At 35.5% G+C, this 71476-nt stretch overlaps 4 protein-coding genes, 1 long non-coding RNA gene and 1 pseudogene across 10 annotated transcripts; 2 read left to right on the plus strand and 4 right to left on the minus strand.

Annotated features, from left to right (window-relative positions):
- Positions 1-210: 210 nt before the first annotated feature.
- Positions 211-3622, minus strand: LOC147556678 (protein IQ-domain 26-like). Of its 5 annotated transcripts, none has more exons than XM_086657607.1 (5): positions 2811-3622; positions 2286-2377; positions 1735-2162; positions 1127-1333; positions 211-1018 (listed from the first exon to the last, which is right to left on the minus strand). In XM_086657607.1, exons 3-5 carry the CDS (start codon positions 2146-2148, stop codon positions 353-355), a joined length of 1287 nt encoding a protein of 428 aa, XP_086513733.1. In that variant the 5' UTR covers positions 2149-2162; positions 2286-2377; positions 2811-3622; the 3' UTR covers positions 211-352. The 5 variants fall into 5 exon arrangements, with proteins under 5 accessions (XP_086513733.1, XP_086513731.1, XP_086513730.1 ...); XM_086657605.1 differs by having other exon boundaries at positions 2286-2373; positions 2730-3475; XM_086657604.1 differs by having other exon boundaries at positions 2730-2856.
- Positions 3623-11491: 7869 nt separating this feature from the next.
- Positions 11492-15875, plus strand: LOC147556679 (hexokinase-1-like). The gene is made up of 9 exons (XM_086657609.1): positions 11492-12221; positions 12413-12563; positions 12652-12834; positions 13276-13350; positions 13510-13665; positions 14286-14384; positions 14483-14613; positions 14958-15039; positions 15233-15875. The coding sequence occupies exons 1-9, from the start codon at positions 11950-11952 to the stop codon at positions 15572-15574; spliced, it is 1491 nt and encodes a 496-aa protein (XP_086513735.1). The 5' UTR covers positions 11492-11949; the 3' UTR covers positions 15575-15875.
- Positions 15876-26530: 10655 nt separating this feature from the next.
- LOC147556680 (amino acid permease 6-like) lies at positions 26531-31253 on the minus strand. Its single transcript, XM_086663442.1, has 7 exons — positions 30813-31253; positions 28829-29062; positions 28496-28589; positions 28182-28402; positions 27960-28099; positions 27305-27526; positions 26531-27130 (listed from the first exon to the last, which is right to left on the minus strand). The coding sequence occupies exons 1-7, from the start codon at positions 30964-30966 to the stop codon at positions 26714-26716; spliced, it is 1482 nt and encodes a 493-aa protein (XP_086519568.1). The 5' UTR covers positions 30967-31253; the 3' UTR covers positions 26531-26713.
- A 13743-nt stretch (positions 31254-44996) lies between these two features.
- LOC147556681 (4-hydroxyphenylpyruvate dioxygenase pseudogene) lies at positions 44997-46385 on the minus strand (annotated as a pseudogene).
- Positions 46386-55669: 9284 nt separating this feature from the next.
- On the minus strand, positions 55670-58282 carry LOC147556682 (amino acid permease 6-like). Its single transcript, XM_086658678.1, has 7 exons — positions 58174-58282; positions 57587-57820; positions 57247-57340; positions 56890-57110; positions 56665-56804; positions 56255-56476; positions 55670-56086 (listed from the first exon to the last, which is right to left on the minus strand). Exons 1-7 carry the CDS (start codon positions 58280-58282, stop codon positions 55670-55672), a joined length of 1437 nt encoding a protein of 478 aa, XP_086514804.1.
- Positions 58283-63855: 5573 nt separating this feature from the next.
- On the plus strand, positions 63856-69596 carry LOC147556683 (uncharacterized). Of its 2 annotated transcripts, XR_015233527.1 has the most exons (14): positions 63856-63991; positions 64249-64323; positions 64525-64618; positions 65339-65370; positions 66405-66446; positions 66578-66674; positions 66736-66783; positions 67041-67140; positions 67725-67832; positions 67972-68030; positions 68314-68359; positions 68586-68681; positions 69193-69237; positions 69374-69596. It is a non-coding gene; the product is annotated as an uncharacterized LOC147556683 (long non-coding RNA). The 2 variants fall into 2 exon arrangements; XR_015233526.1 differs by lacking the exon at positions 64249-64323 and having other exon boundaries at positions 63872-63991.
- The last annotated feature ends 1880 nt before the right edge of the window (positions 69597-71476 follow it).

The raw sequence follows: 71476 nt of genomic DNA on the forward strand, positions 1-71476 counted from the left end.
CTAGAGAGTGGGGACATTTGCAATGTCCTTAACCAATGGATTCAACATTGGAGGACATTTAAAATGTCTTCAATGCTTTACACGTTACAGGACATTTTAAATATTCCCAACCAATACAACATCAATTGTAATGTCCACCAATGTCTTCGTTCGCCCTACCTCCCCAAGTGTCTTTTGATGTACTTTAACCCAAAAATAACAGAAAAAGACTTTCCAAACAAGATTTTTGTGAATCACTGAATTTACAAAACGACTATGTTGCATTGTGGAGTTACACTGTAGGAAACTAAGAGAAAAATATGTAGAGAGAAAGAGAGATAATTGAAATAAGCTTTGCTATTTGAACTCTAAATTACCATCTCCTACGTATGTAATCTCCCTCATCTTCTTCATAAACAATCTCAGATGATTTATCATTAATTTTAGCCATTATAGTGTTCTTGAAATCCAAAACTTCTTGAGCTTGATAACAAGATTTCCTCATTTTAATACCACTTAAACTAGCTCTTGATTCAACCAATTCATTCAATGAAATCTTCTTCCTTTGAATTGATTCAGGTCTTTGTTTTGGAGCACTAGAAGATCTTACTTTTGCTTTAAATGATTGAGTATTCGCCATATAATTCGGAAAATTTGAGTATTTCCTGAAGAAACTATCAGCACAAACACTCTTTGCAGGTGTAGCTGGTAAATTTGATAAGCTAGAATTCAAGAATCTTGGAGTACTTTGAGCTGTTGAGATTCTATACTCATCTCTCATGAAACCCCAATCAAATTCCGGGTAGTTTCTAGAATCAGGAATCGATAAACTAGCTGGAGTTTTACATGGAAATGGTGCTTCACAATTTTCCCATTTTGATGTACTTGTTCTTTGTGATCTTGATTTGGGTCTGTAAGTATCCATTTCGACAATTTTCGGGCTTTCGTTAAAGTTGTTCATCTCTGTTTCGATTGAGGATGATAATCTTCTACTTTGATTAAATGAAGTACTCTCATTTCTCCACTGATCAACTCTTTCCTTCAAAAGAGAAAAACAGAACAAAGATTGATGAAGTTAAAATCTTTAAGCTTTAGAAATCAAAATTATACAAGAACTTAATGGAGATTGAAACTTAGAGAAGCTTACAAGAGATTTTCGGGACCGAAATTCCGGTTGAAATTGATGATCTTTGTGAGAGAAACTACGAGCTCTTCGTGATCGAACAGTGGCTTGAGCTCTTATAAGAGCTTGCATACTGTAAAGAGTTGCACTAGCTTGTTTTCGAACAAGATAACCTCGAACTAGAGCTTGGATTTTAACTAGTCCTTTTAATGCTCTAAGAGCTTTTCTTGCCTGGACAATAAAAAATCATAATTTTTAGATTCAATAAGAAAAACAGAGAAAAGGCTAAAACCCTAATCATAACTAGTTAGGAGAAGCTTTTACTTTCAGTATGAAGAAGAATCTTGAAGAAACCAATTTAGGTTAACAAATTTTTAAACATTAAATGAATAATAACAGAAGAATCAAATTAAATGACTATAAAACAAGTAAAACAAAGGCTAACAAACAAGTGATTTTGATTTTAAATTTATTCATTTTAAAGTCAATAAAAATGAAATTGATGAAGACCCATATTTAGAATACAAACAATCTCTAATTTTTCAGCTGATTAGCTCTGTGTTTCACAAGAACTGAAACAAATTGAAATGCAAAAAGTTAAGAAATTGAAGTAAAAATGAAAACCCACTTACCAAAAATCCTCTAAAAAAAGTTTGAATGACAATAGCAGCCCATCTCTCTCTACCACCATTAAACATAGTTCCTCTTCCATGACTAGTAAGTCTAACAACAGCTACAGCAGCTTGAGCAGCAGCAACAGCAGCATCAGCAGCAGCAGCCGTAGCTGCTGCAACAGCAATGGCATGTTTATTCTGTTCATTGTCTGAATCACTATAAAAAGATCTTAACCAAGCTGCTTCAGCTGGTGGTATATTCACCGGAATAGTACCTGAAATCAGACCCACTTCACCGGAATTGTTACTCTTAATTTTTTTGAAACTCCATCTCTTCTTATCATTATGATCTTCAACATTTGAATTCTCTCTCTGTTCTATCTCTTTCTTTGACCCAAATAAATTTTTAAACCATCTTGTTGCTCTTCCCATTTTGAAGAAATTACCTTAGAGAGAGAGAGAGAGAGAAAGAGAGAAGAAAAAGAAGAGGATATTTAAGAATGTTAAAACAAACTGAAGAAAAGAAACAAACCCAAGTGGAGTTTCAAGAGTAAAACGCCTCTTTAGACTTTCTTTCTCTCTCTAGAAGACTAGAAGTCTTTCTCTCTCTCTCTAGAAGTTTTTATTTGAATCTCTCTCAAGTATAACGCTCCTTTTCTATCTAATTTGAAAAGAAGAACTGATTAGTGGAGAAATAAGAAAAAAAAAAGCAGCAAACTTTAAAGGGGGGAAGAGAAGAAAAAGAAAAAGAAAGGAAGAAGGGAAAGATGGGTGGGAAAAGATTGAGATTTTTCAAGTTATAAAACTGTCAAGTGTCAACACCTCTGTATTATAAGAGACAAACAGATTTCACTGAACCATACATAAAACTAGATTAATGTTTTGCTTAAAACCCTAATTTTTTTAACCAAACAATAATAAAAGTTACAGATATAATAAGCCAACACACAAATCCATTAGTAATTTCCTTAATCTCAGAAAGAGAGAGGATTAGAGAGAGAAAGACTAATTACCCACTTCCTCAAATTCAAAAAATAGGTTGAATTTCACTTCCTCCAATGAGAAAATACAGAGAAGCTACAGAAGAGAATCACCTCTTTTTTTTTTTTTTTTTAATCTCTTTCTCTCTCTATCTTTCTGGAGCAACGTGTCCTTAAAAAAGAAAGATACCTCCTCAGCAGTAGTTTCTCTAAGGTGATTAGTTGTTATATACACTCTTTTGTTATCTCTTTAGCCCTTTTTTGTGATTCACTTCCTTTTTATATTCTCTTCCACTGTTATCTTTCTTTTTCTTTCTCTTTCACTTTCTCTCACTAAGAAATTCACTTTACCCTTATCACTTTCTCTCTCTCTCTCCTCACACCTTATCCAACCCTTCTCAAAAACTTTTTGGTGATAAAAAAACGAATTGAACTTGTTTTCTTGATTGCAAAATCAAACTAATAGAGGAAATGGGTTCTATGAATCTCTTTTTCCTCTGTTATTTCTCTCTCTAGAATTGTACTACTCAAGATTCCAAACTCTGTATCACCAATAAAGACTGTACTAATGATTTTTCTCTGTTTTTCTATGATCCAAATGATTCACTAGGACCTGCTACTTCTTATTTCATTTGGGTAGACTAAGATCTTTCCTCTTCTTTGTCGTATCTCTCAAATTACAGAGTTCTTTTACAGCTATTCGTTTGATACTTTCTCACTTATGCAACTCTATCTACCTGTTCCCTGTACACTCTCTGGACTCAAATCTCTAAAGCCTTACACTTTATTATGAAAAGGCTGTTAAGTGTTAATTTAGTTTTTTCCCCCAATATCCCAATATGTGACCAACTTGCTGTGTTGGCTCCAATTATATACGACAATGTCGAGAATTGGTCTTCGGAATGATTTTTTTTATCTTGAATAAGCTACAACGTAATAAATAATCAACTGGAAAACTTGTATAAGCTACAAGAATCCTTATGGAAAGAAAAATCTAGGAACAACTTCCTCTCAGTAGGAGATAGAAACACCAAATTTTTTCACTCTCAAGCCATACAACGTAATAGGACTAACAAAATTATAGCCATAAAAGATACCAATGGTGAGTGGCAGGAAGGATTAGAAGAGATCCAAGCTATATTTACCTCTCATCTACTCAATATTAGTTCTTCTCAGGGCCATAGTGATAACCACTCCATTCTCAATCTTTTCAATCAAACCATCACGCTAGAACAAAACATAGAGCTTAATAGAATCCCGGACCAGGAAGAAATTAATAGTGCTATTAGTAGCCTTAAAAAAGAAGCGGCCCCGGGTCCCGATGGATACCCCCCCTACTTCTTTCAATCTAATTGGGAAACTGTTAGTCCCAATATTTACAGATTAGTGCAAGAATTCTTTGAGACAGCTGAGCTTCCACAAGACACTAATCATACTCATATTTGCCTCATCCCAAAAACCACAACCCCCCAAACACCAGCCGACTATAGACCCATCAGCCTTTTAAACACAACCTATAAGATTATAACGAAAATATTGGCTAATAGATTCAAACACTCGCTTCATAATATCATCTCCCCTTTCCAGGCGGCTTATGTCCCAGGCAGACAAATTTCTGATAACATTATCATGGGGCAGGAAATAATCCATTCTCTCAAAACCATGAAAGGTGCTACGGGTTACTTTGGACTTAAGCTGGACATGTCCAAAGCTTTTGATAGGATAGAATGGAGTTTCCTTACAGAAATCTTGGCTAAATTGGGTTATTCGGCTCATTGGATCAATATGATTGCCCAATGCATAACAACCTCCTCAATGGCGGTTTTAGTCAATGGGCGTCCTGGTCCCATATTCCACCCCTCTAGAGGTATCAGACAAGGAGACCCCCTCTCCCCTTTTTTGTTCACACTAGCAATGGAGGGGCTCAGTCGTCTGCTTAAAGAGGAACAGGATAGAAATAATTTCAAAGGATTTCCTACAAAAAACCCTAATCTCTCCATCTCTCATCTTCTCTTCGCAGACGACTGCATTATTTTTGGTCGTAACTCTCTAGATAATATCCATACACTCAAGACTATTCTTAATACCTTTTGCAACGCGTCTGGCCAAATGATCAACTACGCAAAATCTAACATTTTTTACTCTAAAAACTCTCATCCTAAATTCAAACGTATGATTATGCGTTCACTTAAAGTAAAATACGCCTCCACGTCGGAGAAATATCTAGGAACACAATTATTCATTGGTGCTAATAAAAAGCAAATTTTTAATGATATTCTTAATAAAATAAAAATAAAATTAGACAAATGGAATCACAGTTTTCTCTCTCAAGCGGGTCGCACTATAGTCATCTCGACTATAGCGGCGGCCGTACCCCGATACCAAATGCAATGCTTCGCTCTTCCCAAGGGCATATGCAAGAGCATTACGACTTTGCAAAAGTCATTCTGGTGGGGTAAGTCCAAAGGCATATGTACCAAATCTTGGTCTTCGATATGTCTTCCAAAATACCTGGGTGGTCTTGGAATCCACTCCCCAGAGCTGGATAACCAAGCTATGTTGAGTAAATTAGCTTGGAGAATTAAATCTGAGCCGGAGGCCATGTGGGTTCAGCTTTTGAAAGCCAAGTACTTTGATAATACAGATAACCCAGGCCCGGCGAAATCCTATCATTCATGGATTTGGAAGAATATTAATAAATACCTCAATATAATAGGAAATTATACGATGTGGGAAGTACACAACGGAAAAAGTATAAATATTTGGACCGATAATTGGATTCCCACGCTCCCATCCATTCCCTATAACCAGAATTCTAACCTAACTAAGGTATCTCAGCTCATTGACCAAGGTAACTGGAACGAAAACATTCTTAACAATGAATTCGATAACGAGACTAAGAATCTTATTCTAGCGATCCCGATCTCTATAGAGAGTGAAGATCAAAGGAAATGGACGCTTACCAAATCAGGAAAATTTAGTGTCAAATCCATGTACCAACACCTATGTATCAGTATGAATACACCCCAACCCCAATCCCCTAATTGGAACTTCCTTTGGTCCATACCGGTTGTTCCTAGGGTAAAAATGTTCTTATGGAAAATTTGTACGAAAGCACTCCCAGTTAGGGATAGGATAGGAAAATATATTGATAACAACAGAATCTGCCCGAATTGTAATGAGATAGAATCCATAGAACATGCTATCCTTCACTGTCCTCTGGCAAAAAATATTTGGTTCTATTTTAACATAATTTCTGAAAATATTATATCTGTTCGAGATTGGATTTTCTCCTGGGAAATAAATGACCAAAAGTCTTACACAATTCACAACATTCATTACGCTACCATTATGTGGAACATATGGAAAATTAGATGTGACCATTGCTTTCAACACGAAATCAACACGCTAGACACAATTATTACCATCATTACGACTTTCCCACAAATTCAAATAGTGAATGAAACAAAAACCAAAACGGAACAAGGAAAATGGATCCCCCCTGAAACGTCCTTTTTAAAGATTAATGTAGATGCATCTTTCATAGACACACAAAGTATCACAGGTATCAGTCTTATCGTCCATGACAATGAATCTAAATTGGTCGAAGCTGCATCATACACCTCAAGAAGCAGAAACGCAGAGGAAGGTGAGGCAATTGCGATCCTCAAAGGAATACAATGGGCAGAATCTCATGAATACAAAAAAATCATTATCGAAAGTGACAACATTAATATCATAAAATATCTTCAGAAAGGAAAGAATAATATTCAATGGCAATCCCTAATACATATCAAAAGAATCCAAGAAATAAAAAGGAGATTGGAAATAGTTAAATTCTCTCATACAAGCAGGAAATTCAATCAAGCAGCGGACAAATTGGCAAAATGGGCAAGAAAGAAAAACAGATCGAAGGTTTGGAAACATGTACCTTATTTTCTATGTAGGTTGTATTGTAATAGAACTCTTATTCCTATCTAATCTATATAATCTTTCAACAAAAAAAAAAAAAAAAAAAAATTACCAAATGGTCTTCCGGTGCTTAAGTCAGTGAGACGTTGTTGCAGTTTAAAGAAGTTATTCAAGATGATCCTATTTAAGGCAAATTTGATATGCTTGTATAGGTTTGGAGAGTTGTAAAATGCACGTCTGGGATGATGTAGTCGTAAGATACCTGTTCTGATGGTAGCCACGTGCAAGGGCGGAGCCAGGATTTAAAGTTACCCCGGACTAGCCTAAAAATGACCAGAGAGTCAAAATTTCTTTTCTAAAGTATATATACTACTAACAAGTAGTAGTTTGAGAAGTAATTTTTTTTCGAATATGTAAAATTTCGTTAATAGTTCAAACATAAAGAACTTACGAAAAATTAACCTCAACAAATTATAATGTATATGATCATTGTTAATTTGAGGACGAAAAAATAACTAAACGGAAGTTTGTTAATTTGAGGACGAAAAAATAACTAAACGGAAGTTGGATGAAAACTAACAAATGGAGTAAAGTTTGACTTAGCACAAAAAAATGGTCAAAAGAGAACTAGATTCAGAAGTAGGGGCAGAACTTGGGACTAAAAGTTCAAGCACATATAATATAAGGGCTCATATGAAATTAATTTAAAAGAGAAATTTAAAGAGGGGAGGGGGATTTGAACTCGTGCGGGCTAGGTGGTAGGATAAGCTCAGAACCACCCTGGCTACTTCTCTTGCTGTGTTATGTTTTCCCTGATTTCTTTTTATCATGCTGTCTCCAGCCAGGGGTAGCCTCCCCTGGCTCCGCCCTTGGCCACATGTGTATGGCTATTTGGAAGATAATATCTATTGAATGTGCATCTTTTGACATTAACCGATCTTTTAAATCTTAACGGTGGTTTGTGTATGAAAAACAAATATTTGTCTCTATCTAGCCTTCCCCCTTACCTTTGTCTCTCGGATTGGAGCAGAGCTCATGGGGCAAAGCTAACTCGGATTTACCTTCTTTTTTGCCTCGAGGCAAAGCAGGGGCATTGAGTTGACTTTTGAAGACTTCCCTATTCTTTTTAGAAACTAAAACAGAGCTGAAAAATAAAACTTACTCGGATCCACCTCTTTGCTTAGCTATGGGCCAGCGCATTCAAGGTGCCTAGTAAATTCATGTCGACCTCGCAACATCCGATTCGATCTTCTCAAACTATAATCGCAGTAGCTGATGTAATAAACTTCTCGATTGTTGCTCTATCGTATTTAGACTACTCTTAATTCCCAAATCCATGAGGATTTGAACCAAGTAAGAAGAAGATTTCATCGTCCATTGAAGAAGAGAAGAAGAAGATAATGATAGTTTTTAGAGAGACAATGAGTTTTAGTGGGTAAGGTTATTTTGGGAGTGAGAAAAAAATGACTTTATTGATAATTATCCATATTATTTCAAACTTTACCTACTATTACACATAAAGTTTTGGTAACTTCTACATAATAACAGAAGACCTGGGTTTTTTTAGTTATTGTGATAATTTTTTTAACCCAAAAAGTTATATATCTAAATTTAGACTAATAAAAGTAAATTATTTATATCTAAATTTAAAATAAATAAATATTTCTTTACAAAAATAGTAATGTAAAAAATAATAAGTCATACCAAATCAACCTTTCTTGTCCTAAAAATAGGATTCCCTTCCCTCTCTCTATATGTTCTTCCAATGTTTTTATCTCTACAAATTATTTCGTCTTAAGAATCATTATCGAAATTATATATATGTGGATTAAATTTTGAATCTTCTTAAAATATTTATTTAATTCTAACAACATACTTAAATGTAACACGTATTTTCATTTTTTTTTCGTAAGGAAAAGTTGAGTTTTCGATCACTACAGTCTTGTTTTCATAAAAAAAAACATAATATAAACAAATATTTATTTTGCTGACATTTTCAGTATTTTTATAACATTTTATTGATTCTATTAACATAATATGCATAAGATATGTTCTGAATTAGTTAGAGTATGTGAACAAAAGTTTGATTATTTATCAAGCATCTTATTGATTCTAACAACATTCTTAGATATAACAGAATTTTTGAAAAATTTCTAGCATTTTATTGATTTAAAAACACAATTATATACTTATACTAAAAAATACTTCTGAGTTTTTAAAACAACTTAGGTGATAAATCGACGTAACAACAACATAATAATGTTTCATATGTTTTCTAACTTACTTACATTATGTTACCAAATTTTTAACATTTCTCTAGCATCTCCCTGATTCTCTTGTATTACTTAAATAAGGAGAAAACATTTGAAACATTTTTCTAGAATTTTCTTTATTCTTATCACATGTAATGCTTTTACATTTGTATGGACAGTTATTCAATCATTGAATGAATTTCAGTGATGCAAATTCTTATGGTTGTTACCTTTAATGAAAAATAACTAAGGAAGATGCATGGGGTCCAATGTTCATCTACGTCGGTCAAGAGTTTGAGGGTGGGGTTCAAGTCTTTCGAGATGCTCTCGGTCATTACTCTATCAGTATGAAAAAAACTAAAAATTTATAAAGAATGATCGATATAAGGTGACTGTTGGCTGGAATGGAGATGTGTGTCCTTTCAAATTTTTTTAGCATCCTATTGATTCTAATAACATAATATGCGTTGTTAAATTTTTTGCATAAATTTTCTTGTAGCATTTCTTTGAATTTTGCTTAAATTTTAGCAACTCTACCAACATCTCGTAAACTCTAAAAAATCCATCATATTTTTACAAACGTAAATAAGTTGGATTTAACTACAATAGAAGTATATAGATTTCCCCCAAAATTTTATATTTTTATTCTTTTAAATCGATGGTTTCGTATCATTCAATGTTTATTTGTATGTAAATGCACATGTTACTCGATCATGAAACAAATGTTAGTGAACAAAATTCTACGGTCTCTTATATGAAATGGGGAATAACTAAGAAAGAGTCACGTGGTTCCATCTTCGCCCATGTAGGCCAAACATTATATGGATATACTCAAAGATAATAAAAAAAATATTGTTGACATCGTTGTGGTATTTCTAGCATTTCTGTGATATCTTCTAGCATTTTCCATTACCTCTCAACATTTTTAACGTATTTCACGATATTCGAACTAAAACTTAAAGTAATTAAAATTAAGAGAAATCCATTACAACATAATCTACTACAAGAACTAATAACTTAAAGATTTTTTGCCATTTATCCTTCAATTCATCCAGTAACAATCAAGTTAATTCAACCATCTTCTTTTGCTGTTGTATTGTTAAATCTTTGGCTAACATCCCGTGTGAAAATGCTTATAGTTATATTCGACCAAAAGTTCATCCACGTGCAAAAATCACATATGTACAACCACAATCTCGTCTGTAAATTTGCAAAATATATTCGTGTTCAAACAAATACTTGCAATTCGTGGAATGATAAAATATAAAAACGTAAAAGAATTGAAATGTAAAACTTTACGAAAAATCTGTACAGTTCTAGTATCGATAAAGTCATTTTGATAGTAATGCTGTTATGTTTGTAAAATATGTTATTTTTTGTCAGAGTTTAGAAAATGGTGGTAAATTTTACACAATTTATGCAAAATCAAAGAAGTGCTACAAGAAATTCGAGGGCGTTACGGACTGAAAAACAAACTCACATTGAAAATTACAAAACGTAAATGATTTTCTGGGTAAGTCAGAAAATTATAAAACGTAAATATGCTGTTAGAATCAAGAAAATGCTATGAGAATATACAAAAAGTTAGCAAAATATATAATTTACCTTTCATGCAAATTTTTTTTGGAGAAAACAAGATTATAAGAGAGAAACAGTCAGACAATATCTTTAGGATTTTTTTTTAAGAAAAAGATTGATGTCCTAGCTTTAAGAATAAAAACAACAAAATCATGCACGATGTAACAATCTATCGTTGAAAAAAAAACGAGAATATGGTAAAAGAAGAAATTTAATTCATTGAGCATCATATTCTTCTAGGTTTTGAACAAAAAAAAAAAATGTTTTTCTAGGTTTTCTCCAGGTGAAGACTAAAAAGCTTAAGGCTTCTCTATGATTTCTCTTAATTTCTCTCGGTGAACTAATGAAGAAAAAGTTATGGTCGATTTTCTTTTGTTCAAAAGATTAAGAAAACGTTCCTTTAAACTGAAAAGACAACTTTTTGTAGAGATAGAAATTTATTGAAGAATTTTTTCTTAAATGTGAAAAGATTATTTGTATCTTCTAATATGAGTAATTTCATTTAACTTTATTGGTCATTCATTTCTTTCTATTTATCTATGATGCATCGTTATTATTCATAAATGAGTATCCATTAATATTATTTATTATTATAGGGTTCCCTATGGCCTGCCTTTGAGTATACTATAAGACACAATATTTTTTTTCTTCAAAATTAGAAATTTGTTAATATTGAAAATAACTAATGGCTTATCATTTGTCAAAAAGACAGGGAAGAACTGACTATCCTTCTATACTACCAATTTAATAGTACAAAATTAGGAAAACAAATAAACCATTAAAGTCAATATAGTTATTTGAGGAGAGTTGAAATCTTACCATAATGAACCAAATTGGAAAGCCCAATTACTATAATAAGTATAATTAATTGGGTTTTACCATCATTATATTATATACTAATTAATGTATCTTAGATTTGATTTAATTTCATAATATGTTAAAAAAATAAAGGATTCTTTTATTTTTTAAAATTTGAAAATTTGAAATCGAGTCATTTAGGAAAAAAAATTGGTTCCTACCCAAGTAAAATAGAGTTGTTTGTTTTCCATGTTTGAATTCCTCAAATTAGTAATAAAAACTCAATTTTCCAAGGGTCAAATTACCCTTGATCTTATCCTAATTAGGGGTTAATCTTATCCCTAATCAGACGGCAATTGGTAGGTTATTTTCGTAAATAACAGAGAAAGTGAAAAGGAAAGAAATGTCAAAGTCAAAATACCAATTCTGGTACAGTTAGGAGTAGTTTCTTATCTATAAACCTAAAACTTTCTGGTACAAAGATAAAACTTAATGAGAGAGAAAGAGATTACCAATCCAAATTACTAGTAAGAAATAAGAATTTCCCCCAACTCATCATCGTAATCCCAATTTACTCCTGTCCTTTACCTAATCCGATCCAATTCTACTAACCCTCACTTCAAATCTCTCTATCTCTCTAGGGTTCATAGGATTTTCAGATCTAATTGAAATTTTGTTGTGTGGTGAGATCTAATTGTTTGAGGGTTTGAATAATGAAGAAGGTGGTAGTAGGAGCTACTGTGGTGGGTGCAGCTGCTGTATGTGCAGCTGCAGCTTTGATTGTTCGACATAGAGTGAGAAGTTCAAGTAGATGGGCGAAAGCGATGGCGATATTGGGGGAATTTGAAGAAAAATGTGCAACTCCGATTTCGAAATTGAGACAGGTAGCTGATGCTATGATTGTTGAGATGCATGCTGGTCTTGCTTCTGAAGGTGGTAGCAAGCTTAAGATGCTTCTTAGTTATGTTGATAATCTTCCTTCTGGGTAATCATCATTCTCCTCTCTCTCTCTCTCTCTAGAATTGTTAATTGTCAAATTTAGGCCTTTTGAACTTGTAAACTGTATGTGGGTAGCTTTATGTTGTTATGATTGAAAAAAGTTCTTGTTTTGATCCATTCCAGGGCTGATCAACTTATTATTGAATGTGGGTTTTTTTATTGTGGGTTAAATTTTAGGGATGAACATGGATTGTTTTATGCTTTGGACCTTGGAGGTACAAACTTTCGTGTTTTGCGTGTACAATTGGGTGGAAAAGAGGGGCGTGTTGTTAAGCAAGAATTCATCGAGGTTTCAATTCCTCCGGAATTGATGGTTGGCACTTCAGATGTATGTATTATCGTCGGCCAATGTGATTCTTATTCTGCAATTGGGTTCTCGTAGACATCCTTAACGTTTGAGTAATTGTCATTTTCAGGAACTATTTGATTTCATTGCTGCAGAACTAGCAAAGTTTGTAGCTACAGAAGGTGAAGATTTTCAGCTTTCTGCCGGTAGGCAAAGGGAATTGGGTTTTACTTTCTCCTTCCCTGTCAAACAAGCTTCAATTGCATCTGGAACCCTTATTAGATGGACGAAGGGTTTCTCTATAGATGACGCGGTTAATCCTTATCCTTATAACCTCTCTCTGTTGATATGTTTTATTCATGGATAACGACGAATAATTTTGACATCATTATCAGTTCAAAAGCAATCAACTTTATTTTGTCATTATGTTCTTGTATTTTGTCCAAAGAAATAGACATCTTGCTCCATATAATACCTAGCACACGAGTATTTGCGCAAAGGATTGGGCTTTACTTGTAGTCTGTTTTCAATTTTTTCTGAAGAAAATCCATTTCTTGCTCTATATAAAATGTTAACATAAGGGTATCTAGTCAATATTTCAAGTCGAATTTTATTCGTAAATAATCGCGCTTCTCTTTAGTACAAAAACTGTTATATTTCAATTCCATTTCTTGTAAAGTCAATCCGTACAGTTCTCGTCTTATTAACCATTTTATCCTTCTTTAACGAGATTTCCGTTTTTCTACTTGACTAGATTGACCAAGATGTGGTAGCCGAACTAACAAAAGCTATGGAAAGACAAGGCCTTGATATGCGTGTGGCAGCTCTTGTAAGTTACAATTTAGTTTCTGCCTGGTTTGAAGCAAAATCGACTTTTCTTTTATTTATTTGTTTTTATTTCAGAGGTTGTCTTCCATGTATCTGTTGTTATAGTATTAATGAACATAAAGATTTTCAAATTTAGATTTCTAACTAGAACGATACTCAGGTCAATGATACAATTGGGACACTGGCTGGAGGAAGATACTACAACAATGATGTTGTTGCTGCAGTTATATTGGGTACTGGAACGAATGCAGCATATGTAGAGCATGCACATGCTATTCCAAAGTGGCATGGTCTCCTACCTCAATCAGGGAAGATGGTAAGTTGCATTGTAATCATATTCATCTTTATTTTATATTTGTTGAAGTCTTCTTTTTTCTGAAAATCCTCACGAGGAAGAGGAAGAAATTTATCCAGAACAATTGTCTTGAGGATAATATACTCCAAATCATAGAACTAGTTGGAGATACAAGTATACAACCGAATCCCGCAAGAAAGGTTCTTGACGAATTCTCCTCAGAAACTGAATTTTCTGACTCTAAAGCACGTGGTGCGCACCTGTCTAGGCTGCCTAGCCCCACCACTGTGGGAGATAAACCAATACCACAAGTTCGTGCTGTTTGAGAAGCTACAGACTCTGCATATAATCTATATTTGCATTCAGTTCTCGGTTACGTGTCGGATCTTACAATCTGAACCTTATATTTACTAACAATATCCTGTACCACCAGAGCTGGAGATTATACTTTTTAAAGTTGAACAGTTGGATGTATGAGAAATTGATTAACAAAGTAGCACGAATGTGCAAGTTAAAACAAAACAGATCCATGTTAAAATGTAACCGTAAAGGTATCTCAAACACTCATAGAAGGTGGTGCTTGAGGAAGCTACATGTGTGTGTGTGTGTGTATTGAAGCATCTGATCTTATATCATTGTAGGTTATCAACATGGAGTGGGGCAACTTCAGGTCGTCACATCTTCCTATAACAGAATTTGATCAAGCGTTGGATCTTGAGAGTCTTAATGTTAATGAGCAGGTAATGGTTTTCCAACAGTGTACAGTTGTTATTGTTGAATATGTAATCTTGACTTTCTTGTGCTTCCATGCAGTAACACCTTCACTTTATTTTAACAGATTTTTGAGAAGATTATTTCTGGGATGTATTTGGGAGATATTGTACGAAGAGTTCTACTCAAAATGGCTGAAGAAGCTGCATTTTTTGGTGATACTGTACCACCGAATCTCAAAGTTCCATTCATTTTGAGGTATGTCCCATCTCATAGATGAAGAAACAATGTTAGACTGAAGTATGCCATCGTCTCGATTCATGACACCCTCTCTTATTTCTTTCAACTTTTACGAGTTCTTAATACGCTACTCTTATTGGATATATCATCTGTGGAAGTGGTATTTCTTTCTTTAACTGCATTCTTCTTGGCTTTCATATAATACTTGCTTTTGTTGAGTTCTTATGTGAAAGATATTTCCGCTGCTATAGCATCTTTTTTTAAGAAATGAACCCACTTATATTTGCCACGTTCTTTTTCAAGGCATTTTATCGACGACATTCTGGTTCTATACAAAGTTCTCACTGAATGTGCAAATGCAGGACTCCTGAAATGTCAGCAATGCATCATGATACATCCCCAGATCTCAGGGTGGTAGGGACCAAATTGAAGGATATTTTAGGGGTATGATTCTGTTTTTTACTTCCGTCGAACATTACTCTTTATGTACACACTCAGTAAAATGAAATTTCGGTTACCTCAGATGACAGATGAAACTGAAAATAGAAGCAAATCTCTTGATTCTGGGTAACTTGGGCAACTTAAATTTGTACCCAACTAGAGGTCTCATGTTAATTTCTGTGTTTCGATGTTTCAGATATCTAATAGTTCCCTTAAAACAAGAAAAGTTATTGTCAAGCTCTGCAACATTGTGGCCACACGAGGTGCCCGTCTTTCTGCAGCAGGAATTTTTGGCATCCTAAGGAAGATGGGACGAGATACAATTACTAACGGGGAAAAACAGAGAACTGTTATAGCCATGGATGGAGGATTATTTGAGCATTATACTGAATTCAGCAACTGTTTAGAGACCACTCTTCAAGAATTACTTGGAGAAGAAGTTGCTGACGCAGTTATCATCGAGCATGCCAATGATGGGTCTGGTATCGGGGCTGCCCTTCTTGCTGCTTCTCATTCTCAATACCCCGAGGTCGAGTAATCTTGATATCACTTGGTTAAATAACCAAGAAGTTTTCTTTTTTGGCCACATTTTTTTCTTTCTATTTTGAATACAAATTCGGCTAGAATCCTATATTTATGACCTGAAAAGTTGCAGGATGGGGTAAAAATGAGAGGTTACTATAATTAGCAGAGCTGAAAGTGGGCATGATCATATCACCCTTCGGTCTGCATTTTGCCCCATTTCATCTTTCCTGCTATAATTTGGTATATGACCAATTTAATGTGTTTGAGAAATTATGACAATACATAATAATTTTACCCACTCTGGGTATCTGAAATGGCATCGACTTTCTTTTTTCTATTTGTTAAAAAAGCAATTTCAATGGCGATACGACAAAGTTGTAAAGGCCAAGTATTTCTCTCATTTGGCCGGAGTTCCGTTGGTTTAGACCGAGAAATCAGAAGATCATAATTCTCCGAGTCCTTCTCATTACCTTAATGTGTTAGTCTATTGGATTCTCATGGCGTACGGCCTAAAAAAAATTGGAAATTGCTCGGCTTCTACATGAGAAATGACTCACAAAATCAAGTTTAACCTTTTCTATTTATACCTTAAACAAGAAAGAGAAGTAATTAACTTTTTCTCACTAGAAGTTCTTTGCTAATGACCAACCAACTTCAACTGATGTGGGTGCAGTGAAGGCAAGCTGTCATGAGGCCCTACTATTTATAATCTATAGCACTCCTATAAACTACATTCTATTGATCTTACACTACAACTTTTTTTTGATGAGATATCTTACACTGCTTTCTTTTTTTTTGTTGAAAATTACAATTTCTTTGTGGTAGCTTCTTACTTCAAAAAACTAGCTGATAAAACTAACTCTACGTCAAATACTTCGAGATGAGCTCAGCCATCGTGCTATGATTTGGGCAAAAACATCTTGTTACAAGTAGCAAAATTAGACAATCCGTTCGCCATAATATCCGCAGGTTGTTCACGGTAGGGAATATACTTCAACACCAACCTACTAGCTACTATTAGATCATGAATAAAGTGATAATCCACTTCAATGTGTTTAGTACGACCGTGAAATACAGGAGTAGAAGCGATGCTCCAAGCTCCAAAATTATAACAACACACCACAAGAGGTTGAGAGAGATAAATGGAGATCAACCAGTCTAAATGCAAATCAATGGTTCCCCAAGGTCAAAGCTTTATATTTGATATTTGATAGAGATTCTCGCTATAGTGGGCTTCTTCTTGTAGCTTCAAGAAATCAAAGAACTGCCAAAACAATACAAAAACCACCCGTAGATCTTCTAGTATTAAATCATCCAACCCGAGGTTATTTCTGGCTTATTCTAAGTCAAATCGACAGCAGAAGAGCATATAATCGAAACTGTGGAGCTATTCGGCTAATCAAAAGCCTGAAATTGAAAAGGGTCGGGCCCTTTAACCCATTTACCAATGCAAAAAAAAAAAAGCCTGAAATTGAAAAGGGCTAGTGGAACCATAGGGACAAGAACCTACCTTAGATGCAACACCAGGCTAATCAAAAGCCTGAAATTGAAAAGGGCTAATGGAACCATAGGGACAAGAACCTATCTTAGATGCAACACCAATGCGAAGGAATCAGAAACCTATACAAATCCCTTTGATTTGCTTTCTTCTTCTCCCCTTTCACTCTCTAGAACTCCCCCCTTTTCCTTTCCCAATAAATCTCTAGGCTGCCCTTCTTTTTTTATTTCTTTTTCTTTCTCTCTGTTGAAGACAGAGGAAAGAAAGAGGTGAGATAGGTTTCTATGGTTTAAAGGGTTTTATATTTCGACCCTCTTAAAGTCGGGGGATTTACATTTGATGAACATGAGGTATAGGTGCAATTATATAGTAAATAATATAATGAATTTGTCGGGCTTAAGGCCTCTTTCATGTTGTCGAACTTTAGGTCTCTTTCATTATGGTTTAAATTAGGCAGTTATCGTGCTCACCACATCTTTGTGATGTATCAATGCCTTGCAACGACTAACGTAGATCGTAGTCGATTTCTCCAAGAAAAAAAAAACAGAGGGTGTAGAAACAATAACCCCGTTCGAAGTTGATTGATTAAGTGTAGGAGAATTTGACGAGGAAGTGGGTTCCAAAGGAAGATCTCCAAAAGATATTCGAGGAATAGGAGGGGGTATAGTTTTAAGAGAAGGGTAGGCATATAAGAAGATATAATCGGTACTCAAGAAGAGAAAAGAAACTCTATCTCATCTAATAAACACTCCTAGATAGATATACTCTATCATTGTTCAAGGCAAACATCCACAATGGGCCCCTCCCCACCGGGTGGAGAGGCTCCAACCACAGCCGACCCTTATTAAGGGCCGGCTGAACATCCGCAACAGACCGTTGGGGAGCTCCCAACAGTCATGTTGGGGACCACATCTGGCCGTTGGATTTGCTCCAACGGCCAGATTTGGGTTCAACCCCTATAATCCCAAATAATCCCTCATTTCAACTCTTTATCTTTCAATTTTTTCTCTCCAATTTTCTCTCCAATTTTTTCAATCTTCTTCAATGGATTCCTTCAATGATAATGAGTTGTTTAGCCAAAGTTATACAAATCTCATTCAAACTCCCGGTTATCACTCAAGCCTATTAGAAAATGATGAGACTTTGAATGGTTCTTCATGCGTTCCCTTGACGGTAGATGAAACTTTAGATGATTCTTGCGAGCAAGAAGGCACGACTTTGAACCAAGAAAGCTAAACGGGTTGCGTATACAAACGATGAAGAACACTTGATGTTTATAAAATTAATCACAAAGGAAAAATGTTTAGATTCCAACGTGTTTACAGAATTTTGATGTCACATAACAAGTGGATGGCAGACATGCCAGGAGAGTCAACATCCGGGAAAAGAGATTCTAATACCAATCCCTCGGAGAAAAGACTAATTGGTCGTAAACAAGCCAAAGCAAATACAAGAGTCGGAGAAAATTCGACAAATTCTACCGTCAAAGATAACGTAATCGGTGATGCTCCGCCGGAATATTGGCAAAATAGGATAGAAGAATCTCAACAAAGATCGATATCAATGCAAGAATCTATACAAGTTCAAAAAGAGTTTCTACAATCTGATAAACAACAAAAGGCCGACAATATGGGATAGACTTATTGAGGATTGATGCTAGGTCTCTCGACGAACATGGTGCACGGATGCTTATAGCAGCGCGAGAAGCTTGGTTCGGCAGTCAACCACAAGACCCAAGAAACCCCTTCTAGCTATTTTTAACTTTTCTATTATTGTTTAGTCGTATTTGTATAGATTTAAATTTCATCAATTGTTAAGTTTGTAATTGATATTGTTTAATCGAATTATTTAAGTAAATTGAGAAATTTAAATTAAAATTTAATGGCTCCAAGAGAGTCTGTGGTTGGAGCTGAATTTTAGGGGCTGAGCTGAGGCTGTTAAATTTGAATGAAAAAGTGGTTTTAAGGGCCTGGGACAGCCCCTGGTTGGAGTTTCTCGAAGTGTTAGGTTTGTGGCCATCCAACTTAAAAACAATTGGCAATGAGCGGAGAGGACCTAAACATTATATTCTTGGTTGCTAGATAGCCATTCTCCCATGTGGGACTATTCTTACACGCCCCTCACGTGTGGCGTTAGCCTAACACGTTTTTTTTGGGTAATGTGGAACACGTGTGGGCCTAACTCTCGTACCATGTTAAGTTTGTGGTCATCCAACTCAAAACCAATTGGCAATGATGAGTGGTGAGGACCTAAACATTATATTCTTGGTTAATAGATAGCCCTTCTTCCATGTAAGACCATTCTCACAATAAACACCTAAATGTGGATAACATGTGCATTGATAAGCCCAAAATGTGTTTATACCCGTAAGAATACAGAATCAAGTAATAATAAATTCGAAGTCTGGTATCGATTCCTAAGGATAAGTAATTTTGTTTTAAAATCTAGTATTTAACCCTAGTTCGTAAAATTATCTTTGTTTGGAAAATGATTCTAATAAGAAAACAATAATAGACTAAAGAAGAATGAAAGCAAGATGAGAAAACATTTAGGATTTTCAAATCGACCACATAAATGCACTTCCTTAAGCATGCAATTAATTAACTAAACCTTTTTCGTTATAACTCGAAATCTAATATAAGGATTATTTTTAAATTTCAAAAGATATTCATGATAAACTCATTTCATAATCATGTATTTCCAACTGCCTATCTTGTAAAGACTATACGCTTTTAACTATTATTCATCATCTAACAAGCATATTCCATCTAACAACTTAACGAAAGTATGAGATATCTAATTATGAAGCATCAACAATGAAAAGAAGATAAAATCTATATGAAAAGACAATTAATAGACATTAAAGCTCAATTAAAGGATTTGATTAATCAATAACATATCTCAAAAAGATAAGTATGCATTTCCTCTACAATCCTAGATATGAAATTAGCTACTCATTGAATTTAAAGACATATTCATTGATGAAACAAGATACAAGGAAATACAAGAAACAAAGAAAGAGAAGTCACCAAAGGAATCTAATCTTTGTTCCAAATATGCTTCAAATTCCAAGTGCTAGATCTTTGTAATTAAGAGAAGATGAGAGAAAATAGACTTAGAAAAGAAAATGAAGAAAGGAAGAAAATGTTAGAAAAAAAGAATTAGAAAAAAAGATAATTAGAAAGGATTTGAGAAGAAATTATGATCGAAGGAGTAATAGAAGAGAAGGATGGAGGCTAGGGTTTTTGTTGTTACAATTAAAAGAAGAGGAAGAGGCTAAGAGTAAGAAGATATGGATAAGAATTAAAAGGAAGGAAATATAGATAAAAAGAATACTTGAGAAATGAGAAGGATTTCAAGTCTAACTCAAGAATGAGAAGAATGGGTTGGTGGTTAGGGTGTTAAAAGATAAGGTAGAGAAGGGTAAAATAGAGATATTTAGGTTGTTTTTGGTGTAAGAAATGACACTTGTTGGTTGAATATTGAGTGGAGACCAAAAGAGTAAATCTGAAATTTCTGGTGGAAGTTGTGGTGAAAAGAAGGTCATTTGTCAATTAGTTATAGGCTAGAAATTAGGTTGAACAAAAAAGAGGGACACACCTGTAATTTTAAATAACCCTAAATACTCATTTTGTAAAGTTCACGACGGCTGGGACGCTGGATATTCTTTTGTTTGTAGAGTTTGCAACTGTATCTGGCTTGGAACTCTTTCCAGCCGAATATCTTTCCATGTCTAGAAGTTTGCAACACAGGACATTTTCAACTTTCTTTTACACTTTATACTAAGAATTCATCCAAATTACTTCCAAAGCTCTTTCAGATGTTCTTTAGTTGTGGTACAGATTCCCTTATCTGAATTCGAATGGCGACGTCTCATCATACTCCAAGTGTTTGAGATATCTTAGGCGAATGCTAATCATGTCCAACATGATCGATCTTTTACTCTAGGCACAAATATCTTTCTCACACGTGCTTTCTCATCAGGGCCTACCATGCTCTGAGTCTTGCTGAGCTCTGTGTCACGAGATTTGGGTCGTATTTCTCTTCTAGAGTCTTGCGCATGGACTTTTATGGATCTTACCCAATAAGTTTCTTCACTTAGTCCCATCATCCTTTCGTTCTATTCTTGTAGATCTTTGATGCCCAAAAGCATTTCATCCTATTGTGTATGGTCCTTTATTGAGTCAGTTGTAAGCATTTTGAACATCCCAATGTTGTACTCAATTTTAGTATGTCCTCTACATACCGGACCTAGAAAATCGTGTCACTCCCACTTACCTTCTTGAAATTCCCGAAGTTCAAGATTTTCTTCATTCTTTAGGAAACAAACACCTTTGATTACCTTGTCGAATCGAAGATTCCAACTCTTACTTGCCTATTTCAATCCGTTGATGGATTCCTGAAGCTTGCGTATTTTACTAACCTTTAGGGTCAATAAGATAGTTTTGACCTTCATATGTGAGTCTGATCTTTTTGGACTCAAGCTTTAGCGACGAATGTAAAGATCTCGTTCGTAGTCTCATGCTATAAATCTGTGGCCTTTATCTTCTCGTTTAGCTTTTGGAAATACCAATGTTTCCATCTTTCTCAGTTTTCTACTTTGAAAAACTAATTTTGCGGCCAATGGGTTTTATTTCATTGACCAAATTTTCAAGTTCCAAACTTGATGAGATATGGATTCCATTTCTGATCTTTTGGCTCCAAGCCAATTTTCAGAGGTGGGTTCCGTTGCGCAGGTCTATGGCTTTTATCTCTTATCAGCAAGATCTCATTCTTCTAAGCTAGATAAATAAGACTTTATGACCTAAAGGGGTTATGAACAACTAAGGAATTTTCTCAACTACTTGAAGGTTTTTTTTTTTTTGCGAATCTAATTTAATTTGTGCAGTAGGTATTTTAGCATTCGTCTAACATTACCTTTTATTCCTCTCTTCCTCTAGGAACCGCGATATACTGTTCTCAACAGTTTTGTTTCTCTTCATCAAATTATTCGATGTACACTTTTCATCGAACTTATTCAATGTATACTTTTCTCCTACTTATTCTCCGTGAATAAAACCAATTATAAGGAGGATACCATCACGAGCAACAACAACTTTGTTCTCTGATTGGTTGTGGAGAAACCTCAAGTTTCTTCTAAAGAAAATTGCGTCAGACTTGCTAATTCTGTGCTCTGTATACTATTTTGTATTGTCTCAGCTTTCTCGGACTCTACAAAGATAGTATTGGAATCCTTCCAATTTCATATCTCTATGGAGTATTTTCAACTATCAGACGGAGTAAGTTTGATGTGGGAAGCTATATCAAGACATCTTTAATAGTGGTTTGAAGGACAGGGTATGATTTATTAAATTTTGTCTAACAATCTTCAATTGTATCCTATTGGACAGTTCCAACTGGATATGTCTGAAGTGTGGTTATAAAAAGTTTTGATGATCAACCTATGTGGTTGGCTCAAACATCATCGATCCTTTCGGATGATTCTACTTTCTTGTCAATATGATTCTTTACTTCGGTTATGGAACTGGTTGTTCATCCATTTTCAACCGTGAAGCTTTCTTGGTTATTCTGGATACCCTGTCCTCATCCCTTTCTAAGGGGATGATCCTGTTTATGAGCCACATGTATCTAATGATTCTAAATCATTTGATTTGTTAACCTGTCTCATCTTACAGGTATAACCCAAGTTTGGAATCTGTTGGTACAATTGATTTGTTAATTTAGAACTATTATAACATCTCAATATAGAACTAAACTTCTTTATTGATTCTCTGTTAATACTTAGTACAAAGATGACGTTTACTAGAAAATAACAACTAATCTAGATTAGTGCCTAAAGAAGACTTCGATCCCTTTCAGCATCCTCAGCAACCATTGCCTCTACCCCCTCGTCGATCTTTTCTCCTTCAGACAAATACTCAGTCCACAACCGTTCCTGTTCATTCATAATGGTAAAAGCATTAGGTATCTAATACCGAAATAGGAATTTACTGTATTTGTTAAATTAACAACCAATATGTATACCTGAATTGAAAACCACTATTTTGTTTTTCTTTTCTTCCTAGAACTTAGGGCAGTTTCTCTTCCAATGACCCTTGCCATCGCAGTAGAAACATTTGGTATTAGAAGGAGGACCCTTGTCCTTGGCTTTAGCAACTCGTTTGCCTTTTCCTTTGGACACTGGTTTATTCTTCTATTTTATAGCCTTCTTGAACCCTTGTCCTTCTGAACCTTAAGAACCTCCTTCTTTGGTTCCACTATTGCAACATTTCGTTCGGCTGTCTGAAGCATCGCATGGAGTTCCTCCAAGATTTTATCCCATACATTCATGTTGTAGTTCATCCTGAACTGATTGAAACCACTATGAAAGGGAGTAAAGGATAGCGTCGGTAGCCGCCTCTTGGCTATATGGAAAACCCAGCTTTGCCAATTTCACAATTAGTTTAATCATTTTCCGAGCATGAGGCCCTACTAGTTTTCCTTTCTCGAGGCACATGCTTAGTAATATCCTGGAGGTCTCAAACCTCTCCAATCTCGACTTTTTTTAGAACGATTCCCTAAGTTGTCGAATCATGGTATAACCATCATCCGAATAATCTTTTCATGCCTTTTCTTCAGCAGTCAAAGTAGCATCCAATTTCAAAATTGGAGTGTCTAAGACATTCAGCTTGTTTTCTAATCTGAAAACTATTCCCAGATTCCTTTACCATTCGAGGAAGTTGTTCTCATTCAGCTTCTCTTTGTCGAGGAGTGAACGAAAGTTGAATGCACTTTCTTTGCCATTTTAAAACTAAATGAAAGAATCGCAGAATTAAAACTTGTTATCGTTTTGGAAAAAATCAGTTTTCCTACACTAGTCAATATAAAACCGTCCTTAATTGAATAACGCGATTCTAAGATCCCATTTCTTGGAGTTAAGCGCACTACAAAAAAATGGCCATTAGGGACGGTAAAAACCCGTCCCAAAAACACAAAAATTGTCCCAAATGGAGTATTGGGGGCAGTTTTTGTCTGTCCAAAGCGCTCACCTTTTTTTTTTTATTTTCCCAAAATGCGATCTTGGATGAATCAGTCACCTTTAGGGTCTGTTTTGATACATGTGAAAATCAGGTTGGAAAATCTATTTTCGTAAGAAAATCGATTTTTTGTTGTTTGATTCGACTAAAAGAGTTGGAAAATCGATTTTCGTAAGAAAAAAGGTTGGACAATCGAATTTCCTTAGAATAAAAGGTTGGAAAATCAAGTGAAAAATTTTTCCATTCAAATTCCAAAACATGGAAAAATCACTTTCTCATCCTCAATGTCGCGCTCTCTCTCCTCCCGTCTCAGACTCTCTCTCTACTTCCTCAAATCCATATCTTCCCAGTAAGAAGAATCTAGCTCTGCACTCCCTCAAATTCGAAAACCCATGAATCAGATTCGAAAACCCTTCCTCGTCATCCCTCTCTACTTTATTTTCTTATCCCTCCAACACCCATCTTCTCTCTCAATCTCTGGTCTCTTTCTCTCAAGCATTCTCATAGATGAACCAGATTCAAATAAACTCTAAATCCAAAACAAAATGAACCAGATGGAATTAAACCCTAAATCCAAATGAAAATGGACCAGATTCAATTAAACCCTACATCCAAAAGAAACTAAACTAGATTCAACTAATCGTTCTCTCTGTTGGTTATTTTCCTGGCTCCTACTTTTCTTTGATTTGTTGCAGAAAATGACTGCAAAAATTTTATTGCCGGTGAAATAGCAAGGACAACCAGAAAAGTCACGGACGCTGATGAATCATCCTTCCTCTAGTTGTTCACTTAATTTCCTGCAATTTGTTAATGTAAATAGTTATTCATTCAAATCGTTTAGCGAGGTTGATGAATCATCACTTAGGGGGGGGGGGGGGTAGTGGAGCAAGACTTTCGCGGACTCTTGAGAGTCCGCGAAAGTCTGAGGCATTCAAATCCAGACATTTGAGAGTCCACGAAAGTCTGAGGCATTCAAATCCAGACATTTGAGAGTCCACGAAAGTCTGAGGCATTCAAATCCAGACATTTGAGAGTCTATGAAAGTCCGAGGCATTCGATTGTAGACAAAATATGTCCCAGACTTTGGTGGACTTCATAGTTTGATGAATTTGTGAAGGATTTGGGACAAATTTGGAAGCCAAAATGTCTTTCAAAAAACAAGAGACATTTGAAGTCCATCATGTGATCAAAAAACAATAATAATATTAAAATAATAAATGTCTACCAAATGTGATTAAACAATAATAATAATATTAAAATAATAAATGTCTACCAAATGTCCATCAATGTCCACAAATATTCACAGATGTTTACGAAAGTCGAAAAATATATTTTTGAAATGTTAGTATAAACATATTATTTCATGTGATTAAACAATAATAATAATATTAAAATAGTAAATGTCTACCAAATGTCCATCAATGTCCACAATATTTACAGATGTCTACGAAAGTCGAAAAATATATTTTTGAAATGTTAGTATAAATATATTATTTCATGTAATTAAAAAATAATAATAATATTAAAATAATAAATATCTACCAAATGTCCATCAATGTCCACAAATATTCACAAATGTTTACGAAAGTCGAAAAATATATTTTTGAAATGTTAGTATTAATATATTATTTCATGTGATTAAATAATAATAATAATATTAAAATAATAAATGTCTACCAAATGTCCATCAATGTCCACAAATATTCACAGATGTCTACAAAAGTCGAAAAATATATTTTTGATTAGCACAAATATAATATGCATTACACATTTTGTCAATGGACTCAAGATCTTTTGTCGATGGATCAAATGTCTTGAAATGTCTATAAAGACATTTTGTCTACAAACTCTCAATGTCTTGAAAATGTCTATGAACACATGTTGTCTATAATAATTCATCCGAAATGTCTTGAAATGTCTACGGGACATTTTGTCTGTGAAAGTCTGTGAAAGTCCTGCTCCACTACCCCCTTTGCTTAGGAAGCTTCACTAATTTGGGTACTGGGAGGATTGATGATGAAGGATAATCGTTCTTCAACCCGTTATCTCTCTCGTCCCTTCTAAAGGTCCTTAATTTAGGGATTCTGAAGGCTTTTAACTTTAGGGATTCTAAAGACACTCCATAATTTAGGGATTCTAAAGACACTCCATAATTTAGGGATTCTAAAGACACTGCATAATTTAGGGATTCTAAAAACACTCCATAATTTAAGGATTCTAAAGACACCTCACATATTTTCCTACAGTTCTATCAAACACCTAACACTTGAAATTCACATGTGAATATTTCATTTTCTTTCTCATTAGAAAACGCTAGTTTTCACATCTAAAGTTTTCCCACGTATCAAACGGACCCTCAGGGGCCAAAATGGAGTCAACCCATGTAAAAAAGAACAAATTTATACTTTCTAAAATTCCACATCAATACTAGAACAGTAATGAGAAACTCACCCTATAAATACTGATCTTTAACTTCATAAAATTTCATGTATTAGTTTTCCACCCTTTCAACAACAAAAAAAAGAAGTTTTCCACCCACAATACTTGACACATAAATATGCTTACTAGGATAATTTTACAAGATCTTTGGCAACAGTTTTCTTAGCAAGAGCATAAGAAGATTTCACTCCTTCATTTGTCAATTCTTGCTTTTAGAGGCTTTATCACCTAAAGCTTTTATTATCCCTTGAATGGCGCCCAAGGCAGCAGCAATAGCAGAGAGCAAGCAAATCAGGTTGAGAAGCTGAAGTCCTGTCCATCTAACACTATACTTCTTTATCTTCCTCTGAGATATGTACATAGCTATAGGGAAGTAAATCGTTAACGGCCAATAACTGGCAGCTCCCAAAAGCCCAAGTATTTCGTTAAAGAAAGGAGTTCCAATTCCAACAATTGTACTGAATGCCACATATAAACTCCTCGTTACCAATCGAAATAGGTTAACACGGAAGTGTTTAATACCCGGTAGTGAGTATTCGTGTCTTATGAATTTCGATGTTTCCCATCTATTTCCACAGTAGGTCTCGACAGCTGCAAATAAGGGTTGGCTGAACACCTATAAAAAGCGAATTTACAGGCGAAACAACTATTAGTCTAATGTGGGACTATTCTAAAGGTCTAGTTTGGAAAATGGTGGCCGTAGGTAGCTAAGTAAAGTTGGATGCTATATATACATACATACTATAATGAAGTTGAACAAAGAAATAGAAACTTGAATATGAGATAGTACCTGATATGCACCACATATGTGTAGTACAATGCAGACATTCGCGAAGTTGACTAACCACAGAGGATGAAGTTCTACTCCGGTTAACATGTTACCCGGGGCATCGTTTCCGTATGCAGCATAACCAATGCATCCACACAATGCATAGAACATGCTTGTTACTGTAACAGAGTAAAGGTTTGCCTTCTTCATCCTTTTATTCTCCGCAGGAGCTTTCATCGTGTCCTGAAAACCACAAAAGCTTAGAGTTATAGGTTATCACCATATTCTAGTTTTGATCTCAAGAATGTCTCAGTGTCAGGGTTCATCGAAGAAAATAACAAACTGTCTAAAAGTGGATCTTGGTTGAGTCAGTAAGATTTCAGTATGAAATTAATGTGCTGGTTTTTCTTGTGTGGTCTAAAATCAATCTGAGTTTAATTTAAATTAGATATGAAAACAAGTCTTTGTACCCAGTGCATAATGTGTTTTCGGCTATAAAAACAAGTTTGAATTTGAGAAGACGACTTATTTTTAGATCTAATTTTTACTAGAGAAGTAAATGAATATAAGAACTCAAATTACGCAAGTAAATTACACACAAAAAAAACCTCAAACTCAAATTCAGAACTTCAAAACAAACATACTTATAGCAAGAAAAACATGATAGTAAACTTACTTGAATTTCAATGAGGACAAAAGCAAATGAGAAGGCTACTTCTATATTTCCAAGTGCATTAAACATGCCCCATGTTTTCTCAGCAACAGATAAATTCGGCCCGAGTTCGAGTCCGATCAAAGTCGTCTTCCCGGTATTTCCTACGTGTATTAATTTTGAAAATCGTGAAAACATTAGATGATAATGGATGATATGATATAAAGAACTGCAATCTAGACGTACCCGAAATGACTCTTTGAATGGAGAAACCCACTCCAATGCCAGCATATAAGAAAGACATGATAGCAGCAACGGTCGAGAGCCATGTCAATTCATGAATATTTGGGAATTGAGAAAGAACAAGCTCGACAATCCCAAACATAATCACGAACGGAGTAACAGATCTTTTACATGAATCTTTGTCATTACTGTACTTGCTCAAACAAGTTGATTTGTATATTGAACTGAAATTACAAATTACTTTAATTCAGTATTCATGATAATGTGATGCATATATCAAAAAGTTTTCGAGTTGTCTTAAGTATGAAGGAACTTACTACAAGCTAATCCCTGTAGTAATTGCGTAGCCAATACCACAGCCGATAATGATGATATACTGAGTGATCCCGCAAATCGTTCTCATTCTTGAACCTAGAAAAAAAAATCCAATTTTTAAGCTACTATAGTCCGAGTTCTTGTAACTTTGACTGAGGATATGTGGGTGTGAAAGAGAGAGCAATGGAAGTTATGACAATCCATTCCCCAAAAGTACGCACAGCTGCCCCGTATACAAACGAGATTCAAACCCGGCAAAATCATTCTTGTAAATCGAAGTGGCTGCATCACTGCCTACTTTTGGGGGGTTATGGAGGCGTCATAGGAAGTTGTACCTAAGTTGTTTTGAACAGCTTCCATATAAGAATAGTTTCGCTTTCCAGTAACAGGATCAGGAGATCTGTAACAATCGGCTAAGAGACAGGAAGTGTAGTAGGTAAGTATTGAAAAGACCAAGAGAGCAATGGGTCCCAAAACCCATCCCAGTTGCGCTACACACCAAGGCAAGGATAGCACTCCTGAACCGATAACCGCTGTTATGATATGTGCTGCTCCAGTCAGAGTAGTTCCTGCATAAATGTGTGCATAAGACTCGATTACATTTTATGATTAATCATGAAGTACTTTCCATCTTAGACTAGGTAAGGTAACAAATATGAAAGTTATTAACCAACTTCAACAAAGAAAAACTAACATATGAAAGAGATGTTTGTGATGTGACAGGCAATGTTATACTTGTTGAAGTATTTAGGGCTCGTCATGACTCATGACAAGACGAGTACAATGCAGGGAGTCAAACGACGTAATCACACCTCTGTTTTATTTTCAATTTCTTCTTTTATTTATTTTATTAAGAAATAAGATCCCAAATCTCATCCCATACCTTAATCAACTAGCGGTGGCGTGGCTGAGAATTTGGAGGCCCGATACAAAATTTTAATCGTGGGCCCTCCATACTATAATTGAGAAATAAAAAAAAATCTCGACAAAACAACAAGAGATATTACATCTAATAAGATTTAAATCATATAAAATAACTATTGTAACACAAAATTACCATATAGGTGAGTTAGAGAGGGAAACAAATTACACACATGACATATAGCACATTAACACATGACACATAGCACATAGCATATGGGGAAATTTGCCCAAAACTCCCTAAAAAATTTGAGCTTTGGTTAAAAAGGATTTATAACTTTTTATAGGCTTCAGCTCCCTATGGCATTTTTGTAAATAATCTAATATAGAGAAAAGACGAAACTGACATTATTGCAGACCAGATTGCATACCAGTTTGCAAACGAGAGTGCAAACCAGTTTCCAAACGAGTTTGCAAAGCTCTGCAAACCAGATTGAAAAGCTTTGCAAGACAAATCAAATTGCGAAGTAATGCAAACTAGTTTGCAAAGCTCTGCAAACCAGATTGCAAAGCAATGAGAACGGGATTGCAAAGCTCTGTAAACCAGATTGCAAAGCAGTGCAAATCAGTTTGCAAAGCTTCGCAAGCTAAGACTCTAAGGGCAATTTCGGCATTAGAAATGGGAGTGCTTTTAGAATTGTCCTTCAAGCCTATTTCCAAACTATATATGGGGCCTAAAAGGACAAAAAGATAACTTGTCTTTTTGACAAAAAAACATGAAATTAACCCATGACACATAGCACACTAATACATGACACATTACAATTATGTCAATTAACGTTAAATATTAACAATGCTTTTAGGATTGACCCAAGTTAAAGAACGTTAGAGTGTAAGAGTCTTATAGAGAATAAGAGAGATGAAGTACAAAAGCAGAGAGAGAACAAAAGTTAAATAGAGAAAACAATAGTACTATATATTCTCTTTTGTTACTCAGTAAAACTTTTTTAGTTATAACTATTGAGCAACTGATAATTTTCGGGGGCCCGGGTAAAATGAGAGCCCGGTATCACCTCAGTGGAAGCACCACACCGGATGCACCCCTTTACCCACGCCCTGTCAAATAGATTTAGTCACTAAGTTGCTCAGATATGTTGGGGCAGGCCAAACTAATGGGCTTGAAAAGCCCGACTCATAAATAAAAAAAAAGGACCCAACTTTTTAATGGAAGTTCTATTGACACCCCTCAAACCAAATTTGAGTGCTCTGAAATCAAATTTAAGTTGAGTGTAAGAAAAATGGAAGTCTTTGGATAAAAAAACTGTGCACAAAAAAAACTGATTTTGTATTAGAAAGAAAGAGTAAAAAAAAGAACCCATAAGAAAGAAGGGAAAGAAAAAAAAATCTGTGAATTTAACAATGCAAATGGTTGATGTAAATAAAAAATATGAAACAAACCAGTTCTTTTTGGCCTTCCATCATCATCAAAATTTTCATCCATTCCACCAGTAGCTGCTGTTCTCTCAGAATTCTCCACTGTTAGATTAGTGAAATTGCTTATCTCAATCATCTCAGCCCCATTAAAATTTTGATCACCTATTGCCCTTGTCATTTTGGCTTGCCTACCCTTAATGTTTCTATCTAGATAGAGATTATAGAGATGGAAGAAGATTCAGAAACTGAACATGCAGAAGGAGGGAGTGGTGATTGATATTGAGATGGAAAAGAACTACTGTCTATATATTAGTAGTGATAGTGAGGGAGTCGTTTTCGTGTCAATTGAATGAAATAGATATTGATGATAGAGAGGGAGAAAGATAAAGACAGAGTGCTAAAAAGAGAGTGAGATATAAAGAAAGAGATATAGAGAGAGAAAAATTCAATGACCCAACAATTATTAAGACCATGTCAAAATCTCTAATCTCTTTATGAGAAACAAATGGGTTTCCTCTCATAGTATGTTTGACTTTTGACTCCAACATAATGACAGTAGATTTACTTTCATGTAATACAAAGATACTTTGTCATTCTCACCTTAATTGGTTTCTACCATATGGCATTTTAATAATGCCAAATGGGAAAAACATGGTCTCTTGAACATTCTTATTATTCACTCCTCTAGTCCTATGATTTACCTAGGTGGAGTAAAGTAGGAAGTAAGGTAACATAACATTTTTGAATAGAGTGAGATTCTTAACAAATAAAATAAAGAATAGAGTGAGATGTGTGATTATATATTGTACTATATTTGGCTATGCGTTAATGTTATCGAAAAAACCTAATTATTTTTTTACACGCGCTCCAAATTTTTAGCCACACCACTGGAACATGATTGCTTCTGGAGGGAAATATCAAACATAAAAAAATATGTAATTTTCTGTCTATTGGAATTGTTAGTCGAGTAATCTACGAACAAAATCAATTTCTAAAAATCACATATCTAATTGAACCAAATAACAAAGTAATTTTTTTTCGAGTAGACCATCATTAGTAGAGTAATTTTGTATGTCGACGTCACAATGCATATATGATTTTAGACGCGTAATTAATTTCGGTTGATGTGTACTTTATTCAAGTTCATCTATGTAAGTTGTTCTCGTTAAAAAAGTTGAGAATCCTTTATAGAGAAAATGTTTTTGGAAATTAATCATGACCTTTTTCAAACAATAATTTTAAACTCTTTATAGAGAATACTGTTCATGGCTGTTAATATAAAATAAACATTTATGTTTGAGCAAATTTTGTTCTAGAATTTCTATATTTAAAAGATTCTAGCTAATGTAACTAATTATAGGGAGATTTTCTTTTTAAATCTTTGATCCAAACTTTCTTTGGTAAAACATTGGCAATAAATTTTTTTTTAACTCATTTGTGGAAGCTTAGTAATTTACAATAGGGTTATTTCCTAAATAGCCCCCAACTTTGTGACCGACTTCTTGTCCAGCCCCTACTTTATAAAAAACTAGGGTATATCCCGCGCCCTAGGGCACGGACACTTGTATCAATCAAATATTACGAAACTTATTGTTATATTTTATTGAGAGAGAGAGAGATTTTTATTAGTTATTATTTATTTTTTTGTTTCTTTTCTCTTAAATTAGTTATTACTAAGGTAATCCCGTGCCCTAGGGCACGGACACTTGTATCAATCAAATGTTACGAAATTTATTGTTATATTTTATTGAGAGAGAGAGAGATTTTTATTAGTTATTACTAGGGTATATCCCGTGCCCTAGGGCACGTGTATCAATCAAATGATACGAAATTTATTGTTATATTTTATTGAGAGAGAGATTTTTATTAGTTATTATTTTTTTGTATTACTTTTTTGGTTCTTTTCTCTTAAATTAGTTATTATTCTATTGAGAGAGAGAGAGAGAGAGATTTCAATTTCTTTTTTTAACCCTTGAAATTTATTTTGTTTCTTTATTTCTTAAATTAGTTATTTTATTTCTAAGAAGGAAATGATTATTGTTTTTTAAATAGGCAACTTTATCTCTACGAAGGACTATATTTTAAATTTTGAGAAGGGCTTCTAGACAATATCTTTTATTAAAAAAGGATGTTTGTCCCAGTCATCGTTTTACCTTCTGTTTTATTATATAGATATTTGGATGGCCTCCCTTTTCAGTTATCGTTATAACACCGTTAACTAGTCATCACCTCTCTCTCATCCAACTCATCGCCTCTCTCTGCCACCTCACCTTCTTGCCACCTCATCATCTTCACCGGCGAAGGTCGCCGACCAGCCAATTTTCCAGCCGACGAAACATAAAAAAGAAAAAAGTTTGTTTATCTCTCTTCTCCATCTCTAAATTTTCTTTTTAAAATTTCTCCTATCTCTCTAAAAATTCCGGCAAAGGAAAACCTCTTGGCCGGAGGTGGGTCTGTTCGTTGAACAGACCTTGAAGGTATGTTCAACGAACAAACCTTCAACACGATTAGATCTGTTCGTAACAGACCCTCCGGCGAAGGGGTTTCCCTTCGCTGGAGTTTTTAGAGAGAGAGGGGAGAGATTTTAAAATTTTTTTTAGAAAGAGATAATTTTTTTTTAATGTTTAAAGGTCGTCGGCCGGAAAATTGGCCGGCGGGCGACCTTCGCCGATGAAGACGATGAGGTGGCAGAGAGAGGCGACGAGGTGGCAGAGAGGCGATGAGTTGGATAAGAGAGAGGTGATGACTAGTTAACGGAGTTATAACGGTAACTGAAAAAGGGAACCATCTGGGTATTTTTGATAAAGTAGGGGGATAGGCAGGAAGCCGGTTACAAAGTTGGGGGCTATTTGGGAAATAACCCTTTACAATATTAAAGACAAAATTACACCCATCTCCCCTTTCGCTTTCTCTCTATTTTTTCTCGGGTCCATTCCATTTTAGCCCCCCTCTGTAACCAACTTGTCGCTTTGGGCCCAATTAGTGTCGGACAGTTCGTTTTAGCTCATATGGACTAAAAAATATCTATTGTTTCAGGAAGTATCCTTGGGGGCCCAAATAGAATTAATTTCCAAACAATTTAACAACAATAAAGACTACCTTGTTTGGTTCAGATTTTAGATTCAAAGTTGGGAAAAACAAAAAGCATCGTAATCATATCTTTGTTGACATCAAAGGTAATAGGATAAAGATCACTTGTAATTGGTCTTTGATTAAGAACATCACTAGACCAATTCGAGAAGGATGGTGTGTGGCATTTGTAGAACTTCTAGTACCCCTGACACATTGTTATTTGAAGACACATTGTTATTTGAAGTATTTTTTTCATAACAAACCTCAATTAGGAACTTAGCACTTGGGATCTCGCTCTCGTTGTAGTGCATTTTGCTGATGTCGAAAAACGTCAATCTGGTTATTGACGTTACATAAAATAGTTGCCCGTTGACTATCGTCAATAAGTAAAAAAAAGACCAAAAGCCCAACAGGTCAACCCGTTTCAAGACAACAAGACCCTGAGCCCGAAGAGGTCCGCCACCAAAGTCCAGAATTGGGAGATTGGCAAGGTCATCTAAGGAGCTCCAGCCTGCCCTGCCTCCAACACAACCAGGTTTTCCATGGGATTCGTAAAGATAGGTTGGGTCTTAAGAAGGCCAATATCTTACACCTTGAACATGGAAAGGCAGAAGTGTGTCGCGCGCTTACCGACTTAATCCTAAATCTTCCTAAAGATCTCAGTCGGTCAAGATCTTAAGTGTAATGTTAACTTGGGCTTTAAGAGTCTCAAAGGAGGAAACATCTCCAAGAATATATACCAACTCGGCAATATTTATCGAGGATCCTTGAACATAGAAACTTTTAAATATCTAAGACACGAGATAAACACAAAAAGGAAACCCTAACTACGAAACAACATTTTCAGTACAATAGGTGATTCTATACCGCCTCAATCTTACCGTCTATCCCAATCGGTAAAGCAGCCTATAAAAGGCATCGCATCACCTTCAATAAGTTACAAACGCTTTACGTTCCACAGTGATCAATCAATACTCAATCTTTAACTGCAAAGTGCAATCTGACGTTCTTGAGCGCCGGCGAGATTTCCGAACTCTTTGCAGGGTTTCCCCTAAGTTTTCAGGAGCAAGACCGGAAATTGAAGGAGCAGTATCATTCATTCAGACTTGATCCAACATCAAGTCTCTTATTTTAGACTGATAACCAAATTGCCATTTTTTTGACATCAACAGTTATCAGTCTGGAATAAGAGACTTGATGTTGGATCACGTCTGAATGGATGATTTTACTCCTTTGAATTCCGCTCCTGCTCTTGAGAACCTAGGGGAAAAGCCTGCAAAGAGTCAAAAAATATCTTGACACTCGAGACAGATAGATTTCCCTTTGCAGTTAAAGTAATGTTCCAGGTGATGAGTTTGGAGCACAAATTTGTTTTTTTTTTTTGAGTTTGGAGCATTGACTAACTTTGACTTAATTTTCCATCCAAAGATAACAAAAACTAACTTTTGACTTAACTTTCCATTCAAAGTTAATGGAGACTAACTAACGGATGTTACTATCAATTTTTCATTACCGTTAGTTTCTAGCATCGACTACTCACATTATTTCGCATCAAATTGTCGGGATTAACTCATATTTTACGACCAAAACCTTTTCTTCTGTAGAAGAAATCCACTTTTAAACCAATGCAAACTCCATTCTTTTCATAATAACTTTTATAAACTACTTAGCTTTAGTACAGTTGTACAAAACACTAAAAAATTACATGATTCATCCATATGTAGCATTCATCGATTCATTAACATGAGGATAACCTGCATTCAGAAATATTAAAGTATTTATATAAACGTTCCCAACACTTTGTTCACATTCATTCATCCATCTAGGGATTTAGTTTTGTCAAAAAATTACAACGGTAAACACTTAAATCAAAGTAACTTAGCTCGTTCAAAAAAGTAACAATCTTTAAATTAGTTAAATATCTTTATGTTATCCAAAATATAAAAAAATGTAAGAATTACTAATCTAGTTCAATCATCGATAATAACAATTTTTCTCAGCAAGTCAGGGTTGTATCGACCTTGATTACTAACTTTGGTGTCACTTCTTAATGAATTGATGGAGTTTGCATTAGTAAAAGTGGACTTCTTCTACAGAAGAAAAAGTTTTGGTCGTAAACTATGAATTAATTCTGACCATTTGATGCAAAATAATGTGAGTCGTCGATGTTAGAAACTAACGGTACTGAAAAATTGATAGTAACATCCGTTGGTCTCCATTAACTTTCGACGGAAAGTTAAGTTAAAAGTTAGTTTTTGTTATCTTTGGATGAAAAGTTAAGTCAAAGTTAGTCAATGCTCCAAACTCAAAAAATTTCAAATTTGTGCTCCAAACTCATCACTTGGAACATTACTTTGCCCCTTTTGCAAAATATTCCAAACTCGAAAGTCACGGGATCTATACGTGGTGAAAGGGGGAAAAACATCGGTTTTGATCAATACAGGCTATTAAGAGAACAAATAATGGCGGTTATGAACATATTTGTTCATCACGATGTATCCAAGACACCTGATGTGTGGTACATGATAATCTTTTGTACTAATGTAATCCCGTATTAAAAATTAAACTTTTACTTTATCTCCATTCCCAACATCATATCCCCTTCTGTTTCTCTATCTCATACAACTCTGTCTCCCTCTCATCTCCATGCATCAGTATATCTCCTTCATATGTGGCGAAGGGGAACGCCTGTGCGCAACAAATCTCTTTCCATTCATATGTGAGGAAGAGGCTTTTTCCCTCATCACAGAAGACGAAGGGCTTTCCTTCCTACGGACAAGGTGTAAAAAAAACCCTTGTGTTACTAATGAAGGGAATGAAGATCTAGATGTGGTGGAGATGGAGAAGATGAAGAATTTGGAGATCTGGTGGAAAAGACGAAGATATTGGAGGAAATATGATGGATAAGATGAAGAGATGATGAAGCAGGTAGGGAGAAGCAGGGCCGCCCCTGGGCCTAGGCGACCCAGGCGGCCGCTTAGGACCCCTAAAATTAGAGGGCCCTTGATTTAAGTAGCATTATATACATACATAATATTATTATATGTGTTATTTTATGCACATGTACGTCACATCTGTTTGGGTAGTAGAGTTAGCAGAGTAGTTTACTAAAGAACGTCAGTAGGTTTGACTCCGACGAAATGGTATGAAAAAAAAAATTAAGGTCGACCCTTCTTTCTGGCCAGCAGGAATCTGGCCAGTTTTTTTTTTTTTTGTTAAAACGTACAATAATATTAAATAAGAGAGTTATTACAATACGTATTAACTAAAAAAGATGGGACATTCTTCCAGGTCTTGGATCTATCTTTCTTTCTCGCCCATTTAGCTAATTTGTCTACTTGATCATTCTTCTGTCTTTTAATGTAGCTGAAGATGACATTCTCAAGTCTTCCTTTGACTTCTCGGATTCCTTTTATGTATACTTTAGACTGCCATTGAATGGTATGTTGGCTATCTTGAATGTGCTTGATGAGGTTGTAGTTATCGTTTTCTATGATGATGAAACTTTGGTTGTGTTCTTCTGCCCAGAGAAGACCTTAATGGATTGCTAGCGCTTCACTTTCTTCGCTATTTCTCGCTCTATCTGAGTAAGCTGATGCTTCAATGAATTTCGAATCCCCATTGTGGACTATGAATCCAGTACCAATGTTACCTTCTATCGCCACAAACGAGGTGTCAACATTAATTTTAAGGAAAGGGTTTGCGGGTGGTTTCCATTTGTCATACTTGTCCTCATTTTTGATAACTTTGGAAATTACTTTTTCTGGGAAGCTTTTGATCGATGTAATGACCTTATTGATGTCCGTGATGGTATATTGAAAACAGTTATCACATCTCATTTTCCATATATTCCGTAGGATGGTGGCGAAATGAGTTCCATTGGAGGTGGTGTTCGTTTGGGTCGGGTCTTGCCAAGAAAAAATCCATTCCGTGATGGAAATGATGTGTTCTGATATAATATTAAAGTGAAACTGTTAGAACTAAAAGTCGCGGAAGCTATCGAACCTATCCTAGAAATTGATCCGATTATGAAGATTAATCGAAAAGCTAAGTCAAAATCAAATATGCGAACAGAATTTAACGAGGTTCGGCTTGGAAGCCTACGTCCTCGGGCAAACAATAAATCTTTATTGAAGGATAGATGAAGACGACTCACACAACCCGCAAGTTCGTCCCAAGATGGTACCGTATAGTAATTAACCTTCTATACTAAATCTTCGACGACCGAGAAATTAAACACCGCTAAAAAACTATGAACACAATTTCTCTCTTACTTGCTCTCTCTCTCTAGCTCTCTCTAAAGAAGAGTTGTTGTTGATGTTGTTGTTGGTGATGTGTTGTAATAGGCTCTCAAACCCCATATATATATATATATCCAAGGATTTCCAATTTTGAGTCCAATTTGGATTCAAAATTGGAGTCGGTTCAATTCCACCACCTTCACCAAACAGCCTCCAATTCCACCGGCTGCAATTTGAGATTCCACTCAAAATTGAGCAACTTCCAAAATTGAATAGTTGTCAATTTTGAGTCCAAAAATTGGAAATCCAATTTTGTAGCAATTTCTATCCCACCGACTTTCACAATTCTCCACCTCGTACACAATTTGATATACTTCAAATTTTGGACGAACACCAGCTCTACTCCTTGTAAGATATATCTGCTTCTTGTAACTTCATCCGACTGCACCATATGACCATGGTTGCCTACGTACCCTTTTATAGGATCAAGCCTACCGTAGTTCTACCAACCCTTCAAATAAAGATTACCTTGTCGCCATTACGCCCTTTCGGGCAACTTAACACGAGCCGATTTGTAGCAATTCCAGGCAATGCTGAAACTCGCTACATGTCACCACTTTAGTCAACATGTCCGCGGGATTCTCATCTGTGTGTACCTTCATTAGAGAAACATCACCTTCCTCTATGACATCTCATACAAAGTGATACCTGACATCGATATGCTTAGTGCGGGCATGATGAACCTGATTCTTCGCCAAGTGGATCGCACTTTGACTATCACACCATACATCTACGCTACCCTGCTTAATCCCTAGATCATCCAGAAGACCCCACAACCACAATGCTTCCTTCACACCCTTGGCCATAGCCATATACTCGGCCTCCGTAGTAGATAACGCAACTGTAGATTGTAACATCGATCGCCAACTAACTGGAGTACCATGTACCTTAAATACATAACCAGTAGTAGATAGTCTTCTATCTAGATCGCCAGCATAATCCGAGTCAACATAACCGCTTACCTGACATGTGTCTCCACCAAAGCACAAACCCGTATCAACAGTACCCTTCAAGTATCTCAAGACCCACTTCACAGCTTCCCAATGTGTCTTCCCCGGGTTTGCCATAAACCTACTAACCACACTGACCGCCTGTGAAATATCTGGACGAGTACACACCATGGCGTACATCAAACTGCCAACTGCACTAGCATACGGTATACGATCCATATGATCCTTCTCCACCGTAGTAGTGGGAGATTGTTTTCCCGAGAGCCTGAAGTGTGGTGCCAAAGGTGTTGACACCGCTTTCGCATTCTGCATCCCGAATCGAGAAACTACTCGTTCGATGTAACCTTTCTGATTCAAGTACAGTTTCTTACTTGACCGCTTTCTCTTAATCTCCATTCCCAGTATCTTCTTTGCAGCGCCCATGTCTTTCATCTCAAACTCTTGACTGAGTTGAGATTTCAACTTATCTATCTTCACCATGCTTCGAGAAGCAATAAGCATGTCATCCACATACAAAAGGAGATAAATAAAGTCACCTTCGCGAAGCTTCTTGATGTATACACAACAATCATAGTCACTTCTGCGAAAACCATGCTTTAGCATGAAAAAATCAAATCGTTTGTACCATTGGCGAGGGGATTGTTTCAATCCGTAAAGAGACTTCCTCAAACGACATACTTGATTTTCTTTACCCTCAACCTTGTATCCCTCAGGTTGAGCCATATAAATTTCTTCTTCCAAATCTCCGTGCAAGAAGGCGGTTTTAACATTGAGTTGTTCCAGCTCAAGATCACTGTGAGCAACAATACTCAATAGCACCCGAATAGAAGTATGTTTCACGACCGGTGAGAAAATCTCATTGTAGTCGACCCCTTCTTTCTGTGCATAACCCTTGGCCACTAGTCTTGCCTTATACCTTGTACCCTTGATTTCGGAAGAATCCACTTTCTTCTTGTACACCCATTTACAACCAATAACAGACTTACCTTCGGGCAATGGGACAACCTCCGATGTCTGGTTCTTGTGAAGAGACTCCATCTCTTCTTGCATAGCAACCAACCAACTCTCTCTTTCCTCCGCGGTAATAGCTTGTTTGAAGGTGACTGGCTCGTCGTCTTCCACCGAGAGTGCATATTCAACCACATTTGCCTGCCCGTAATGCCTAAGAGGTTTGTCTGACCCTAACCTCTGTACCGGCTTATAAAACCGTTTCGGCCTAATGTGTACCGAAACATCCTGCTGTTGTTGTTGTAAAACTTGTGTACCTTCCCCTTGAACCTCCTCATGATCGGGTTCATCAATTTTTTTATCCTGAGTTTTATCTTGATGCTCAACCTGATCATGATTCCTAGAAACCCGTTGGTCTTCGACTTCTACTTCCACTACTTGAGCTTTAGTAGACCCAACATCACCACAACTAGGCACCGTAGCTTTCGCCATAGCTACAATAGATGACTCATCAAACACCACATCTCTGCTGATTATAAACTTCTTGTCTTCCGTACACCATAGCCGATAACCCTTGACTCCTGTAGCATATCCTAAGAAAATTGCCTTCTTTGCTCTATTGTCAAGTTTGTTTCCTTTAACATGGTAATAGGCCGTACAACCGAAAACCTTAAGTCTCTCGTAATCTGCATGTTCACCTGATCACACCTCGTAAGGTATGCCGCCATCTAAAGAAGAATGTGGAGACCTGTTCACAATATAACAAGCTGTAGCAACAGATTCTGCCCACCATTCTGCGCCTAATCCCGAATTGGAGCGCATACATCTAGCCTTCTCAAGTAGTGTACGGTTCAATCTCTCTGCGACTCCATTCTGTTGAGGTGTGTTTACTACTGTCCAGTGCCTCACAATGCCTTCCTGATTACAAAACTCCTTGAATGCCCCATCCGTGTACTCGGTCCCATTATCCGACCTTAACGTCTTCAGCTTTCGACCAGTTTTGTTCTCAACCATTGCTTTCCACACCAGGAATGTGTTGAATACCTCATTCTTATGCTTCAGAAAATAAAGCCAGACAAATCTCGAATGATCATCAACGAATGTAACAAAATACCTGGAACCACCCTTGGAAGGTAACTTTGCCGGTCCCCAGACATCGGTGTGTACGTAGTCTAACACCTCTTTGCTCCTGTGCTTGCTTGTAGAGAACGTCACCCTGTGTGCCTTCCCGAACACACAATGCTCACAAAACTCCATGAAAGGTTTTTTCATGTCCTTCAACAAGCCTTTCCCGCACATCAAAGATAGACCCTTTTCTGACATATGCCCCAAGGCGCATATGCCAAAGCCTCGTACTAGCCGTTGGATCCCTTCCACTGATTCCTACTGCTACATCTCCCGTAATTGTTGTCCCCAAAAGTTTGTATAAATTACCGTAACGAGTACCTCTCATTACCACCAAAGAACCCTTAACGACTTTTATGGAGCCATTCTCTATAATTATCTTACAGCCGTTCCTCTCCAACACACCAAGGGAAATTAGATTTTTCCGCAAATCGGGTATGTGTCTTACGTCCGTCAATGTTCTCACCACTCCATCGTGCATCTTGATACGTATTGTTCCGAGTCCAACAGTTTTACATATACTATCATCACCCAGTATAACTGTACCACCATCTATACTCCTATAGGTAGTAAACCACTCCCTATTTGGACACATATGGTGTGACGCCCCTGAATCAAGCATCCACTTATCGGAGATCTTCTCAGACACCTCTGTCACCGAGAAACATTCGTCAGGGTCTTCTGACACATATCCCGCCTCTTGTATCTCTTGTTTCCCCTTGTAGTCTTTGTTCTTTTGCTTCAACTTTCTCTTTGGACAAGCCGCTTTAAACTGGCCAAACTCACCACAACTAAAGCACGTTTTCTTGAAAGAGCCTCTAGATTTGGATCTAGATTTCCCGCCCTTTCCCTTTCCCCTTTCATTACTCCTCCCCCTCGTTACAAACAACCCTTGTGCTTGATCCTTGTCTACTCCACCCGACGCCATACTGCTAGTAGCAACCTTACAAAGGTCATCCACTAATAGCGAATTTCTCGTCTCTTCCATGCTTAGACTATCACTAACAAGCATCAAAGTTTGAACAAGGTTTTCATAGGATTTTGGCAACGAAAGTAACAATATAAGGGTTTGGTCCTCATCCTCAACCTTAACATCAATATCCTTCAAATCTGAGATAATCCTATCAAACCTATTCATATATTCCTGAATAGAAGAACCCTCTTCCATTCTACATGTGAATAATTTGGATTTTAAGTAGACCCGATTCGTTAAAGTTTTCGTCATGAAGTTGCTTTCTAGCTTTAACCACACACTCGCCGCTGTTGCTTCTCCGTCTACTAGGAACGCCACGTCCCTCTCAAGACACAACATAATGGTTGCCCGTGCTTCGAGATCTAACTCCTCCCAATCCTCATCTGACATATCTCCTGGTTTCTTTCCCGTCAACGTCTTGTGTAATTTCTGTGAGATTAGCAGATTCTTCATCTGCATCCGCCGATAAGACAAATCGTTTTTCCCATTGAACTTCTCTATCTCATATTTCCCTGATTTGACCGTACCACTTCTCGATCCCATCTTCTCTTCGTTCAATCTCAACAAGGCTCTGGTACCAATTGTTAGAACTAAAAGTCGCGGAAGCTATCGAACCTATCCTAGAAATTGATCCGATTATGAAGATTAATCGAAAAGCTAAGTCAAAATCAAATATGCAAACAGAATTTAACGAGGTTCGGCTTGGAAGCCTACGTCCTCGGGCAAACAAGAAATCTTTATTGAAGGATAGACGAAGACGACTCACACAACCCGCAAGTTCGTCCAAAGATGGTACCGTATAGTAATTAACCTTCTATACTAAATCTTCGATGACCGAGAAATTAAACACCGCTAAAAAACTATGAACACAATTTCTCTCTTACTTGCTCGCTCTCTCTAGCTCTCTCTAAAGAAGAGTTGTTGTTGATGTTGTTGTTGGTGATGTGTTGTAATAGGCTCTCAAACCCCATATATATATCCAAGGATTTCCAATTTTGAGTCCAATTTGGACTCAAAATTGGAGTCGGTCCAATTCCACCGCCTTCACCAAACAGCCTCCAATTCCACCGGCTGCAATTTGAGATTCCACTCAAAATTGAGCAACTTCCAAAATTGAATAGTTGCCAATTTTGAGTCCAAAAATTGGAAATCCAATTTTGTAGCAATTTCTATCCCACCGACTGCAATTTGAGATTCCACTCAAAATAGAGAGCGTGTTCTATCGTTTATATTATTGTGCACTTGTTACACATTAAGTTATTTCCTATGTATTTGCCTATACGGCTTTTAACCGGGAGAGCATTGCAGCATATTTTCCATATGAACATTTTGATTCTCGGAATGGTAGGCAGTGCCCAGATAAAATTCCAGTTATGATTGGGCGTCGAGTTTGGTATATTACTAGTTCTAAGATAATTATACATTGATTTGACCGTGAAGAATCCAGAGTCTGTGAGAATCCATCTTTTTTTTATCTATACCATCACTATCAATAGGCATTGCTTTTATGAGGTTGCTAGTAGTGGAGTCAAAAGTATTGTCTAAAATGTTCTCATTCCACCTGCCATTATTTATGAGTTGAGCGACTGTGACAAGATTGGAATTATTGGTGTTAGTAAGGGGGGCATTGCAATGTGGAATCCAGTTATCATTCCAAATGTTAATGTTAGTACCATTATGTACTTCCCAACAAGTGAGGTTTCAAACTTGATTTACGCATTTACTTATATTCTTCCATATCCAGGAATGATATGGTTTTGCTGGGCCCGGCTGATAAATGTTTGGAAAGTATTTAGCTTTCATCACTTGCACCCAAGCTGACTTAGGTTCTGTCTGCAGTTTCCAAGCAAGCTTGCTAAGGAAAGCTTTGTTATCTATTTGAGGAACGTGTATGCATAACCCCCCAACCGTTTAGGGAGACTGATAAAGGACAAGGCTTTCGTACAAATGCCTTTAGACTTACCCCACCAGAATAACTTTTGGATAGTCATAATGCGTTTGTTGACACTCTTTGGGAGCGTGATGTAGATTGTTGCGGAAGCGTAAAAGTAATGGAATCCACCATTATAACAATGATAAAATACGTAAATAAACTGATAAAATACGTAAATAAACTGATAAAGTAAAGAACAAAACGATAAACTTGATTAATAATAAATTCGGTTGATAATATTCTCAAATCTGAATTAACAAAGACAGACTGGACTTCTCTTATATAGATATTGTATTTTCCTAGATAGACTCGAATAAAGAAAGAAGATAACTACTAAGGATACTTTCTTTGATTGCTAAGACACTAAAACATAGAAACCCTAAATACTAAAATTTGGAAACTACGCTAATGTAATAACCTGGCCGTTAGGCCCACTAATCTCTTGGACGAAAGGCCCATTAAGGGGATGGTCGCCATCATACTGCCCCGCTGCGGAACAACTTGTCCCCAAGTTGGTGTTGTCATAAAGAGGATCGTCTAGGTAATACGGATATATATCAGCGATGTTTTTTTTTTTTTAATTGGTAAGCGTGTGCCTCGATATATCAGCGATGTTGACGATAACTTTGGTGACGAGTTCGAAGGCGATCCTTAGTTCCCACTTTGCACGAAATTTGTTGAAAAACCGAAGAAGACAAAAATGGACCAAGTCACCAATGATCATCTGAAACCGATGATGTGAAGATTCACTCGAACGGAACAGTAGTGAATAATCATCCCAGAGATTTCGACATCTTGTAGTCTGACGAAAAAGACCACAAACGCCATATTCTTCCGTATGGACAAAGCAACCTTAAGTTTCTTCAAAATTATAACTTTGACTGCCTCTTCCCTTTGTATAACAACTTAGACTGACTTGTCATGTTCATCTTTGTGAAGTCTAGAAACCAAAACTGTGCCAATGTTTATCAATGTAGCTACTTCTCTAGCCAGTATAACAAAAGAAAATATCATGGAGGTTTCACTATTTCGTTTTTCAAAAGATAATATAGCAAGTATTCCATTGATCTTTCTAACGAGCAATTTTTCGAACACGGTAGAGACATCCACAAACATACTTATGTAATTCAAATGATCAACATCAAGATGCTCATCAAATACGTCATGTGCAAAGCATATAAAGCTGAGTCGTCCCGCTTCTTCCTCCCTTCCTTCGTTGTTTAAATTAACGGATACAAATGCCGTCATCTCTGACCTCAAACCCACACTCTCATCACCGGACATAAAACTAACCCTAGTTTTCAAATTCTTATAATAAGTAGGTGGTGGTGAAGGCATAAATTCAAACCCACCAACACTACTCCTTTTTCTCCTCTCTCTCAATGTTAATAATATATCACCACTAACCAAAGCGAAGTGTTGTAAACTTTCACCTTCATTATGTTCTAAATAAGTTTGTATTTGACTCTTCCTCTTTGTTCCATAAACCGGTTCATTCATCGGTAGCAAAATCATTTCATCATTACTTGATAAAACGACCGAGTTCAACTCACTCTCACTCGTTCCTACATCTTCTGATGTGAACTCAGCAAACTCATGAAACCCAGTAAACGATTTAACATACCCAACCGATTTAGCTAAATCATAAACATTACCAACCGCATGATCCAACCGTTTAATTCCAAAATCAAGATTTTTAAACGATGATGATTCATCCATTAGTTCAAACCCTGGTAAAAATATTAAATTAGGGTTAGGGTTTTTGATACTTACGTAATGTAATACAACATCACCGTAAAGTTCAGCTTCAGATATGAAAACTCCTGTTTCGATTTCAATCGGAGATGATGAAGGTTTTGCACCATTTGAAACACTCACATTGAATGCTTCTTCAGCATCATCAACTTCGATTCCGATGGATCTAACAGCGAGTCCATGAGAACACGAAAAAGACCTAGCGGATGAATGATTAAACGTCGAAATTGAAGCAGTGTTCGTTTGATTGCCGGCGATTGACGGTGAGTAAGGAGCGGTAAGTAAAAAGTTAAGTTCGCCGGAACAGAGAAGATAAGAAGCATGCGTCATGTTTCTGGTAGATAAATCAGATTTAGCTATAATCGGCACACCTAAACCCCATGAAAATCGACGAGCGGAGTTAATAGCATCAGTACACCAAAACTCAATGTGATGTAATCGTTTAACTTTGAATCGGTCTGATTTTGGATTAGAACGGACAAAATTACTGTATCCAACTAATTTGAATCTCGATTCACCATTCTTGCCTTTCTCCACCATTTTTTTCTCTTCTTCTTCTTCTTCTTCTTCAGAGTCAATCTCTTCATCATCACTGCTTTTAGGGTTAGGGTTTAAGAACTTAACATCTTTTCGAAGTGCAGAAGGCAAACGAGGACCAGATTTCTTCCGGTCACGTTTTTCTTTTTTCTGATTACTACCACCTTTCTGTTTCCGTTTGTTGTCCACTATTTTTAGGTCTTCGATTAACCCAAAATCAGTCTTCCTCACTGTTTTTCTTTTTTTAGTTATTGTTTGACTTGTAGCAGTGGAACCCAATGAAGATAGAGTCGGAGGAATTTTATGATTCGAAACCACTAATTTTTCTCCCGAAATTATACGCGGATCGAATAAATAATTCGGACTTGTGTTATTTAATTGAATTCCTTCTTCTTTTGTCGATTTTTCTTCCCCAGTCATTGAAAAACTAATATCTTTTTTATCAGTAATCTTTCCTTTAACAGTAATGGGCACGGCGGCTGAAGGAATTTCAGAAAATTTGCTCAATTAGATTCGAGATTGTTCATAAGACAAGTAATCATCTAAAGGGAGAAAAACATATCGAAAAATACTTTTCACTTGATTCCAATTATCTATGAACGATGTACCTTGATCAATGAGTCTCCATTGCATCTCGTTGAATTTTTCGTACACTCTTGTAGACAAGTGTTGTTCAAGAATAAAAACCTTATCTTCATCACAAACCTCTTGGTTTATAAACCAATCTTCTATCTGTTGAATCCAAAAATCTATATGATATTGACAATCGAATATAGGTATTTTGAAAACGACATTAATTTTATATTGATCTTCTCGATCAACATAGAGTTGTTGTGCGTCTCGCAAAGGATCCCAACCTAAACGTGGAAGATTTTTCAAACATTCAAGATGAGAAGTATCTAAAAAAATTTATCTGCTCCCAGATTCTTGAGGCTCTGAATACCAGCTGATGTAGATTGTTGCAGAAGCGTAAAAGTAATGGAATCCACTATTATAACAATGATAAAATACGTAAATAAACTGATAAAATACGTAAATAAACTGATAAAGTAAAGAACAAAACGATAAACTTGATTAATAATAAACTCGGTTGATAATATTCTCAAATCTGAATTAACCAAGACAGACTGGACTTCTCTTATATAGATATTGTATTTTCCTAGATAGACTCGAATAAAGAAAGAAGATAACTACTAAGGATACTTTCCTTGATTGCTAAGACACTAAAACATAGAAACCCTAAATACTAAAATTTGGAAACTACGCTAATGTAATAACCTGGCCGTTAGGCCCACTAATCTCTTGGACGAAAGGCCCATTAAGGGGATGATCGCCATCAGAGCGCGAAACATTGCATTTGATATCGGGGTACAGCGGACACCACGGAGGATATGACCATCGTGCGACTTGCTTGAGAAAGAAAAGAGTGATTCCATTTGTTGAGTTTGCGGTTTATTTGTTCGATTAAATCGTTGAAGACTTTGGTTTTGTTAGCTCCTATAGACAATTGTGCCCCTAAACTTTTCTGAGGCGGATGCATTTTTTACTTTAAGCGATCTCATAATCATACGTTTAAATTTTAAGTGTGAGTTTTTGGAAAAGAAGATGTTGGATTTATTGTAGTTGATCATTTGTCCTGAGGTTTCACAGAAAATGTTAAGAATATTTTTAAGGTTATGAATATTATCCATCGAGTATCTGTCGAAGATGATACAGTCATCGGCAAAAAGTAGATGAGTAATCTCCATATTCGAGCTGTTGACGGGGAAGCCCAAGAAATTACCTGACCCTAGTGAAGAGGAGATGAGGCGGCTAAGACCCTCCATAGCTAGAGTGAATAGGAACGGTGAAAGGGGGTTTCCTTGCCTGAGACCTCTCGAGGGGAAGAATCTTTGACCTGGGCGTCCATTCACCAGAACTGCCATAGAGGAAGTAGAGATGCAGTTGAAGATCATCTTGGTCCATTGTTCTGAATAACCAAGTTTTCTCAAAATCTTAATCAGGAAGTTCCACTCAATTCTGTCAAACGCTTTAGACATGTCCAGTTTGAGCCCGAAATATCCTTTTCCCCCCTTCATCTTTCTATAGGAGTGAATAATTTCCTGACCGATAATGATGTTGTCAGAAATCTGCCTACCAGGAACATAAGCAGCTTGAAAAGGGGATATGATATTACTCAGGGTACGTTTAAATCAGTCAGCTAAAATTTTAGTGATAATTTTGTATGTGGTATTAAGAAGGCTGATGGGGCGGAAGTCTGCAGGGGTTTGCGGAGATGGGGTCTTGGGGATAAGGCATATGTGCGTATGGTTAGACTCCGTAGGGAGCATCGCGGTGCTGAAGAAATTTTTAACCATGTTGTAGATATCTAGACTGACTGTATCCCAGTTGGATTGAAAGAAGAAAGGGGGGAAGCCATCAGGACCCGGAGCTGCTTCTTTCTTCAGCTAGTGTATAGCTCTGTCTATTTCCTCCTGATCTGGGATTTGGGTGAGCTCATGGTTTTGCTCATTGTTAGTAACGGGATGAAAGAGATTGACAACCTCTGAATTAATAGTATTATTGTTAGTGGTACTAATACTGTGAAGATAGTCTGAAAATATGTTTTGAATCTCACTCGAGTCATCCTGCCAAATATCATTTCGATCTTTAATAGCCAGGATCCTATTACTTCTATTTCTTTGAATCGCTTGAGAATGGAAATATTTAGTGTTTTTATCTCTGAAGGGTGATAAAGTCATTCTGGGACTTCTCATTCCACATACTTTCTTGAAGTTCGTAGAGATTTTCCAGTTCAGCTTGATGCTTGAGATTTTCCTCTTTACTTTTACTGTTCTGAATATTAGTTACTGCTTTCTTGATATTCAATATTTCCGAAAACATTCTTATTCTAGTTAGCAAGCTGTTTGCTCAAACTCTTCAGATTACATTGGATGTCGTCCATATAATGTATTTTATGATTGTTATCCCATTTATTGGCAATAAAGTCGTGGCAGTCTGGATGAGACATCCAGGTACGAATAAATTTGAAAGGTTTAGGTTGAGTTGGATTGTAATATTCAGTATTTAATAGAGTTGGTGGGTGATCAGATCCTACTGATTCTAAATGAGAGATACTAGAGTTATTGTAAGCCTGGAGCCAAGGTTGGTTAGCTAAAACCCTATCCAATTGCTCCAAGTGTAAGGGTTCCCCTTATAGCCTATATCTATGAGCTCCAGGTTGTTGATGATGCTATTAACTTTAGGGGTGTTTGAGTTAGAGGAATTGCTCTCTCCATTCTTATCTTGAGGGTCAAGGATGATGTTTAAGTCCCCTATCACAATCCATGACGTCTCCTTCCCTGGGTTAAGGTCAATCAGTTTTTTCCAGGGTTTCAGTTTGTTTTTGTTGTAGGGGATACCATAGAAACCCGTGATAAATGTACGATTGAAGCTTTGGTTCTCTGAAATATCCAAATGGATCATGTTGTTATCCGAATAAATGATATTAACCGGTATATGGTGTTTCTAGTACATCACTAAGCCACCTGTTATTCACCGGTTCGATGAAGTGACTCGCATACTCCTTGCCTATTCGAATGTTACTATTGATATTGGTCGACCTGTTTTTAGTCTCAGCAATGAAAATGATATCTGGTCTGTGTTTAGCTATAAGATTAAGGAGATATTTTTTCGTGAGGAATGAAGAGATCCCTCGAACATTCCAACTAAGCATAGATAGACTATTTTTAGTAAAGGTTATTATAGCCATGAGGATAAGGCCGGAAAGGGCTGGGCTCAAAACAAAATTATGCTAGAGGCACCTCTCAGCTGGACCTACCTAAGTAAAAGAGACACACAAAAAGACAAGGCCGGGAAAAGCTCCGGTGAGTCCCTAGACTCTCCGATAAGGATTCCAGCCACCCAAAAAGAAAAAAACAGAGAACAAAAGGGAAAAAAAGAATGAAACTAAAGATAAGACTACTAAGAAGAAAACTCCAAAGGAAACTAACCACAAGGAAGGATAAACATAAAGTTAAGCTAAAACTAGAAATTAACAGTCCATAACACAAGATCAAACAGTCTAATTACAGAGATCACACAGTAAAAACAACCCAAAACACAGTGATCTTCTATCTATCAAAGAAGATCACTCTAAGACTACCAAAATGCAGACTGATAATCTAGAAACAGGAAGAACAGAAGATCATACTACTAACAAAATACCAACCCTAATAAACTAACAGTGAACTTAGGAGAAAGAGTTAATTGACTAGACTAGGTTGTTCATCCGCCTCTTCTACTCGTGCAGTTGACAAAGTACCCGGAGATTCTAACAGTGAATCAGCAAACAGGTGGCACCTCCTCTCTTCTTGGCCGTCGATAGTTTCAGGAGGAGGAATGTACCAACTGGAGGGCATAGAACTCGCAAAATCATAATCAGCCCTCGATGCACCCGAACGACGAGAAAAAACCCCACCTGCTCCAGAAGAACTACTGTCAATAGATCTATCTCGAATCTTTTTAGCCTCTGACTGTCGGACTTCACTCTCTTCAATCTAGACTTCTAATAATAGATCAGATTCCTTCCTCTTACCTCTCTGACTTTGCTTGTCCATTGGGGTGGTAAACTCAGACTGGGATGGAGGAGGTTGAATCACAACAAGAGCCCATTTTTTAGGAAGGTTGCTAGAGGAGGGAGAAATATCCATCTTGGAACTAGAAGTCCTGACATTAGGCTTGATACGAGGAACTGCTGAATGCTCGACTATACAACAGAGATGACAAATAGCTTTGGGGAATCTCAAGTAACTAAAGTTGACCGGCTTACCTCCATCCGTGAAAATGGAATTCAAAGTTGCCAGCAAAGGAGTACGAACATCGTACATAAACTGGATACGAATCAGAGCATTAGGAACCATACTGAAGTTCTTCGGAAGAATCTGCATAATATACCCCATGCATTAGAAGATGACATCCAGATCTTGTCTGTTCTGAATAGCTGATGCGAGATCAGAGAAGCTACACCACATGGGTTCACACATCAGTTCAGGGACTTCCTCTATCATAGGAAACCCCTAATCAACCAAGGTCTACCTTGATTAATTTCATTCATGACGATCTGACTCCTAGGCTTGATGAAGAAGTGATTAGGGCCAAAAGGAGCTTTGGAGATGTCACATTCTCGAAAGAATCTTGATTGAGCAGACAAATACTTACGAATAAAGCCTATACCATAATCATAAGCACAACAGAGTCTAGCAACAAAACCTGCTTGAATTTCTTGAAGCTCTTTACTCACGGATGGCTTAGAGTAAGCTATGGTTAGGTTACCATAATCCGAAAGGTTCATTTGTAGGGCCATCTTATTAGTGAGGTCGTTGATGCTGGTCTCAGAGGGGTAAGTCGACATGAACAGAAGATAAAGGAGGATGAAGAAGAAGAAGTTAAGGAAAGAATCCCTTAAATGGAGAATGTGAACAAGGGAGATGAACTGATTAAATGAAGGGGTTGGGCGATTATACTTCAGTTGCATGTCCTCGATAAGCCCAAAAACCACTGTCAGACTCAACCCCAACCAATACCAAGACATCATCTCTCCTAGGGAAAGGAAGGAAATCCAAAGGTTTCAACCACTTGTGTGAAAGAATAAGGCGAACCAATCCACCAACACCAAGAGTAAAAGGGAGAGGAATAATCGGCGCACGCTCGAAGAGGAGGAATGAACAGCCTAATTTAAGCTACTTAGTGTTGACACATGGTGATCATGCAAAGATTAAACTAAATAAGCAATAAATAAACTACAGCTAAAAGATTACCTTGGTAATTATTACCTTTTCTCGTGCTGATTCTCAAGGTTGTTAATGATGACCTTCCCCTTATGCTTCGTCTTCCTCTTCGAGTTATCTCTGGGAATTAGTGGTGGAGCTTTGTCTTATTTGCTTTTCTCTCTTGGATTTTTGGGTAGGAGAATATTAATTTTGGATGTTAGTAATAGATAATATTGTAAATGAGGTGTGTGAGTTGTACTGGATCAAGAAGAGAAGCAGGGGAATATAACCCATGTGGTTGTTAGGAAAGTTGTTAGTTGTTAAGTTTCAGTTATAAGTTAGTTAGGAAGTTGTTAGTTGTTGTTTTTCTGTTTTCTTTCTTCCTATATAACTGTGTAATCTTCATTCCATTATTCAATGAGAAAGGTTTACAACTATGGTATCAGAGCAAGATAATTGATTTTCTATAGTTATTTTGAACTTAGCATATGCATTTCTAAAATCAGACTTATATTGTAAAGGTAATAACCAACAATACTTTGTGTAATCATCTATGATATTAGCATAGTATCTATAGCCACTAACAGATGGTACAGGTGCTGGACCCCAAAGGTCAACATGAAGTAATTCAAGTGGTTTAGAGGAACTAGAAACAGAAATAGTAAAGGGAAGCTTCTTGCTTCGACCTGTCTGGCAATCATTACAAAAGATAGGCTTCATAGAAGCATTATTTGGGAGGATGAAGGGCTTGAGTCTTTGAAGAGATTGGAAAGATGGATGTCCAAGTCTCTTGTGCCACAGATGATCTTGTGAGCACTGAGTTGAAAGGGCTTGAGCTGAGTTTGAGTTGTTTGAAGAAAGTGAAATTGGATAGAGACCACCCTCAGTTGGCCCTTGGAAAAGAGTCTTGGTCGAGTTGAGGTCCTTCACATAATACCCAAATGGATCAAATGTCAATGAGCAATTATTATCAGTTGTAAACTTATGAACTGATAAGAGATTGTGAGAGGCATCTGGTACTCTAAGTACATTGAGAAGATTAAACTTTCTATTATGTTTAATGAATGAAGTATATCCTGTGTGAGTAATATCCATACCTTGGACATTAGCAGTGGTGATTCTCTCTCTACCATTAAAATCAGAAGAAGAAGTTAATTGAGATAGATCAGGAGTTATATGATTAGTTGCTCCTGAGTCAGCAAACCATGGATTGTGACCAAATACATTAGCTGAGGCAAGCATAGCAGCAATGTTAGATGGTGGAGTCCTTCCTTGATAAGAAAAATTGATTCTATGATAACACTCCAAGGCTGTGTGTCCAACTTTGTGACAGATTTGGCACACAGGTCGACCATTGTTGGAAGAATTAGAAATTTGATGATTAGTTCGATTGAAATTGCCTCTTTGACTTGAGTTGCCTCCTCTTCCTCTAAAGGAGTTGTAACCTCTTCCTGAACTTTGATTATTCACTTGATTTCGATTAGAGAAATTCTGATTTGTAGAGTTTCCTTGATAAGAATTAGCAGACTTGTTCTTAATTTGAGAATTAGATCCCATTAGAACACTATGATCAGAAGACACAGTCATCTTCTTCATCTTATCACTTAGAGTGATTTCCTCACTTAACAGTAGATTGTGTAATTCATTAATTGTAACAGGAGGATGTCTAATTCGTATGGAAGTAGAAAAGGCATCAAATTCAGAAGGTAATCCACTTAAAATACTCAAAATGACTTCCTTAGAGGAAGCAGGACTTCCAGCAGCAGCAAGACTATCACAAATTCTTTTGATCTTTACAAGGAATTCTGGAATGGTATCATTATCTTTCTTGCAATCTCTTAGTTGTCTTTCAAGTTGAAGAACATGAGCTGTTGAAGACGCACCAAATGATTCTTCAAGACTATGCCAAAGTTCAGCAGATGTAGTTGTACCAACTACATAAGGAACCACTGATTCTGAGAGAGTCGAATTGATCCAGATCAGAAGAGTTTGATCCTCATCGATCCAGTCAATATACTCTTGATTGATGATATCTGCATCAAGAAATTTGTCAGGACAAGGTCTGGTTCCATCGATTAAGCCTAGCACCTTGTATTTCTTTAGAATTGGGAGAAACATTGACTTCCAGGCTAGATAATTATCTGGTTGGAGTTTGATTGGGATCGCATTTCCCATGGAGTTGATAGAGAGAGAAGTTATTTTACTTGATTCCATTGAATTTCAGAAAAGAAAGTTGCAGATTTGAAGAAGACGAAGAAATTCTAGTGAGAGAAAGCTTTGATTAGAAAGAAAGTTGCAGATTTGAAGAAGATGAAGAGGATGAAGATGAAGATGAAGAAATTCTAGTGAGAGAAAGCTTTGATTAGAATATGATGATTCGTAAAAACTTGAGGATCATAGCTCTGATACCATAGTTGATTGGGCTGGAAGTCCATCTGACAGTCGATCAATGGGTGGTTTCATCATTTTTCTTGCTGGAAATCCCATCAGCTGGTCTGCTAAGAAGCAGCCCACAGTGTCAAGGTCTTCCACAGAGGCTGAGTATCGTGCTCTAGCACATTCAGCTGCAGAAGTTGTATGGGTATGCTCCCTCTTAAAAGAACTACATTGTTCTCTCTCCACTCAACCTACTTTATATTGTGACAACATTTCAGCTCTTGCTCTAGCCTCTAATCCAGTGTTTTACTCTAAAATCAAACACTTAGCTTTGGATTTTCACTTTATAAGGGAATTGGTTACATCTCGGCTACTTGGTCTTCAATACATATCCACCATTGATCAACCTGCTGATACACTTACTAAGTCACTACCTGGTCCTCGATTTCACTCTCTCAAGTCCAAATTGAAAGTTTGTGCTTCACCAACTATCAATTTAAAGGGGGGTAATAGATAATATTGTAAATGAGGTGTGTGAGTTGTACTGGATCAAGAAGAAAAGCAGGGGAATATAACCCATGTGGTTGTTAGGAAAGTTGTTAGTTGTTAAGTTTCGGTTATAAGTTAGTTAGGAAGTTGTTAGTTGTTGTTTTTCTGTTTTCTTTCTTCCTATATAACTGTGTAATCTTCATTCCATTATTCAATGAGAAAGGTTTACAACTAGTTAGTGGGTTTTTGTAGTTGCATGTGTGCTCTGGGTACAATGCAGCTAGATCCGAGAGTTAATGGAGTTACAATGCAGCTAGATCCGAGAGTACAATGCAGCTAGATCCGAGAGCTTCTCTCTCTTCAAAAACCCTATTCATCCCTTTTCCAACATATCTTTTCCTTTTTCGAATCTGGCCAGTTTCTCTCGCCTCAATTGTGACAAAATAATTTTTTTGAAAAAAGACAGCCTTTGGAATTCATATACATGTCATCAAAAAGAAAAAAAAAAAAAAAACCTAACACCCTACAAATACTGATCTTTAACTTCATTAACATTTCATTCTCTTTCTCTCATGTATTAGTTTTCCACCCACAATACTTACTAGGCTAATTTTGCAAGATCTGTGGCAACAATTTTCTTAGCAAAAGCATCAGAGAAATTCACTTCATTTGTCAATTCTTGCTTTTAGAGGTATTATCACCTAAAGCTTTTATTATCCCTTGAATGGCGCCCAAGGCAGCAGCAATAGAACAGAGCAAGCAAAGCAGATTGAGAAGCTGAAGTCCTGTCCATCTAACACTATACTTCTTTATCTTCCTCTGAGATATGTACATAGCTATAGGGAAGTAAATTGTTAAGGGCCAATAACCCGTAGCTCCCAAAAGCGCAAGTATTTCGTTAAAGAAAGGAGTCCCGATTCCAATAATTGTACAAAATGCCACATATAAACTCCTCCATACCAATCGAAATAGGTTAACACGGAAGTGTTTAATACCCGGTATTGAGTATTCGTGTCTTACGAATTTCGATGTTTCCCATCTATTTCCACAGTTGGTCTCTACCGCTGCAAATAAGGGTTGGCTGTAAACCTACAAAAAGCGAATTCACAGGTGGACGACTATTAGCCTGACCAATTTAGAACTGTTCTAAAGGTCTAGTTTTGAAAATGGTAGCTAGCTAGGTAAAGTTGGACGCTATATGTACATACTATAATGAAGTTAAACAAGAAATAGAAACTTGAATATATGAGATAGTACCTGATATGCACCACATATGTGTACTATAATGCAGGCATTCGCGAAGTTGACTAACCACAGAGGATGATGTTCTACTCCAGTTAACATGTTACCCGGGGCATCGTTTCCATATGCAGCATAGCCAATGCATCCACACAATGCATAGAAAATGCTTGTTACTGTAACAGAGTAAAGGTTTGCCTTCTTCATCTTTTTATTCTCTGCAGGAGCTTTCATCGTGTCCTGAAAACCACATAAGCTTCAAGTTAGCACCATTTTCTAGTTTTGATTTTAAATGAGTCAATTATTTATCCCTCAATCTAGATGGAAAGTAAATTTGACTGAAATGTGTCAAGAATGTCTGAATGTCTTGGTTCATGGAAGAAAATAACAGACAACCCCTTGCAAGAGAAACATGATAGTAAACTTACTTGAATTTCAATGAGGATAAAAGCAAGTGAGAAGGCTACTTCTATATCTCCAAGTGCACTAAACATGCCCCATGTTTTCTCAGCAACAGATAAATTCGGCCCGAGTTCGCGGCCGATCAAAGTCGTCTTCCCCGTATTTCCTACGTGTATTAATTATTTGAAAATTGTCAAAACATTAGATGATCATGGATGATATCATATAAAGAACTCGCAATCTAGACTTACCCGAAGTGACTCTTTGAATGGAGAAACCAACTCCAATGCCAGCATATAAGAAAGACATGATAGCAGCAACGGTCGAGAGCCATGTCAATTCATGAATATTTGGGATTTGAGAAAGAACAAGCTCAACAACCCCAAACAAAATCACGAACGGAGTAACAGATCTTTTACTTGAATCTTTGTCATTACCATACTTGCTCATACAAGTAGATTCATATATTGCACTGAAATTATAAATTAATTGAATTCAGTATTTAGTTAATAAACCAATTCATGAAAATGTGATGCATATAGATATTGACAAGTTCTATATCAAGAAGTCTTCGAGTTGTCCAACATCCAAAGTACGAAGGAACTTACTACATGCTAATCCCTGTAGTAATTGCGTAGCCAATACCAAAGCCGATAATGTTGATATACTGAGCGATCCCGCAAATTGTTCTCATTCTTGAACCTAGAAAAAGTCCATTGTTTAAACTAGTTCTTGTAACTTTAACGAGGTTATGTGCGTGTGTGTGTGTGTGTATGTGTGTGCGCGCGAGAGAGAGAAAGAGACGAACGCAAGTTATGATAATCCATTCCCCAAAAGTACGCCCGGGTGCCCCTTACTCAAACCCGGCAAAATCTTTCCTATAGGTGAAAGTGGTTGCATCACTGCCTACTTTTGGGAGTTTATGGAGGCGTCATAGTAAGTTTGTACCTAAGTTGTTTCCAACAGCTTCCATATAAGAATAGTTTCGCTTTCCAGTAACAGGGTCAGGAGATCTGTAACAATCAGCTAAGAGACCGGACGTGAAGTAGGTAAGTATTGAAAAGACGAAAAGAGCAATGGGTCCCAAAACCCATCCCAGTTGCGCTACACACCAAGGCAATGATAGCACTCCTGAACCGATAACCGCTGTTATTATATGTGCCGCTCCAGTCAGAGTTGTTCCTGCATGAATATGTGCTTAAATACTCAATTACACCAACTTCAACTAAGAAAGACTGACATATCAAAGAAATGTGTGTGATGTAACTGTGGAAAAATTACAGAGTAACACTTGTATTTTCATTGACAAAGTTCACCAAACTTCATTTTTAATAAAGACAGTTAAACAAATGGCTGAATCCTATCAGAAATGTGGAAAAATTCACTTTCTCTAGAATATCACTACTGATTGAAAAAACCTTAAAGATTTTGCTGAAGAAGAGAGAGAATGAAAGAAGATAAATGAAAGAAAGAAAGCAAAACCTGTGAATTTAAGAATGAAAATGTTTGATGTAAATATAAATAATGAAACAAACCAGTTCTTTTTGGCTTTCCATCATCATCAAAATTTTCATCCATTCCACCAGTAGTTACTGTTTTCTCAGAATTCTCCACTGTTAAAGTAGTGAAATTGCTCATCTCCATCATCTCAGTCCCACCAAATTTTGATCACCTACTACCCTAGTGATAGTGGGGGAGTTCTTTTGCTGTCAGATGCCAAATAATGAAGATCTGATTTCAGATGCATAATTGATTTCGAATGATGTGTATATACTTGGTCAGGTTCATCTTAAGTTGTTCTTTTTAAGAAAAGATTGAAGAGAAAGCATGTTTGGAAACTATTTGTGACATTTTTTGGACAATAATTTTGAATTCTTTAAGGCCATGTTTGGCGGGTGGGAATAAATATGAATATTGTGATCAAAATATTTAGTTTCACGTTTGGTTTGACAGAGAAGATCCATAACTTAGTGTTTGGTTCGTAGAGGAATATGATGTAAATTTTTATAAATGTTCTATAGAAATAAATAATAAATCAATTCTGATGTTAGGTGTAGGATAGCTCTCAGCCTCAAAATTTATCAAAATTGCGATGAACAAAGAACAACGCTCTCTCTCTTTCTCTCTCTTCACTCCATTAGCTTCACTCATCAAAATGTCCCGTATGCCGGGAGATATAAAAAGTAAATCTATAAAATTAACTTTATCTTCCCATACTAAAGCTCTCGGCTAAAAATTATTTCTTTTTAAACGGTATGAAATCAATTGGAATGAACAAAGAACGAGAGAGAGAGAAGGAAAAAACTAGAGAGAGATACCTTTAAGAGAGTGAGAAAAAGATGGAGAGAGAGTTGCTATGGTGATGGCTGAAATCCTAGGTTTAAAATTACTTTTTGTCGTGATATTATATTAAAGAAGATTTTAATATTAGTAATTCTAATATTTTATTAAGAATAATTTTGTCTATAAATATTAAAACAAATCATTATGGGGATTGGGAATAACAAAGACAAATGCTAAACGAAACTGCATAATTGCTTCATAAAGCTATTTGCTAGACACAACCATTTAATTTTTATTAAATTGCTAAACAACACTAAAGATCGATTTATTGGTTTTATCTAGCAAATAATTTTTTGAATCTTAGATTGCTAAATATAACTATGTTTTAACTTCCCAAAATTATTTACTAGACACAATTTTTTCTTTTATTAAATTATCAAACAAAAATAAAATTGGTTGTATTAGTGTTATCTAATATTTAAATAAAATACTTAAACGTGTTATAGGTTTTAAAAAATATACATTATTTATATGTAGTATGATTTTATGAAATATACATTATTAAAGTTTAAACTAAGCTTAAAAATATACATAGTGAGTTTATGTTTTATGATTTTATGAATATCCCATGGGATTTTTTTTTGTTGAAAATATATCCGTTAGATTTTTTTTTTTGAACAATATCCGTTGGACTTGATAAACCAAAATTCTAATCTATAAATACCCGTTGGACTTGATAAACCAAAATTCTAATCTATAAACACGATTTGATTTAATGAAGGGTCCGTGGGTATATAGACCAAAATAATATTCAAAAAAGGTTTATGATCCAATCTTCCCAAAACATAGATATTTAGTCCTTTTACATTATGGACATAATAACCCATTCTTTATGAGAGAACTACCGTCCATGTCCCTCCTACAAAAATCACGGGATTTTTAATTTTCCAGGGTGAATTTGGAATGTTTCTAATGTGGGCGTGATTTAGGGGATTTAAAGCAACTAACGTATAAATCCGAAATTGATTTTTCTCTATCTTCTAACTGTTTTGGAAAACAAATCTATTTCCAAATCAATTCAAAACAAAAATCGTAACCAAATCAATTTTCTCTCTCTTTACAGATTTGGAAACCAAATCAATTTTCTCTCTCTTACTATGTAAATTTTTTTCGATTCAAATCAATTTTCTCTCAGTTAACTTTCAGATTTGGAAATAGTATATTTTCTAGGATTAATTTAGCGTGATTTGGGGGTTAATATACAAAACATATATATCACTTTCTCTCACTTAACTTTCAGTTTTGGAAATAGTATATTTTTCTGGGAACATTAAAGCAACATATGTTTTCGTTTTTACTCATACATAAACACACATAGAATACAAATTATGAAACAAATACGTAAATTATGTATTATTGATGACGAGGAAACCATCATTTGTCAAGTATACAACATAATTTATCAAATGTATGTGGGTCTTGTTCAATAAATTACACATAATTTCTTTTACATTACACATAATTTTTTTTACATTACACATCCTTTACATTCTGTTACAAAAAAAAGTACAAAATCTTCTTTAGTTCAAAAATGGTGCCCATCCATGTACTCTCCATTAGTTTCGTTGACTCACTTTGATTTGATGATTCTCTTTAAAATTTCATCTGGTATATCAAATCTACACACATAAATATACATACATTAAAAAAAAAATCATATATTGTATTATAAACTACATGTACAGTTTCGTAAATTATATATAATGTTTGTCAATTTTTTACGACATTTGAAGGTTTTGAGTAGTTTGGTTAACTTATCAAGGCTACTGTTTTGGGTGAAAAGTACACGTAATGATAAATAAATAAAACACAATTTATGTGCACTTATACGTAAATTATATACATAATGGTAAGCACATGAAGATATACGTAAATTATATATACTTTATTGCAAAGTACACGAGATTTCATAGTAAAGCGAAGTATTTCTACTAATGAAATGAGTACTGTTTTGGTGTTAAAGCACGGGCAATGTTCTATAAATTACCCATAATTTACTATAAATTGTGGTAATTTACGATAAAGTACATGTACTGTAATGAGTAACCGTACGAAAGAACAAATGTTTCATAAATCCGTACGGATTGAAAACCAGATCTGAAGAAAAAAATGAGAATATCATTAAGCTTAAACTCCAAATCTAAAGATATCTGCTATGATGATTGATTGCAATAATGTCAAACTCGAGTTGAAGGATTAAACATTAAGATCAGAAACATAAATGAAATTTTAAGAGAGAGAAACAAAATAAACATCAAACATTCGATTGATGATTGATAATCTGATCCCACGAAATATCAGAAACAATAGAAGATTAAACATAGATCTAAAGAAATATGATATTATCACTTGATGCAAACATAACATACTAACTATGAAGGAATCATTGAATAAGGAATAAACATAAAGATCTTAAACAGTTATGAAATTTTTAGGGTTTTAGTTATGAATCTTTGAATAAGGAATAAACATAAAGATCTTAAACAGTTATGAAAATTTTAGAGAGAGAAAATAAACATCATACATTCGAAGTTAATGAATTAGTAAACAGATCTTATAGATATGTATCATAAATTTGATACGTTTTATAATAGAGCGAAATAATTAGGGTTTTAGTTATAAGAAGAAATATTAGATATTAACAATGGTGTTTATAAAGATTTCGAAAGTATTAAACCTGATAAATGATGAATTTGGACAGCAATATAATGTAGAAGAAGAAGATTTTCTGAGTTTAATGGAGGTTTGTCAACTAAATCGGTTTTAGATCGATCAAATAAAGAGTTTCCGTTACTGAAAATAATGGAGATATCCTTACTTTGAATAGAAACATGATTGGAGAGAAATATGGGAGATAATAATGAAGATATCCTTACTTTGAATAGAAATATGATTGGAGAGAAATACGGAAGATAAATATGGAAGAAGATATGCATAGATTTCGATGATAAATCAGTTATAAAATATGGAAAGGTTAGATTAGGGATTATGAAATAATATTTATTCTAGAGATTTGTGTTTTCTCTCTAGATGAGACCAAATGGACTAGATATCCATTTATACTATTTTTTTGGTTTTAAAACCCTTTTTAGGATTAGAGAGGATTATATCTACTATTAGGACCCGTTTTTTGGACTATAAACCCAAAAATTCTTTAATGAAATATACACTATTAAGGTATAAACTAAGCTTAACTAAGTCACAGTAGTTAGGGTTATAGAAGATACTTGGTGATTTTATGTATGATTTTATGAATGAATATCCGTTGGGACTCTTTTTTGTTGAAAATATACCCGTTCATGAGGAACCAAAAATTAAACTAAGCTTGACTAAGTCATAGTTATTAGGATTATAAAAGGTATTATCTCTATCTCTTTGAACCCAATATTTTTTGAGAAAAAATTCGGTTATATTTGATTTTTTTTTCTTTGGATTTTACCTCAAATTATAGCTTGGAATGCTCTGCTTGGAATATAATATTTTTTTGTTATTTGTTAATATTTGGTTAACTTTTAATTTAATGTTCGAATAAATTTTATTTATGAATAAGTAATCATGGTAATAGAAATTTGAATTTTGAGAAAAAATTTGATTATATTTGATTTTTTTTATGTGTAATAATTTTTTTAGAGTTGTGTATAGAATGGAAGAGAGACTCGGTTATACTTGATTTTTGGTGTTGGTGTTGGTTAGCAATTTAGGACACAATTTTAGTTAGTTTTATTTAGTTATTTTTGTCTAATAGTTGTCCTTAGCAAAACTGAAGTTGCATATAGTAACATCCATAAGGGGCAATCCCATTCCTGGAGGAATAGGATTCCTTTTGCATTCCCGCGAAGCAAACAATAATCTGGATCGTGATTCCCGAGGATCACATTCTATTGCCGCGCTAATCCGGCACGCCACACATGGCCTAAAAGAATATTGTTTATGGCAGTTAAGATAATATAAATATTTATTTTTGAGTGAAATGTATTGAGGACAAAATGAACTGCCACATATTTATGGGGGCCCGTCACCAATTGTGGTCAAAACGAAATTAATTGTTTTTCCCCATTTTTGCCAACCTTTCTCCACTATTGCCCTTATGTCTCTATGATTTTTTACGGTCTTCACTGTTTCTTATAAAGAGTGGGCAACTTTAATGATCATAATCAACCCCTATTATTTCTTTGTTCTCATGCAGTTTGATCATCATTGTCGAACAACTAAAGATTAAGAAATCTAAATGGCGGTGACACTGACAACGTCTTCAGCATCAACGACACAATTTCGAGCTTGCTTTCGTCAGAAATTGCTTTAGAGTAGTGGCACCACCGGGTGTGGTTGAGATTGAAGATAAAATGGATTCGGAAATGAGAATCTATCGATTTAAATATCTGGTGAAGTTGGGGAAGAATAAACTCTTGTTATTCTTGGCGCAAGTGGGTCTTGAAAATCAACAACGATTAATTGTTGTTGGGTTGCATAAGGTTGCAATAAGTTATAATGGGACTTAGAAAGTGTTGTATTGAGTTTGCAGTTGATTTACAATGGATTTTGTTGGGCTTGCAAGGTTGCAATGGGTTGTCGAGGGGTTGCATTGCATGCATTGGAGGTACAATAGTCAACATACAAACAATATATGTATTGCATTGAGTTTACCGTTGGTTGCATTGGAGTTGCATTTGGGAGTATAATAGTAAATTTTTTTAAAATCTATTATACAAAACAGATCCTTGTGACTAGGACACAATAATTACTTAAAATATGACTAGGACAAAAGAATGGTGAGTTGGATGCTGACTTGCACAGCCACATAGATCTATTTTTTTATCTGGATCGTTCAATCTAATCTAACGTATTAGGGCCCTTGATCTTAGCCGCTGAACTTCACTGAGGGCAATTGAAACGACGACATTAAATCCTTCACGTTTAAATCTCTTCGTCTTCTCTTCCTACTTCCTTACTTCTCTCTTGTCGACTGGAGACAAACATTGGAGAACAATGGGGACTTTCCTGTAAAAAAAGGTATTATTAGAACCCTAATTTGTTTTAATAACAAGTTATATGTAATTTGTTATGATGTGGAGGTTGGAAATTTCAATGATGATAATGAAAGTGAAACCCTACTAGCTATAAGAAAATTTGATTTGCATGGTAGTCGCGATTTGCCTGATGAAACTGGAGCTAGGAGTCAATCAGAGTTTGTAAAATCTAATGATCAGTTGTTTAGGGTTACAAGAGGTTATTATCCTGGATCTTTTTCAGTTGTTTAGGGTTACAAGCCCATTGCTTCCTCTCCAAGCCTTCTCCTTCATTTCGTCCTAAAATTGGATTCAATAGAAACGTCAATCTCATGGGTAACCCTATTCTTTTTATTCAACAATCAAACTAATTTTTCATTCATAATCAAAATCTTTCAAGAACAGTAAAACATCATTTGTTACAATCTTCTTCTCGTTCTTTACTTAGCTCTATATTTGTAATGAAGAAGACCCTAATCAGAGGTTACAGTTTCATTTTCCTAGCTTTTCTTATATTTACTACTTCTTGGTGTTCAGGATATATCGGGGAGTTCTTCCTGATGGTAGAAAAATTACTGTTAAATTGATGGATCGAGCTGGTAAACAAGGGGAAGATGAGTTCAAATTGGAGGTTTAGTAAATCATACCTTCCCCAAATTCTTCCTTTTTTCCTTCAATTTGATTTTGTTTGGGTATAATTTTGATGTTTTCTGTCTTTCTTGTTTCATTTCTACTTAAATCGGTTTGTTTCAATCTGAAAAGAAGATCCTTACCTCAATTGGTACTAACATTTGTTCAGCTTTATAATTCATAGTTTATATGTGAATGATTTCTTTCTCCCTTTTTGTTTTTCTTTAATTAGCTTTTTTATATCACAAAATTGAATTGCTCCATTGAGGGTGTAAGGAAAACAAATAATAGAATGACCTCAATTATGCCTCTCTCACTACTGATTATAGAGGATAACATCAGAATAGTTGTACCTAATCACAGTTGTGGTTATATTTTCTATTGATCGAGTTTTCAGTAGTTTCACATTCAAAGAAACCTCGAATCCTGCCTTTCTTGAAGTAGTTAGTTTGTTGAAGAGATTTAGAGCTAAATTAGTTCTCTACAATGTATTTAGACAAATGGGTTTTTCTTGGATAAATACCAAGGTCAAATTTAGGTCATTTTGTGACACATGAAACATGATTTGCTGCCAACTTTGTTGAAGTTCTGCATTTGTCTTTACATGGCTAGGTACACCTATTTGTAATGATGAAGGCCCTAAGCAGTGGTTACAGTTTCATTTTCCTAGCTTTTCATATATTTACTACTTCTTGATTTAAATTTTATTTATGGTTTTCAGGAAACAATCAAAGAACGAAACAACTTAATCAGGTAAGAAAACTCCAATATAAGGTTACAATTCCTGAATTATATTAGATTTTTTAGTTGTTCCTGAATTATATTAGATTTTCGGTTGTTTTAGGAAACGATTTGACAGTCCAAAACCTTAACCGAATGTTACAATTTCACTTTCCTAACTTTTCTTCTATTGACATTGATTTCCTAGCTAATTAGTTCCTGATTTAAATTTGATTTAAAATTTCTCAACTAATAATTGAAGGACGCAGCAACTTAATAAAGAGACACTTGAAGGATGAAATTTCCTTTATGTGAAACTATTATGAACTTAACCACTTGTTGCTTCATAGATGATGTTTTCCTTCAAAAACCTAATCACATGGTAGGAGGATATCATCTTTAATGGAAAACAGTAAAAACAGGACTGCCATTCACGCCCGAAACTTCATTGTATTTCCTTAATACCATCTTAAATGGAAAACAATGTTGTTTCTTTAGATGAAATTTTTCGTAAAGTGCCCTGTATATTCTACATTCACTAATATCAAAGTTGTTGTCCTATCGTTGGTGTGCATTGAATTGATACTATGTGAGCCACTTTTAGTTAAATTATATAGTTAGTGGTCTGTGGTGATATGATCTCAATAAATATTCCAACTTTCTTTCCACGCTCCTTCATTGATTCCATTTGTTATGAGGTTATCATGGGGAACGAACACCAAATTTGTTATCTCTGTGCATTATAGGCGGTTTAATGTGTTAACGGAAGCAGATGTTGATAAAGTTGCTGCAAAATTCGACAACCTCTCCAATGATTTTTAGGTTAAGTTTTAAAAGCATGAGGGTTTGACAGATCATTACGAAGCCAAGCTTCCAATTATAAATGGTGGGTCTCTCCCTCAGCTTTCAATGAACTGCTTGTCTTTCCAGACTGATTGTCTCCTCATTGTCTTTAAACTATCACCTAAACTTTTGTTACATTTGGCTTGAGCATTTGTTCCGGAATGATGCGTTATCGTAAGAAAACATATATTAATACTCTCTAACTGTTTTTTTTTTGTTGACAGAACATATTCTCTAACTGTTGGAGATGAGAGTTTGTAGTTCAGGTAATTTTCTTTTATTTTTTAATTTTTCATCTCAGCTCAACCTTCTTATTAGATAAGTCCAAAACTAACGTCTTGTTTGGACTCAACTCTTTGAGTTTTTAACTAATAGTGATATTTCAAAGATTTTCTAGAGCACATGGCCCCAACAATTCCCATGGTTGCTTATCCCCCGCCTTAACGCCTCTACTGCCACCACTCTCAGTTTCACTCAAATTTCTGTTGCTCGAGGTTATTACTGAAAGGGTTGTAAGGAATCCAGGAGAGAATCACAGATAAGATAGAAGACCAGGTTTAAGACGTCGTTGTCCTACAAGCTACAACTGCAACCAGTAACAATGTAAACATCTCATTTTTATTGTCAATTTTTTTATTTTCTTACTTATTTTCTCCCTCTTTGTGCGTTATTCAAGCAAGGATGAATTGCGTTAGACACAGTGGAGTGTAACGATTTAGGTTTCAGAGAACTATTTTTTTGCTGGCATATTTTCCCCTTCCATTTTCTGCAACCTACTCATTGCTATTTGATGTTGAAGTAGGTATATTTGGATTTGAAATGAAATATCACACGATTCTTCTGCATCTCTCCTCTTGCAGGCCTCTCTCTATATTTTTCCAATTTGAAGCCCACCCGACCTGGTCCAGGCTTAAGAGTTTATGCGCTCGAAGTGGATTTAGGCAGGGGGCGTGGCTCTAGGTAAGGAATCGCCAATCGATGGCCTGCGGTTATTGCATCGAGTTTGTCCTCATGTTAGCCTAAATAACTTGCTCGAGTTTGCTCTTCATCCTAGCCTAACTGACTTGTTTGGTTTCTCAAACTCGTAAGTTGTTTCCTTTTCTTATTTCCCATGGGAAAAAACGGATCTTCTACTTGAATTGTTGCCTCAAAGTATTAAAATTCTGTAGGTTAACTGGATTTTGACCACTACACTTTATCTGGACACAAACTGTTTGAGAAAATGTTTCATACAGGTTTGAAGTACCAATTGTTTTGGATATTCTCTTGTTAATTTCTTTTTTTGCTTGTGCAATTGTTTTTGTTTTCTTATAAGAAGTATATCAAAAGAAGGCAGGAAACATCTTTGCATCAAGCAATTCGAAAAATTGAAATATGTTAGTTTTGATCGGTACCAATTGATTTTGAAGTGTTATCACAATTTTGGGTTACAAAATCATAGCTGTAGTCTAACTAATCTTAACTTTATTTATTTTTTCCGAATGAACAAAATTAATGAGATTTTAATCATACTTTTCTATCCATCTCTATTTACATGTTTATAGATATGGTATATGTCAGCCTCAGAAGATGATGATGGCCGCCAACAGGTCTCGGTCATGGCAAAAAGGCGCCTTCTTCTTCTTTAGGTGATGAAGTCCAGAGCTGCACCCGTATTTATCTCTCTCTCGATTTTGGTGCTCTGGGTTGTGATTATTTTGGATTAAATAAAGGTTTTTGATTGTTTATTACTCACTACTATAGATACTAACTTTGGTTCTTATTCTTCATCTCTATTTCAACCATCTCTAGCTACTGCAAGTAGGAGTTACTTTTATACCTCTTCAAGATGTTGAAGAATAAAGAGTAAGGTAAGTAATTTTATTATATTTGGTTCCCATTTTCAATTGATTATCTCGGACTCTATTATTGCTCGTTGATGATGGATTAACAATATAGTAAAGTAAGTTGATTCATATTTTCTTTTATATATTTTGTTTCACATCTTTTCTTATTTTTATTTCTATAATTTTTGTATTTATTGCAATCTCCTCTTATGTTATTGCAAAATGCGAAATCAAATTTTGGGGTGATTTTTTATTTGTTTATTTGGTCGAATCTATATTTGTTTTCGTTCGGTTCACATTTTTGCAGGTTGATTCATATATGAACATTTTTATCTTCCATTGTTGGTTATGAGGTATGTATTTCAGACTGTTTCAATATAGAGTTTGGGTATGCTCTGTTATGTATATCCCATTTCTAATTATAGGTTGTTTTGACAACGTTATCTTCGGATTATGTGTTTTCGTTAGAAAAAATATGTTATTTTGATTGTATAAGGGTGATCTTTAGTCATTTGTTTTTTTTTAACATTTTCAACTACCGTTTATCAAGATTCTAATTTTTCTTTAACTCTTCCTTAGAAAATAGAGGAAGACAAATCAACGATTATCTCAAGCGTATGTCGAAGACTTTATGGCCCTTCTCAATTCTCATTCATCAGATAACTTGCGATTAAGGTTTCAAAGTTCTGTTTTAATTTGCACATGAATCCTGCATGTGTTTCTTTATTCATCAGGTTGATAAAAATAGAGTTTGTTAAATTAGTTTGAAGAGGTTGATTGACACCAATGTTGTCTTTTATTATGTCGACATTAAAAGAAAAAGAACCAGACAAGCCCGCGTTTGTCTTAATAGTCGGAAATATAATTCGTGATCTTAAAATGATTTTGGTGGGTCGATGAAGCTATTGATTTATTAATATTTTCTACAGCTTAAAACGCTGCATATGTTTGAGTAGTTAGCGTCTGTCAAAGTTATTGCTTTGTGGTTATCAACTTAAACACTTTGCTCATTGTTTCACAACTGACGTCATGATATTTTTCGTGACTCTTGCTAATAAACACAACCAAATTGAATTTGAATTTAGGATGTTATGATGATGGAACCAATCTTGCTAATATATATAACTAAATATTTTGTTTTCTTTCTAAGAAATGTATTTATTATTTCCCTATTGCTCTTTTTCAGTTTCAAGTCTTCAAATTACTCTTGGTCTCTTATCAAATTCACTTGGTAAGTATTTTCAATCATTTTTTTTATAATTAACATGACTTCGAATTTGAAAAGATAAGGTGATTCAATAGACCATAATATGGTCGTGTGGTTAGCTTATTGATGTACAGAATTTGATTTTGTCTTGTTTTTGTAGGTATGTTCCAATTTGTTTAAAAAATGTCTTCCCCTATTCCTGTCAGAATGCTTTGGAAGGATATGGACTTGACCCGTCTGAGATAGAGTGACCTTCGATTGGATCAAATAATTTGCACAAACGAATACGTTTTCTTGTTTCTCTTGCTTATAGTGAACCCGTGAAATTAAAATTCCATTATTGGGTTAGAGTTCAACATGGGATCACCTTTCAAAATCTCAAATGACTTTGTAAATATTAAGCGTTTGATCTCTTTAAATTCGGAATAGTCTACTTTATGTCTGTTGCACCCAAGTTGGAGTCTGAATTGATTCTTCTTTCTTCGATAGTAGGGAGTTTAAATTGATTGCAAATAATTGGACTTGAAATTTCATGTAAAATTACATCTAATAACTATACAATCTGTTAATGTTTTTAGTAACAAGTGAAAACTTAAGGTTTTCCGTAGTTTGTTATCCGAAAAAGAAAACCAAAAGCTTTTCAGAATACTTTTTCTAAATAGATTTAAGAACACTAAAATTAAAAATAGTTTTGTAATCTCAAAACCTTAAATAACTTGTGACAAACGTTATACCCCAAACCATTACACTAATCTGAAAAATTGAAAGTACAATGAAAAGAATACCAAGTGTGAAAAATAAGAATGTAAGCGTATCTAATGTACATTTACGGAGAAATTAATATTTCGACAATGTAATTTTTTTATTTTTTCATATATTTTGGTGTTTTAAAGCGATTTTTCATTCACCTATTGAAATTCAGAGCTTCGTATTCAATCCTATATTTTATTCGGTTTTTATTATTTGGCTGCAATTTTAGACTAATAAAAGATAATTTCATTGCAATGATTGTGAGATTTCAGGTTTATTACCCTAAAGTTCTACTTATTGTTTTATTAATTTTGATTCTTCATCCTTAACTGAACTTATATTTGGTCTGATTCTTCAAATTTTATCATAGGTGGGGGTGGCGAGAGCTTCTTTCTTTGACAGAAGTGTGTTATGTATTCTTAATTTAATTCGACAAATTATTCTTTAGTGAAAGCTTATTCTTTAATCAAAGTGAGTATCTATCCTGGTCTTTAAGATCAAAATTTAAGTGTGCTTCATACGTTTTCGTTTCATTTATATCTTTGACTTTTTCTTTTGTATATTCATTTGAAGATCATTCTGTCTAATTACTAACGGAGAAACGGATTTTTCTTCAATTAATTATTTTATTTACGCATATGCTCGCAATTTTCCCATTTTAGTTGTCTACAAGAACATGTAACTTCAGAAAACTAAAACATTTTACTTTGCTGTATCTCTGCTTCGACTTTTATGATCTTAGAGTTTCAGCTTTCACCATGACTTCTAAGCCGATATCTTTTCTTCTCTCTTTCTTTTCCATTTTTCATAATTTTCTAGCTTCGCCATGTTTACTAAAAGGATATATAGAAAAACTTACAAGGTATTATTATTCTCTGATTTTTCTTCATATAATTCTTCTGTTGTTCTTATTCTTGCAGAATTTCGCATTAAAATAGCCCATTTATTGATCATCCGATTGGTCTTTATGATCTTTTGTTAGATTTGAGTGACTCTGAAATTCACTGGAATTTTAACATCGACCTTTTAACCAATTCTATTATTTTTAAATGGGTCTTGGCCTCGCCATTTCTGTGGACCAAGAAAAGACATTAAGATCTCATTTGTGCAATATTAAACCTCTCTTCTATCCTTCTGTAATTCAGAAGTATAGTCATAATCAAACCGAACAAGGATACGAGGTATGGGTTGGATTCTATCATGACTAACAACATGGTTGCATTGTCGTGATGGGCTATATCAAATTTATCATCATTCGATATCAAACGCAGGATTGAATCTTAGAAGTATAGTTATAACATTTTAACTTACATGTATGGAATGTTACGTCTTTATGTGTTCATCATTGATTGTGACTTTTCACCTTGAAACAATGTTGGTTTTCATGAATTTTATAAATCAAAATTTTAGTTCTAATCAAATCGAACAAGGGTAAAAGGTAAAGTTGGATACCATCGTTACCCGCGACAGGACGAAGTTGTCGTGTTGGGCTATGTCCGATTTACCGTGATCG

This window comes from Eschscholzia californica, unplaced genomic scaffold (genome assembly GCF_041429995.1).
Source record: "Eschscholzia californica isolate CP2 unplaced genomic scaffold, dmEscCali1.0.p SCAF_2, whole genome shotgun sequence".
Classification (NCBI taxonomy): Eukaryota; Viridiplantae; Streptophyta; class Magnoliopsida; order Ranunculales; family Papaveraceae; genus Eschscholzia; species Eschscholzia californica.

What these genes read in the sequence shown, in the direction of transcription:
- LOC147556678 (XM_086657607.1), bottom strand. Translation starts at nt 2,148, where the DNA reads ATGGGAAGAGCAACAAGATGGTTTAAAAATTTATTTGGGTCAAAGAAA. An exon ending in CTTTTTTTAGAGGATTTTTG is followed by an intron (nt 1,334 to 1,734) that starts GTAAGTGGGTTT and finishes TTTATTGTCCAG; the next exon opens with GCAAGAAAAGCTCTTAGAGC. An exon ending in TTCGGTCCCGAAAATCTCTT is followed by an intron (nt 1,019 to 1,126) that starts GTAAGCTTCTCT and finishes TCTCTTTTGAAG; the next exon opens with GAAAGAGTTGATCAGTGGAG.
- LOC147556679 (XM_086657609.1), top strand. Translation starts at nt 11,950, where the DNA reads ATGAAGAAGGTGGTAGTAGGAGCTACTGTGGTGGGTGCAGCTGCTGTA. An exon ending in GTTTCTCTATAGATGACGCG is followed by an intron (nt 12,835 to 13,275) that starts GTTAATCCTTAT and finishes CTACTTGACTAG; the next exon opens with ATTGACCAAGATGTGGTAGC. An exon ending in ATATGCGTGTGGCAGCTCTT is followed by an intron (nt 13,351 to 13,509) that starts GTAAGTTACAAT and finishes AACGATACTCAG; the next exon opens with GTCAATGATACAATTGGGAC.
- LOC147556680 (XM_086663442.1), bottom strand. Translation starts at nt 30,966, where the DNA reads ATGACAAGGGCAATAGGTGATCAAAATTTTAATGGGGCTGAGATGATT. An exon ending in TGGAAGGCCAAAAAGAACTG is followed by an intron (nt 29,063 to 30,812) that starts GTTTGTTTCATA and finishes ACATTTATGCAG; the next exon opens with GAACTACTCTGACTGGAGCA. An exon ending in ACTACAGGGATTAGCTTGTA is followed by an intron (nt 28,403 to 28,495) that starts GTAAGTTCCTTC and finishes TTGTAATTTCAG; the next exon opens with TTCAATATACAAATCAACTT.
- LOC147556682 (XM_086658678.1), bottom strand. Translation starts at nt 58,282, where the DNA reads ATGGAGATGAGCAATTTCACTACTTTAACAGTGGAGAATTCTGAGAAA. An exon ending in CATTCAAAGAGTCACTTCGG is followed by an intron (nt 56,805 to 56,889) that starts GTAAGTCTAGAT and finishes TAATACACGTAG; the next exon opens with GAAATACGGGGAAGACGACT. An exon ending in ACATATGTGGTGCATATCAG is followed by an intron (nt 56,087 to 56,254) that starts GTACTATCTCAT and finishes CGCTTTTTGTAG; the next exon opens with GTTTACAGCCAACCCTTATT.